The sequence below is a fragment of the Salvelinus fontinalis genome, chromosome 10 (assembly GCF_029448725.1).
Source record: "Salvelinus fontinalis isolate EN_2023a chromosome 10, ASM2944872v1, whole genome shotgun sequence".
Taxonomy (NCBI): domain Eukaryota; kingdom Metazoa; phylum Chordata; class Actinopteri; order Salmoniformes; family Salmonidae; genus Salvelinus; species Salvelinus fontinalis.
This window is the reverse complement of record NC_074674.1, coordinates 6888542-6958099: the sequence shown is the minus strand read 5'-3', so window position 1 is coordinate 6958099 and position 69558 is coordinate 6888542. Positions and strand designations below refer to the sequence as shown.

The window sequence follows — 69558 nt, the reverse complement described above, 5'->3', positions numbered from 1 at the left end:
ACAGTGAGTCATACATACTGTACCTCTTCAGCTATGGGTTTGACACTCTAAAAGCTAATGTGCTCTCTCTCTCTCTCTGTGTGTGTGTGTGTGTGTGTGTGTGTGTGTGTGTGTGTGTGTGTGTGTGTGTGTGTGTGTGTGTGTGTGTGTGTGTGTGTGTGTGTGTGTGTGTGTGTGTGCGTGTGTATTCTGTTTCTGGCTTTGAGGAGAGCTCTGAAAGGTATTAAAGATGAAAACATGTTATCTCATACTTTTGAAGAAAAATAACATCATACAGCCCTGCTTATCATCCCTGAAAATAATATAATAGAGTATTGCCCAAAATACACACCACCATAACATTCAGGAACTAAAGACAGAATGACAGTTCAGAAAGCATCACCATGGCAACAACATGTCAGCAGGAGCCTAGTGGGCTAACTGAAAGAGCCCAACTGTCTGAGAGATACCCCCCTGGGGAAAGTCTTCTGCTACACATGACTGACTGACAGTCACTCACTCATTCAGTCATTCACCCACTCACTCGGTCAGTATGTCAGTCAGTCAGTCTCTCACTCACTCAGTCACTCACTCACTTACTCAATCCCTCAATCCTTCACTCACATAGTCAGTCAATCACTCAATCACTCACTCAGTCACTCACTTACTTACTCACTCACTCACTCACTCGGTCACTCGGTCACTCACTCACTCACTCGGTCACTTACTCCCTGCTGGGCACACTGGTTGAATCAATATTGTTTCAACATAATTTGTCAGTTGTGTGATGTGGGCTCAACCAGTACCGTTTTCATTAAAACTTACGGTAAAACCTCAACTTAAATACATTGACTTAACCTGACTAAGAGGTTGCTAAATCAATGGAATTTCCATATAATCATCAGAAGAATGTACTTATTCCACATTTTGTTGTTACAGCCTGAATTCAAATGATTAATTAATTAAATAGATATTTATTTTCTCTCTCTCATCTACACACAATATCCTATAATGACAAAGTGAAAACATGTTTTTAGAAATGTTTGCAAATTTATTGAAAATTAAATGCATAAATATCTAATTTACGTAAATATTCACACGACTGAGTCAATACTTTGTAGAAGCACCTTTGGCGGCAATTACAGCTGTGAGTCTTTCTGGGTAAGTCTCTAAGAGCTTTGCACACCTGGATTTGCCCATTATTCTTTTTTAAATTCTTCAAGCTCTGTCAAGTTGATTGTTGACCATTGCTAGACAGCCATTTTCAAGTCTTGCCATTGATTTTCAAGACGATTTAAGTCATAGCTGTAACTCGGCCACTCAGGAACATTCAATGTTTTCTTTGTAGGCAACTCCAATGTAGATTTGGCCTTATGTTTTAGGTTATTGTCCTGCTGAAAGGTGAATTTGTTTCCCAGTGATGTTTGAAAGCAGACTGAACCAGGTTTTCCTTTAGGATTTTGCCTGTGCTTAGCTCTATTCTGTTTATTTGTATCCTAAAAAAAACTCCCTTGTCCTTGCTGATGACAAGCATACCCATAACATGATGCAGCCAGCACCATGCTTGAAAATATGAAGAGTGGTACTCAATGTGTTGTGTTCGATTTGCCACAAACATAACGATTTATTTGGACATAAAGTCCATTTCTTTGCCACATTTTTTTGCAGTATTACTTCAGTGCCTTTAAAACACACACATATATATATATATTCTGTACAGGTTTTTTTCTTTTCACTCTGTCATTTAGGTTAGTATTGTGAAGTAACTACAATGTTGTTGATCCATCCTCAGTCTTCTCCTAACAGCCATTAAACTGTGTAACTGTTTTAAAGTCACCCTTGGCCTCATGGTGAAATCCCTGAGCGTTTTCATTCCTCTCTGGGCAACAGAGTTAGGAAGGACGCCTGTATCTTTGTAGTGACTGGGTGTATTGATACACCATCAAAAAGCCTAATTAATAACTTCACCATTCTCAAAGGGATATTCAATGTCTGTTTTTTTTCCACATCTACCAATCGGTGCCCTCCTTCGAGGCATTGAAAAACCTCCCTGGTCTTTGTGGTTGAATCTCTGCTTGAAATTCACTACTCGATTGAGAAACTTACCGATAATTGTATTGTAAGGGGGTACAGCGAAGAGGCCATTCAAAAATCATGTTAACCACTATTATCGAACATGGAATGAGTCCATGCAACTTATTATACAATTTAATGAGCACATTTTTAATCCTGAACTTATTTAGGCTTGCCATAACAAAGTTGTTGAATTTTTATTGACTCAAGACATTTCAGCTTTTATTTTAGAATTTTCTACAAACAAATTTCAACTTTGACATTATGGGTTATTGTGTGTTGGCCAGTGACACAGAATCTCAATTTAAAGTTTTTTTTGATTGCTTAAGCACGATTTTCAAAACACTACACACAATTAGCACAACCAATTAGCAAAACACTACAGATCCTTTGAAAAATTAAACACTCTTGTAAAAACTATACACTTCTTTTTAAAAACCACACTTTGTTACCAAACACACACGTTTCACATTACTATACTCTGTTTGCACGAGTTACACTCTGCTGTGATAAACATAAAACACTTTTAGCACTTCTACTTCCCTATGATTAGAGTAGGCTACTATCAACAAAGTACAAATATAATGTAAATTCACCAAGACCAATGTTGCAGACTGAAGAAACTCATTTATTTCTCAACACGCCCAAAATGTTGACATGGAGATTCATAATACTGTAACCAAACGTCACTTTACGTATTGTAAGTTCAAAAAAATTAAAATAACTAGACATTGTCTCTTCGCCTAGCTGGATCTGGCCAGAGAATTTCATCAACATCGCATGTTGTCATTAGCAAGACACCTTGGAAAGAAACGTCTTGAATGACGAATCCATCCTTGCATTGTTGCTACCTCCATCTGGTCACAGGCCTCCTCCATGGCTTGGATGAGGGGTACCTCAGCCTGGAGACGGAGATCATATACCTTCCACCGCCGTGCCGAGAAAAACTCTTCTATAGGGTTGAGGAATGGAGAGTATGGTGGAAGATATAGGACGGTGAAATGTGGATGTTGCTGAAACCAGTTCTGAACCAGAGCAGAGCGGTGGAAAGACACATTGTCCCAGACAACAATGTACTGCATATGATCGATTTGATTTGCTGCTGTTATGTTGTGCAATTGGTCCAAGAATGTAAGTATGAGTGCTGTGTTGTAAGGGCCCATATGGGCATGGCGGTGGAGGACCCCATTCTGTGTAATGGCTGCACAGAGTGTTATATTACCCCCACGTTGCCCTGGGACATTGACTATAGCCCTGTGGCCAATGATGTTTCTTCCCCTCCTTCGTGTTCTCGTCAGGTTGAACCCAGCCTCATCTACGTAAATGAACTCATGCTGGATCTCCTCTCCATCCATTCGTAAAACTCTCTGAAAAACAGTGTCAGGCAAAATTGTGTAGTTCAGTGTAGATCTAGTATACCTATTACAGTACAGTAAAAGATTATGAGACAGTATGCAAGATCACACTGCTAAAGTGAATACATACCTCTGCATAATCATGCCGCAGTCGTTTCACCCTTTCGGAATTGCGCTCGAAAGGCACTCGATAAATTTGCTTCATTTGAATATGGTTTTTTTTTAGGATGCGTGCCAGTGTTGATGTTGAGACCTGATGGATATCGTTGAAAATGGCGTGGTTATTGACAATGTTAGCTTGGAGCTGCTTGAGTGTTATAGCATTGTTGGCCAAAACCATGTTTACTATCTCCCTCTCTTGCTGTTCTGTGAACATAGGAGGCCTTCCCCCTTGTCGTCCCTGACCCTCAATCCTATGAAGAAAAACCCCCAGTATACAATAGTACAGTAATTTCACAGGAAAAGGTAACAGAAGTGCTGATAGTGCATAGAATACAGTACTGTAAGCAGTTACTGAAACCATGCAGATGTTTTTGATATGATGATATTTTTACAATACCTATTTTCCAGTCGTAATGTTCTCATCACACTTGCCACTGTATATCGGCTTAGATTTGGCTGTACTCGCAGTCCAGCCTCCCTCAGCGTCAGGCCGTGGTTGACAACGTGGTCAACCAGTGTTGCACGGATCTCATTTGTCAGATTCGGTCCTCTTTTAGCACCTTCTTGTCTTCCTCTTCTTCCCCTTCCTCCTCCTCCTCGTCCTCCTCGTTCTCCTCGTGCTCCTCCTCCTACTCGTTCTCCTCCTCCTCGTCGTCGTCGTCCTCCTCCTCGTCCTCCTCCTCCTCCTCGTCTTACTCTTTCTCTGACTCTTTCCATTGTGCTTGAAGACCGATGAACTCACCTGCTGCTTTTTATAGTGCTTATACACCTGATTGGTGTGTCTACAATTAAGCAAACGAGTGTTTGCACACTTGGTGACTGTGTTGAACCAATTGGTTGGACGGTGTGGTAATTTGACAGTCAGTGCTTTGGTACTGCAAGGACGTGACTTCATGATAGATTTTTGTGTGTAATGTATGTTAAGTGTGTTTAGTGGTTTGCAAATCACTGTGTGTAGAGTTTTGCAACAAGTGTGAGGTTGACAATGTGCTTATAGTTGTGCAAATATGGGCTGAGGTTTTGCTTCTTGAGTGTAAGGTTTTGCTAATAGTGTACTACTTTTAATTTTAGTGTGTAAGCAATCCAGAAAAACTGTAATCTATTATAAATTCAGACCGTAACACAACAAAATGTGGAACAAGTGAAGGGGTGTGAATACTTTCTGAAGGCACTGTACATGTTGAAATTGCGTTGAAAATTCCACATACAAATGTTAAAAATATTTCATTCTATATTCTTATATCGGGTTGTTCAAATTATGTAGAATTGTAAATTGATTAGACATATTTTATTTGACCTTGTTTCAATGTTGATAGTAAAATGGTATGTTTGAATCAACGTCATTGCATCAACTGTCACGATCGTGTGGAGGATTGATGGACCAAAACGCAGCTTTAGGAAAATAAGCCATCTCCTTTTTATTGATGAAGAAGGCCAACGAAACAAAAACACTTTCACACTAAACAAAACAAGAAAACGATCGTGAAGCTAAAATAACGATGTGCACACACAGGCTACAAACGTATCACATAGACAACTACTCACAACAAATGAAAGCCTATGGCTACCCTAAATAAGGCTCCCAATCAGAGACAACCGAAATCAGCTGTCTCTAATTGGGAACTCATTCAGGTAACCATAGACTCTCCTAGACAATGTGGTAGTGTAGTAATAAAATAAGACACATGGATAACATATGGAGACTTAGGACAGCTGAACATTAAAGTAATGGACTACATGTTTACATTGATTATGAGACTGTGGTAATGGAAATTTCCTAAGGGACGTTCTGGCTCTTGTATTTTCTCCATTGTGCTGACAGACTGACTAGACATGTCAGTGCCTGGGCACTTAGACCCACTGGACATATAGTCTGACCAGTCCATTATGTACATACATGTCAGAAAGATAGGCGCTTAAAGAAATTGGATACTAGACACATAGTCTGCTGATTCTTTAAAGAGATACACATGTCAGAGAAATATGTGTTTAGGGCACTTAGACCCACTAGACATATAGTCTGACCAGTCCATTATGTACATACATGTCAGACACATAGGCTTAAAGAAAGTTGAGACACTGGGATAGAGGGTCTGGCCACCATGATAAACTGATTGAAAGCAGATGGTGGTGAATGACTTCATCGGGGATGAGCATAATATTATATGGGTATAAATATAAAGGACTGGACTTCGGAGGAGGGTGTGTTCCGCGGACATTCCAGATTGCAATACAATTGTAATAAAAACATTTATTTGAGTTCACAAAAGTTCTTGTAAGAGTTATATTTGAAGTGATTTTCCACGACAACAACTAAACATACATAGACAACGCTAGACACATGAACTCAACACAAACCCATATACTACACCCAACAACCCCTTTACCATAGAAACACCCAAAACCAACAAAACACAAACATTCCCCATGTCACACCCTGACCTAACTAAAATAATAAAGAAAACAAAGAATACTAAGGCCAGGGCGTGACATAACCCCCCCTTAAGGCGCGAACTCCGGGCGCACCATTACACAGTCTAGGGGAGGGTCTGGGTGGGCTTCCATCCACGGTGGCGGCTCCGGCTCTGGTCGTGGTCCCCACGTCACCACAGTCCCTAACCGCCTCCTTAGCTTCCTCCAAAAGACCCCCCTCCACATTAACCACACTGCATTAAGGGGCAGTTCCGGACTAAGGGGCAGCTCCGGACTAAGGGGCAGTACCAGGGTAAGGGGCAGTACCAGGGTCAGGGGCAGCTCCGAACTAAGGGGCAGTACCAGGGTAAGGGACAGCACCAGGATAAGGGACAGCACCAGGATAAGGGGCAGCACCAGGCTGAGGGACTGCAGCTCCGGACTGAGGGACTGCAGCTCCGGACTGAGGGACGGCCCATGGCTGGCTGACGGATCTGGCTGCTCATGGCTAGCTGACGGATCTGGCTGCTCATGGCTGGCTGACGGATCTGGCTGCTCATGGCTGGCTGACGGATCTGGCTGCTCATGGCTGGCTGACGGATCTGGCTGCTCATGGCTGGCTGACGGATCTGGCTGCTCATGGCTGGCTGACGGATCTGGCTGCTCATGGCTGGCTGACGGATCTGGCTGCTCATGGCTGGCTGACGGATCTGGCTGCTCATGGCTGGCTGACGGATCTGGCTGCTCATGGCTGGCTGACGGATCTGGCTGCTCATGGCTAGCTGACGGATCTGGCTGCTCATGGCTGGCTGACGGATCTGGCTGCTCATGGCTGGCTGACGGATCTGGCTGCTCATGGCTGGCTGACGGATCTGGCTGCTCATGGCTGGCTGACGGATCTGGCTGCTCATGGCTGGCTGACGGATCTGGCTGCTCATGGCTGGCTGACGGATCTGGCTGCTCATGGCTAGCTGACGGATCTGGCTGCTCATGGCTAGCTGACGGATCTGGCTGCTCATGGCTAACTGACGGATCTGGCTGCTCATGGCTAGCTGACGGATCTGGCTGCTCATGGCTAGCTGACGGATCTGGCTGCTCATGGCTAGCTGACGGATCTGGCTGCTCATGGCTAGCTGACGGATCTGGCTGCTCATGGCTAGCTGACGGATCTGGCTGCTCATGGCTAGCTGACGGATCTGGCTGCTCATGGCTAGCTGACGGATCTGGCTGCTCATGGCTAGCTGACGGATCTGGCTGCTCATGGCTAGCTGACGGATCTGGCTGCTCATGGCTAGCTGACGGATCTGGCTGCTCATGGCTGACTGACGGATCTGGCTGCTCATGGCTGACTGACGGATCTGGCTGCTCATGGCTGACTGACGGATCTGGCTGCTCATGGCTGACTGACGGATCTGGCTGCTCATGGCTAGCTGACGGATCTGGCTGCTCATGGCTAGCTGACGGATCTGGCTGCTCATGGCTAGCTGACGGATCTGGCTGCTCATGGCTAGCTGACGGATCTGGCTGCTCATGGCTAGCTGACGGATCTGGCTGCTCATGGCTGGCTGACTGCTCTGGCAGATCCTGTCTGGTTGGCGGCTCTGGCAGATCCTGTCTGGTTGGCGGCTCTGGCAGATCCTGTCTGGTTGGCGGCTCTGGCAGATCCTGTCTGGTTGGCGGCTCTGGCAGATCCTGTCTGGTTGGCGGCTCTGGCAGATCCTGTCTGGTTGGCGGCTCTGGCGGATCCTGTCTGGTTGGCGGCTCTGGCGGATCCTGTCTGGTTGGCGGCTCTGGCGGATCCTGTCTGGCTGGCGGCTCTGGCGGATCCTGTCTGGCGGGCGGCTCTGGCGGCTCCTGTCTGGCGGGCGGCTCTAGCGGCTCCTGTCTGGCGGACGGCTCTGTAGGCTCATGGCAGACGGGCGGCTTTGCAGGCTCATGGCAGACGGGCGGCTTTGCAGGCTCATGGCAGACGGGCGGCTTTGCAGGCTCATGGCAGACGGATGGCTCAGACGGCGCTGGGGAGACGGATGGCTCAGATGGCGCTGGGGAGACGGATGGCTCAGATGGCGCTGGGGAGACGGATGGCTCAGATGGCGCTTGGCAGACGGGCAGTTCAGGCATCGCTGTGCAGACGGCAGACTCCTGCCGGCTGAGGCGCACTGTAGGCCTGGTGCGTGGTGCCGGGACTGGTGGCACCGGGCTGGGGACACGCATCTCAGGGCTAGTGCGGGGAGCAGCAACAGGACGCACAGGACTCTGGGGACACACAGGAGGCTTGGTGCGTGGTTTAGGCACTGGTGGTAAAGGGCTGGAGACACGCACCATATAGCTAGTGCGTGGAGGAGGCACTGATGGTACTGGGTTGGGGCGGGGAGGTGGCGCCGGAAATACCGGACCGTGCAGGCGTACTGGCTCCCTTGAGCGCCGAGCCTGCCCAACCCTACCTGGTTGTATGCTCCCCGTCGCCTGACCAGTGCGGGGAGGTGGAAAAACCCGCACCGGCCTATGTAGGCGAACCGGGGACACCATGCGTAAGGCTGGTGCCATGTACGCCGGCCCGAGGAGACGCACTGGTGACCAGATGCGTTGGGCCGGCTTCATGACATACGGCTCAACGCTCAGTCTAGCCCGGCCGATACGTGGAGCTGAAATGTACCGAACCGGGCTATGCACGCGTACAGGAGACACCGTGCGCTCTACTGCGTAACACGGTGTCTGCCTGTACTCTCGCTCTCCACGGTAAGTACAGGGAGTAGGCGCAGGTTTCCTACCTGACTTTGCCACACTCCCTTTAAGGCCCCCCCCAAGAAATTTTTGGGTTGTACTCACGGGCTTCCAGCCTTGTCTCCGTGCTGCCTCCTCATATCGCCTCCTCTCGGCTTTAGCTGCCTCCAGCTCTTCACGAGGAAGGCGATATTCTCCCGGTTGTGCCCACGGCCCCTTACCATCCAGTATCTCCTCCCATGTCCACGAATCCTGTGTAGGTGGGTCCTGTTGCCGCTTTCCATGCCGCTTGGTCCTGTAATGGTGAGTAGTTCTGTCACGATCGTGTGGAGGATTGATGGACCAAAACGCAGCTTTAGGAAAATAAGCCATCTCCTTTTTATTGATGAAGAAGGCCAACGAAACAAAAACACTTTCACACTAAACAAAACAAGAAAACGATCGTGAAGCTAAAATAACGATGTGCACACACAGGCTACAAACGTATCACATAGACAACTACTCACAACAAATGAAAGCCTATGGCTACCCTAAATAAGGCTCCCAATCAGAGACAACCGAAATCAGCTGTCTCTAATTGGGAACTCATTCAGGTAACCATAGACTCTCCTAGACAACTAAACATACATAGACAACGCTAGACACATGAACTCAACACAAACCCATATACTACACCCAACAACCCCTTTACCATAGAAACACCCAAAACCAACAAAACACAAACATTCCCCATGTCACACCCTGACCTAACTAAAATAATAAAGAAAACAAAGAATACTAAGGCCAGGGCGTGACATCAACGTCATGCTATTAAGAGGTATATTGAAATAAGATGTGAAGCCGCAGTCCAACAATTCCTGCCTGAACATTGAGTCCTTTTGGGTATATGAGGGGTAACGCACTTCAGTGAGAACGAGTCCACCATCCAGATGCCTCCCTCTACGTACGCTGCTTAGCTTGAGAAACAAGCTTGTGTTAGATTTAACTGTCACGTCAACACATTTAGACAGTGGTTGTCAGCTTCCATACTCATTTGTTTAGACTTCCTATATAACATTGAAAAGTTGAAAGTAACTAACTTGTCTTACACAAGCTGTATGTGAAAGTAAAATAGGACTGAGGTTGGGTTTGTGTAGGCTACAATGACATCTGATTTGCCAAACAAATGACACCATCATTTCAACGTGAAGCTAGGTATACTATTTGCATTTGTATTTATTAAAAAAGAGGAGGACCATGTCTCGCCAGTAACTTGTACAGAAATGGTTGAGAAACGCTTTACTGTACTGTCAGTGTTATATGTCAGCACTACTGCCTGTGTCTAAGAAGGGGGTGCAGACTCAGGGTGTGTGTGTGTGTGTGTGTGTGTGTGTGTGTGTGTGTGTGTGTGTGTGTGTGTGTGTGTGTGTGTGTGTGTGTGTGTGTGTGTGTGTGTGTGTGTGTGTGTGTGTGTGTGTGTGTGTGTGTGTGTGTGTGTGTGTGTGTGTGTGTGTGCGTGCGTGCGTGCGTGCGTGCGTGTGTGTGTGGAGTTGGTGGTGAGCACAGTGATGTGGGCTGGTGTGGATAAAATGCCAGGGCTGCATTCTTGTCCCAGTCCACCTCTGATGCATAGGGTTAGTTAAAGGGTTAGTTATATGGCTAGTTAAAGGGTTAGGTATATGGTTAGGTAATGGGTTGGTTATATGGTCACCTGACAACAATCATAGTGTCTTAGACTATGAAGTCACACCTGACAACAGTCATAGTGTCTTAGACTATGACGCATCACCTGACAACAGTCATAGTGTCTTAGACTATGACACATCACCTGACAACAGTCATAGTGCCTTAGACTATGACGCATCATCTGACAACAGTCATAGTGTCTTAGGCTATGACACATCACCTGACAACAGTCATAGTGTCTTAGACTATGAAGCATCACCTGACAACAGTCATAGTGTCTTAGACTATGACACATCACCTGACAACAGTCATAGTGTCTTAGGCTATGACACATCACCTGACAACAGTCATAGTGTCTTAGACTATGAAGCATCACCTGACAACAGTCATAGTGTCTTAGGCTATGACACATCACCTGACAACAGTCATAGTGCCTTAGACTATGACACATCACCTGACAACAGTCATAGTGTCTTAGACTATGAAGCATCCCCTGACAACAGTCATAGTGCCTTAGACTATGACGCATCATCTGACAACAGTCATAGTGTAAAACAACTCCACTAGCCAGTGATGTGGGCTTACTTCCTCATGTCTTAGACTATGATGCATCACCTGACAAATAAAATAAAATAAAATTGTACCTTACTGTGAAATGCTTACTTACAAGCCCTTAACCGACAATGCAGTTCAAGAAATAGAGTTAATGAAATATTTTTTAAATAAACTAAAGTTAAAAAAATTGAATCAATCAAAAAGTAACACTATTAATTTCCATAATAATAACGAGGCTCTATACAGGAGGTACCGGCACCATGTCAATATGCGGGGGTACAGGTTAGTCAAGGTAATTTTACACTGTGACAACAGTCATAGTGTAAAACAACTAGAACTATCAAGTGATGTGGGCTGCTGTAAGCTGTTAAAAATACAATGACAAATGTAGAGATACTGTAAATAGCTGACCTCCTCAAGCTTTACAATACTGCAACAAAGCCACGCAAAGGAAGCTTACCTTGCTGTTCTGTATGAAGTCCAGCCCCGGGGAATTTAAGAGTTAGAGTGGGATGTGCAGAATAGTACAAAGACAGTGGTTTCTTTGAAAATCTGTAGCCTACTTGAACACTCTTCTACAACGAGACACAGAACTGCTAAGACACACGCCTGTGGATGGTTAAGTGGGGTGGCTAAGAGTTCTTCTCTTCTCTCCCTCTTTCTCTCCTCCCTTCTCTGTCTCACTTGTTCCTCTCTCTCCCCTCTACGTAGAACCTGTTAGAGTGATTGCTCCAAGTCATCAGTCTTCACCTCTTTATTTCTCAGTAAATGACACGTCCAGTACTGTATGAAGAGCATCACAGATCCAAATATTCTTCTCTGTGAGCATCCGGTGTGCCGGCGTGGACCAATCACGTCAAGGTATGTGTTTGAGTGTGTTTGAGAGAGAGAGAGAGAGAGAGAGAGAGAGAGAGAGAGAGAGAGAGAGAGAGAGAGAGAGAGAGAGAGAGAGAGAGAGAGAGAGAGAGAGAGGAGAGAGAGAGAGAGAGAGAGAGAGAGAGAGAGAGAGAGAGAGAGAGAGAGAGAGAGAGAGAGAGAGAGAGAGAGAGAGAGAGAGAGAGAGAGAGAGAGAGAGAGAGAGAGAGAGAGAGAGAGAGAGAGAGAGAGAGAGAGAGAGAGAGAGAGAGAGAGAGAATTTGTATTGTTTATTTCACATTTGTTTATCTATTTTACTTGCTTTGGCAATGTTAACATATGTTCCCCGCCAATAAAGCCCTTGAATTGAATTGAGAGAGCAGCAGAGGCAGAGAGATAGGGGGTATTCAATTGTGTGAACAGCAGTTCCAGCTCAAGCTCAACAGGCTAGAAACTACGTCATTCATCCTCCATTATCTCCACCCACCCCCCACACCCCCACACTCACCACTGAGGTCTTTCCCCTCCCTTTCTGTTCTCTCTCTTCTCCTTATCACGAAAGCATTATGGTCATCCTCCTTTTTTATTTGAAGGCGTATGGAGTGAATACTAACAACCCAACAAGGGAGACTGAAAATAAAAGGCTACCACATACTCAGGCAATTATCCTCCATTTAATACTCCACAGTATCTCTTCACCCAGAGAGAGAGTAATTCATTCCAGAGATTACATTGTCAGAGATTACATTGTTGTGGCAAACTTTGTATTCCAATGACAATATAATTGTATTTACACTTTACACTCTAGGTTATCAATACATGCATTTCTTTTCTCCCAGACAAAATAAACAGCAGAACAACTGTACAAAACACATGTAACTGTTCATATTTTGCATTTAAGTATATTAATATACTAGCCTGTGTACCAGCCTGTTTAGCTAACATTCCACTAGCCTGTGTACCAGCCTGTTTAGCTAACATTCCACTAGCCTGAGTACCAGCCTGTTTAGCTAACATTCCACTAGCCTGAGTACCAGTCTGTTTAGCTAACATTCTACTAGCCTGAGTACCAGCCTGTTTAGCTAACATTCCACTAGCCTGAGTACCAGCCTGTTTAGCTAACATTCCACTAGCCTGTGTACCAGCCTGTTTAGCTAACATTCCACTAGCCTGAGTACCAGCCTGTTTAGCTAACATTCCACTAGCCTGAGTACCAGCCTGTTTAGCTAACATTCCACTAGCCTGTGTACCAGCCTGTTTAGCTAACATTCCACTAGCCTGAGTACCAGCCTGTTTAGCTAACATTCCACTAGCCTGTGTACCAGCCTGTTTAGCTAACATTCAACTAGCCTGAGTACCAGCCTGTTTAGCTAACATTCCACTAGCCTGTGTACCAGCCTGTTTAGCTAACATTCCACTAGCCTGAGTACCAGCCTGTTTAGCTAACATTCCACTAGCCTGAGTACCAGCCTGTTTAGCTAACATTCCACTAGCCTGAGTACCAGCCTGTTTAGCTAACATTCCACTAGCCTGTGTACCAGCCTGTTTAGCTAACATTCCACTAGCCTGAGTACCAGCCTGTTTAGCTAACATTCCACTAGCCTGAGTACCAGCCTGTTTAGCTAACATTCCACTAGCCTGAGTACCAGCCTGTTTAGCTAACATTCCACTAGCCTGAGTACCAGTCTGTTTAGCTAACATTCCACTAGCCTGTGTACCAGCCTGTTTAGCTAACATTCCACTAGCCTGAGTACCAGCCTGTTTAGCTAACATTCCACTAGCCTGAGTACCAGCCTGTTTAGCTAACATTCCACTAGCCTGTGTACCAGCCTGTTTAGCTAACATTCCACTAGCCTGAGTACCAGCCTGTTTAGCTAACATTCCACTAGCCTGAGTACCAGCCTGTTTAGCTAACATTCCACTAGCCTGTGTACCAGCCTGTTTAGCTAACATTCCACTAGCCTGAGTACCAGCCTGTTTAGCTAACATTCCACTAGCCTGAGTACCAGTCTGTTTAGCTAACATTCCACTAGCCTGTGTACCAGCCTGTTTAGCTAACATTCCACTAGCCTGAGTACCAGCCTGTTTAGCTAACATTCCACTAGCCTGTGTACCAGCCTGTTTAGCTAACATTCCACTAGCCTGAGTACCAGCCTGTTTAGCTAACATTCCACTAGCTTGAGTACCAGCCTGTTTAGCTAACATTCCACTAGCCTGAGTACCAGCCTGTTTAGCTAACATTCCACTAGCCTGTGTACCAGCCTGTTTAGCTAACATTCCACTAGCCTGAGTACCAGCCTGTTTAGCTAACATTCCACTAGCCTGAGTACCAGCCTGTTTAGCTAACATTCCACTAGCCTGTGTACCAGCCTGTTTAGCTAACATTCCACTAGCCTGAGTACCAGCCTGTTTAGCTAACATTCCACTAGCCTGTGTACCAGCCTGTTTAGCTAACATTCCACTAGCCTGAGTACCAGCCTGTTTAGCTAACATTCCACTAGCCTGTGTACCAGCCTGTTTAGCTAACATTCCACTAGCCTGAGTACCAGCCTGTTTAGCTAACATCCCACTAGCCTGTGTACCAGCCTGTTTAGCTAACATTCCACTAGCCTGAGTACCAGCCTGTTTAGCTAACATTCCACTAGCCTGAGTACCAGTCTGTTTAGCTAACATTCCACTAGCCTGAGTACCAGCCTGTTTAGCTAACATTCCACTAGCCTGAGTACCAGCCTGTTTAGCTAACATTCCACTAGCCTGAGTACCAGTCTGTTTAGCTAACATTCCACTAGCCTGAGTACCAGCCTGTTTAGCTAACATTCCACTAGCCTGAGTACCAGTCTGTTTAGCTAACATTCCACTAGCCTGTGTACCAGCCTGTTTAGCTAACATTCCACTAGCCTGAGTACCAGCCTGTTTAGCTAACATTCCACTAGCCTGAGTACCAGTCTGTTTAGCTAACATTCCACTAGCCTGAGTACCAGCCTGTTTAGCTAACATTCCACTAGCCTGAGTACCAGCCTGTTTAGCTAACATTCCACTAGCCTGAGTACCAGTCTGTTTAGCTAACATTCCACTAGCCTGAGTACCAGCCTGTTTAGCTAACATTCCACTAGCCTGAGTACCAGCCTGTTTAGCTAACATTCCACAGCTAACATTCCAAGCTCCATCAGAAATACAGACAACAGACAATTCTTGTTAACATTTTATTTTATAGATTTTTTTATTTAACCTTTCTTTAGACAGATTTAATAGTATCTCAACAACAATAAAATAAAACAAAATAATATTAGGCTCATGCCATAAACTAATTGCTAGATACCAGCTGATCATAGCACTAATGTCCAGTAGGTTCCCAAACCACTACCTTACCATCCATGTTATAGGTTTTCTCAGCCTGGCGTTGGTGGGGACTCTATCAGCACCACAGAGGGAGCTAGCGTCCACCTCTACAACAGCTGATCTTTTCATCTAAACAACATAGAATACGTTCACAATGTTGGACAAGCCAATCACTTTTTTTAACACCTGAATCCATGTATTGTCCTCAGACAGACAGATTAGACAGACAGATATACAGACAGTCAGACAGACAGACCAAGCAGACAGACAGACAGACAGACCAAGCAGACAGACAGACAGACAGACAGGCAGACAGACAGACAGACAGACAGACAGACAGACAGACAGACAGACAGACAGACAGACAGACAGACCAAGTAGACAGACAGACAGACAGACAGACATACCAAGCAGACAGACAAACAGACAGAGCAGACAGACAGACAGTCAGACAGTCAGACCAAGCAGACAGACAGGCAGGCAAAGCAGACAGACATAACATCAGATAGTCAGGCAAAGCAGACAGACAGACAGTCAGACAGTCAGACAGTCAGACCAAGCAGACAGACAGACAGACAGTCAGACCAAGCAGACAGACAAACAGACAGAGCAGACAGACAGACAGACAGTCAGACAGTCAGACCAAGCAGACAGGCAGGCATTCAGAGCAGACAGACAGAAAATCAGATAGCCAGGCAAAGCAGACAGACAGACAGACAGACAGACAGACAGACAGACAGACCAAGCAGACAGACAGACCAAGCAGACAGACAAACAGACAGACAGTCAGACAGTCAGAGAGACCAGACAGACAGACCAAGTAGACAGACAGTCAGACAGAGTAGACAGACAGACATACAGACAGACAGTCAGACCAAGCAAACAGACAGTCAGACCAAGCAGATAGACAGGCAGGCAGAGCAGACAGACAGAAAATCAGATAGTCAGGCAAAGCAGACAGACAGACAGTCAGACCAAGCAGACAGACGGACAGACCAAGTAGACAGACAGTCAGACAGAGTAGACATACAGACAGACAGACAGACAGACAGACCAAGCAGACAGACAAACAGACAGAGCAGACAGACAGACAGTCAGACAGTCAGACCAAGCAGACAGGCAGGCATTCAGAGCAGACAGACAGAAAATCAGATAGCCAGGCAAAGCAGACAGACAGACAGACAGACAGTCAAACCAAGCAGACAGACAGACAGACAGACAGACAGACAGACAGACAGTCAGACCAAGCAGACAGACAAACAGACAGACAGTCAGACAGTCAGAGAGACTAGACAGACAGACCAAGTAGACAGACAGTCAGACAGAGTAGACAGACAGACATACAGACAGACAGTCAGACCAAGCAAACAGACAGTCAGACCAAGCAGATAGACAGGCAGGCAGAGCAGACAGACAGAAAATCAGATAGTCAGGCAAAGCAGACAGACAGACAGTCAGACCAAGCAGACAGACAGACCAAGTAGACAGACAGACCAAGTAGACAGACAGTCAGACAGACAGACAGACCAAGCAGACAGACAGACCAAGCAGACAGACAGACAGACAGACAGACAGACAGACCAAGCAGACAGACCAAGCAGACAGACAGTCAGACAGTCAGACCAAGCAGACAGACAGTCAGACCAAGCAGACAGACCAACAGACAGACAGAGCAGTGCTCCAGTACCACTCACCCTTGTGCTGCTGCTCTGCTAGGTACCTGGGGGGAATATTATGATCAAATATTCTCAAACTCATCAATGAAACTATACAGAACAATTTAGAGGTTTAGACTAAATATAAGAACAGGACAGCGAAATGTGTTGATGGACTTAAACATAGAAACTAGAGAAGTTCCTGCTCTTTAAAGCTAGAAGAGAAGTTGTCAAAAGCATTATTCTCTATTTGTTATACATTATACATGAATTCCTTGGTCAGTAACGGTTGTGATACAGTCAGTTCAGTAGATGCAAAGTGATGTGGGTTTAGTGATGCTAGTAAGAGCTCCACTGTGGAGGGGTTACACAGTCCACAACAACATAAATGTGATGAGACATTTGCTCAGGAGGAAACACTGTTTTGCTCCCTGATGCACATAAGCAAAGGATAAAGAGAGAATGTAGTGTACATGAATCTAGTACAATGACATCTACAGTACCAGATGTAGAATCTTCATCAGAAGATGTATTTTACTTATGAGTTGAGGCTATTTATCTGGTGTTTACATTGAAATCACATGGTAAAATGGTAATTACTAGCTTGGTTCCGGATATGTTTGTGCTCTTGCCAGCTCCATTGTTGTCAGTGTCAAGCCAAACATGACAATTAGTGACAATGAGTTTGCTAGGTAATTACAGTGCCTTCAGAAAGTATTCATACCCCTTTCCCGTTTCCACATTTTGTTGTGTTACTGCCTGAATTTAAAATGTATTAAATTGAGATTTCGTGTCATTTTTCAACAAACAACACCCCATAATGTCAAAGTGGAACTACAGTACCAGTCAAAAGTTTGGACACACCTACTTATTCAAGGGTTTTTCTTTATTTTTACTATTTTCTACATTGGAGAATAATAGTGAAGACATCAAAACTATGAAATAACACATATGAAATCATGTAGTAACCAAAAAACTGTTAAACAAATGTGACTCTTCAAAGTAGCCAGCCTATTGCCTTGATGACAGCTTTGCACACTCTTGGCATTCTCTCAACCAGCTTCACCTGGAATGCTTTTGCAACAGTCTTGAAGGAGTTCCCACATATGCTGAGCACTTGTTGGCTGCTTTTCCTTCACTCTGCGGTCCAACTCATCCCTAACCATCTCAATTGGGTTGAGGTCGGGTGATTGTGGAGGCCAGATTATCTGATGCAGAACTCCGTCACTCTCCTTCTTGGTCAAATAGCCCTTACACAGCCTGGAGGTGTGTTGGGTCATTGTCCTGTTGAAAAACAAATGATAGTCCCACTAAGCGCAAACCAGATGGGAGGACGTAGCGCTGCAGAATGCTGTGGTAGCCATGCTAATTAAGTGTGCCTTGAATTCTAAATAAATCGCTGACAGTGTCACCAGCAAAGCACCCCCACACCATCACACCTCCTCCTCCATGCTTCATGGTGGGAACCACACATGATCATTCATTCACATACTCTGCGTCTCACAAAGATGCGGCGGTTGGAACTAAAAATCGCCAATTTGGACTCCTCAGACCAAAGAACAGATTTCCACCGGTCTTATGTCCATTGCTCATGTTTCTTTGCAGCAATTTGACCATGAAGGCCAGATTCACGCAGTCTCCTCTGAACAGTTGACGTTGAGATCTGTTCTTTACTTGAATTCTGTGAAGCATTTATTTTGGGTGCAGTCTGGTGCAGTTAACTCTAATGAACTTATCCTCTGCAGCAGAGGTAACTCTGCTGGTGCCGATGAAAATGGCTGACGTTTTACGTTCTCCCAACCAATTGTGCAATTTTGTTCGTTTTTTTTGCACTTTGTGTAACTTATTTTTTTACTTATTGTGTACATAATGTTGCTGCCACCATCTCTTATTACCGAAACAACTTCTGGACATCAGAACAGCGATTAATCACCGCGGATTGGAAAAAAACTTTTCCTTTAACGAGTCCGACGAGAAGGATATTCTGCTTTCACTGGAACAGGCCCAGATCCCCACCTTTTGTGTGAAGAAAAGATGCAGGAAAAATGGCCGCAGATCAGGCATCCTTCTGAAGATCCGTAGGCGAGTGAGTAAACTCCCACTGCCATCCGTTCTTCTTGCTAACATGCAATCATTGGATAATAAAATTGATGACCTACGATTAAGATCACCCTACCAACGGGACATCTTATGTTACAGACCTATATCTATCCTACCCTACCTTTCTAAGGTCTTTGAAAGCCAAGTTAACAAACAGATTACCGACCATTTCGAATTCCCACCGTACCTTCTCCGCTATGCAATCTGGTTTCAGAGCTGGTCATGGGTGCACCTCAGCCACGCTCAAGGTCCTAAACAATATCATAACTGCCATCAATAAGAGACATTACTGTGCAGCCCTATTCATCGACCTGGCCAAGGCTTTCGACTCTGTCAATCACCACATTCTTATCGGCAGACTAAACAGCCTTGGTGATTCTCTGATCCACCTCTACGCAGACGACACCATTCTGTATACTTCTGGCCCTACTTTGGACACTGTGTTAACTAACCTCCAGACGAGCTTCAATGCCATACAACTCTCCTTCCGTGGCCTCTAACTGCACTTAAATGCAAGTAAAATTAAATGCATGCTCTTCAACCGATCGCTGCCCACACCTGCCCGCCCACCCAGCATCACTACTTTGGACGGGTCTGACTTAGAATATGTGGACAACTACAAATACCTAGGTGTCTGGTTAGACTGTAAACTCTCCTTCCAGACTCACATTAAGCATCTGCAATCCAAAATTACATCTAGAATCGGCTTCCTATTTGCAACAAAGCATCCTTCACTCATGCTGCCAAACATACCCTTGTAAAACTGACCATCCTACCGATCCTCAACTTCGGCGATGTTATTTACAAAATAGCCTACAACACTTTACTCAACAAATTGGATGCAGTCTATCACAGTACCATCCGTTTTGTCACCAAAGCCCCATAAACTACCCACCACTGCAACCTGTACACTCTCGTTGGCTGGCCCTCGCTTCAAACCCACTGGCTTCAGGTCATCTACAAGTTTCTGATAGGTAAGGCCCCGCCTTCTCTCAGCTCACTTCTCGCCATAGCAGCACCCACCCGTAGCATGCGCTCCAGCAGGTATATCTCTCTAGTCACCCCCAAAGCCAATTCCTCCTTTGGCGCCTTTCCTTCCAGTTCTCTGCTGCCAATGACTGGAATGAATTGCAAAAATCACTGAAGCTGGAGACTCTTACCTCCCTCACTAGCTTTAAGCTAGTCTGAGCAACTGTCTGAAGCTTTCTGAGCAGCTCACAGATCACTGCACCTGTGCATAGCCCATCTGTAAATAACCCATCCAACTACCTCATCCACATACTGTATTTATTTATTTATCTTGCTCCTTTGCACGCCTGTATCTTTACTTGCACATTCATCTTCTGCACATCAATCACTCTATTGTCTAATTGGTATTGTCACGACTTCCGCCGAAGTCGGCCCTTCTCCTTGTTCGGGTGGTGTTCGGCGGTCAACGTCACCGGCTTTCTAGTCACCACCGATCCATTTTTCAGTTTTGTTTTGTTTTGTCTGTATTACACACACCTGGTTTCAATTCCCCTATCATGTTCCCTATTTAACCCTCTGGCATACATTTCTGTTCTGTCCGTGATTGTTTGTTTTGTTAGTGGTTGTTGTTGGTGCATGTGTGTTTGTTATATTCCCATTGAGGAATTTTTGCTTGTATTTTGAGTAAACGCCGTTGTTTTGCTCAACACCTGTGTCCTGCGCTTGACTCCGCCACATCTCTGCACACAAACCCTGACAGGTATGTTGTAATTACTTCGCCACCATGGCCTATTTATTGCCTTACCTCCCTTTTCTTACCTCATTTGCACACAGTGTATATAGATACAGTTATTGACTGTTTGTTTTGTTTATTCCATGTGTAACTCTGTGTTGTTGTATGTGTCGAACTGCTTTGCTTTATTCTTGGCCAGGTCGCAGTTGTAAATGAGAACTTGTTCTCAACTTGCCTACCTGGCTAAATAAAGGTGAAATAAATAAAATAAATACAAAATTCACCGTGACGAGGCTGAACGACGATATGGACAATAAGCGGGATTTTCCATGCACCGGCAGAATAGAGACGCTACCTCTGGTAAGACGAGGGGTGGGGGTGTGTGTCTATTTGTCAATAACAGCTGGTGCGCGATGTCAAATATTAAAGAAGTCTCGAGGTATTGCTCGCCTGAGGTAGAGTACCTTATGATGAGCTGTAGACCACACTATTTACCAAGAGAGTTCTCATCTATATTATTCGTAGCAGTCTATTTACCACCACAGAATGAAGCTGGCACTAAGACCGCTCTCAACCAACTCTATAAGGCCATAAGCAAAGAAGAAAATGCTCACCCAGAAGCGGCACTCTTAGTGGCCTAGGACTTTAATGCAGACAAACTTAAATCAGTTTTACCACATTTTTACCAGCATGTCACATGTGCAACCAGAGAAAAAAAATCCTAGACCACCTTTACTCCACACACAGAGATGCATACAAAGCTCTCCCCCGCCCTCCATTTGGCAAATCTGACCATAATTATATCCTCCTGATTCCTGCTTACAAGCATAAACTAAAGCAGGAAGTACCATTGACTCGCTCAATATGGAAGTGGTCAGATGACGCGGATGCTACATTACAGGACTGTTTTGCTAGCACAGACTGGAATATGTTCCGGGATTCATCCAATGGCATTGAGGAGTACACCACCTCAGTCATCGGCTTCATCAATAAGTGCAATAATAAGTGTACGTACATATCCCAACCAGAAGACCTGGATTACAGGCAACATCCTCATCGAGCTAAAGGCTAGAGCTGCCGCTTTCAAGGAGCGGGAGACGAATCAGGGTGCTTATAAGAAATCCCGCTATGCCCTCAGAGGAACCACAAACAAGCAAAGCGTCAACACAGGATTAAGATTGAATCCTAATACACTGGCTCTGACGCTGGTCGGATGTGGCATGTCTTCAAAACTATTACGGACTACAAAGGGAAACCCAGACGCGAGCTGCCCAGTGACGTGAGCCTACCAGATGAGCTAAATGCCTTGCAACACTGAAGCATGCATGAGAGCACCAGCTGTTCTGGTTGACTGTGTGATAACGCTCTCAGTAGCCGGTGTGAGCAAAACCTTAAACAGGTCAACATTCACAAAGCCGCTGGGCCAGACGGATTACCAGGACGTGTACTCAAACCATGCGCATACCAACTGGCAAGTGTCTTCACTAACATTTTCAACCTCTCCCTGACCGAGACTCTTATACCTACATGTTTCAAGCAGACCACCATTGTCCCCATGCCCAAGGAAGCGAAGGTAACCTGCCTAAATGACTATCGCCCCGTGGCACTCACGTCAGTAGCCATGAAGTGCTTTGAAAGGCTGGTCATGGCTCACATCAACAGCATCCTCCTGGACACCCTAGACCCACTCCAATTCGCATACCGCCCCAACAGATCCACAGATGACGCTGTCTCAATTGCACACCACACTGCCCTTTCTCACCTGGACAAAAGGAACACCTATGTGAGAATGCTGTTCATTGAGTACAGCTCCAGCGTTCAACACCATAACGCCCACGAAGCTCATCACTAAGCTAAGGACTCTGGGACTAAACACATCCCTCTGCAACTGGATCCTGGACTTCCTGATGGGCTGCCCCCAGGTGGTAAGAGTAGGCAAGAACACATCTGCCACGCTGATCCTTAACACTGGGGCCCCTCAGGGGTGTGTACTTAGTCCCCCACTGTATTCCCTGTTCACCCACGACTGCATGGCCAAACACAACTCCAACACCATCATTAAGTTTGCTGATGACACAACAGTGGTAGGCCTGATCACCGACAATGATGAGATGGCCTATAGGGAGGAGATCAGACAACTGGCAGTGTGGTGCCAGGACAACAACCTCTCCCTCAATGTGAGCACGACTAAGGAGCTGATCGTGGACTACAGGAAAGGCGGGCTGAACAGGCCCCCATTAACATTGACAGGGCTGTAGTGAAGCGGTTCAATAGTGTCAAGTTCCTTAGTGTCCACATCACCAATGAACTATCATGGTCCAAACATACCAAGACAGTCGTAAAGAGCGCACAACAAAACCTTTTCCCCTCAGGAGACTGAAAAGATTTGGCATGGGTCCCCAGATCCTCAAAAGGTTCTACAGCTGCACCATTGAGAGCATCCTGACCGGTTGTGTAACGGCTTTCTTCCTGGGATGAAGGAGAGGACCAAAATGCAGCGCAGTTAGTGTTCAACATGTTTAATAAAGAATGACAATAACGTGAACACTATACAAACTACAAAATAACAAACGTGAAAACCGAGACAGTCCTATCTGGTGCAGAACACAAACACAGAGACAGGAAACAACCACCCACAATCCCCAACACAAAACAAGCCACCTATATATGATTCTCAATCAGGGACAACGATTGACAGCTGTCTCTGATTGAGAACCATATTAGGCTGAACACAGAAACAGACGAACTAGACACACAACATAGAATTCCCACCCAGCTCACGTCCTGACCAACACTAAACAAGCAAAACACATAAGAACTCTGGTCAGGACATTACAGGTTGCATCATCGCCTGGTATGGTAACTGCTCGGCATCTGACCGCAAGGTGCTACAGAGGGTAGTGCGAACGGCGCAGTACATCACTGGGGCCAAGCTTCCTGCCATCCAGGACCAATATAATAGTCGGTGTCAGAGGAAAGTCCATAAAATTATCAGAGACTCCAGTCACACAAGTTATAGACTGATTTCTCTGCTACCCCAAGGCAAGCGGTAAGTATAAAACCAAGAGGCTCTTCAACAGCTTCTACCCCCAAGCCATAAGACTGCTGAACAATTAACTAAATCGCCACCGAACAATCACCCCCCCCCCCCCCCCCCTCCCCCCTTGTACACTGCTGCTACTGCTACTCACTGTTTATTATCTATGCATAGTCACTTCAACCCCACCTACATGTACAAATTACCTCAACTAACCTGTACCCCCGAACACTGACTCGGTACCGGTGCCCCCTGTATATAACCTCATTATTGTTATTCTTATTGTGTTACTTTTTTATTATTACTTTTTTATTTTAGTTTATTTGGTAACTGCACTGTTGGTTACGGGCTTGTAAGTAAGCATTTCACGGAAAGTCTGTTGTATTTGGCGCATGTGACAAATACATTTTGATTCGATTTGATTTGATTTTAACTCTGGGGCTTCCTATCCTGTGGCGATCCTCATGAGAGCCAGTTTCATCATTGATAGTTTGTGCAACTGCACTTGACGAAACGCTCAAAGTTCTTGAAATGTTCCGTATTGACTGACCTTCATGCCTTAAAGTAATGATGGACTGTCATTTCTCCTTGCTTAGTTGAGCTGTTCTTGCCATATTATGGACTTGGTCTTTTACCAAATAGGGCTATCTTCTGTATACAACCACTAACTTGTCACAAGACAACTGATTGACTCAAACGCATTAAGTAGGAAAGAAATTCCATAAATTAGCTTTTAACAAGGCACACCTGTTAATTGAAATGCATTCCAGGTGACTACCTCATAAAGCTGGTTGAGAGAATGCCAAGTTTGTGCAAAGCTGTTATCAAGGCAAAGGGTGACTACTTTGAAGAATCTCAAATATAAAATATATACTTGTTTAGTTACTTTCATAATTTTGATGTCTTCACTATTATTCAACAATGTAGAAATAGTAAAAAAATAAAGTAAAACCCTTGAATGAGTATGTGTGTCCAAAGTTTTGACTGGTACTGTATGTTTATAGAAATGCTTACTAATTAATAAAACATTTAAAGCTAAAATGTCCTGTGTCAAGAAGTATTCAAGCCCATTGTTATGGCAAGCCTAAATAAGTCCTGCAGTAAACAACAGCTTAACAAGTCACATAATACATTGGACTCTTTGTGCAATAATAGTGTTTAACATGATTTTTTTATGACTACCTCATCTCTGTTCCCCACACATACAATTATCGGTAAGGTCCATCAGTCGAGTAGTGAATTTCAAACACATATTCAACCACAAAGACCAGGGAGGTTTTCCAATGCCTCGCAAAGAAGGGCACCGATTGGTAGATACAAAAATAAAATAAAAAAGAGACATTGAATATCCCTTTGAGCATAGTGAAGTAAATTACACTTTGGATGGTGTATCAATACACCCAGTCACTACAAAGATACATACGTCCTTCCTAAATACTGTAAGTTGCCGGAGAGGAAAGAAACCGCTCAGGGACTTCACCAAGAGGCCAAAGGTGTGTTAAGGCTGTCGCTCTCCTCATCCTCGGAAGAGGTGAGGAGAGAAGGATCATCAGACCAATACGCAGCTTCAGGGAAATAAGCCATCTTTATTATATATACGACGGCAACACGAAACAAAACAAAACACTTTCAAAACTACAAAAACAACAAAACGACGTAGAACGAAACCTGAACATAAACTCATATCACTAAACGTAAACTCACGGACAGGAACGTTACATCAAAACACACGAACAGCCAAACAGTCCCGTATGTGAAAATACATCGACAACGACATCACAGGAGACAATCACCCACAAACAAACAGTGAGAACGCCCTACCTAAATATGACTCTTAATTAGAGGAAAACGCAAACCACCTGCCTCTAATCAAGAGCCATACCAGGTAACCCAAAACCAACATAGAAACAGATAACATAGACTGCCCACCCAAAACACATGCCCTGACCATAAACACATAAAAAACAACATAAAACAGGTCAGGACTATTACAGAACCCCCCCCTCAAGGTGCGAACGCCGGGCGCACCAGCACAAAGTCCAGGGGAGGGTCTGGGTGGGCAGTTGACCACGGTGGTGGCTCCGGCTCTGGACGCTCTCCCCACACCACCATAGTCACTCCCCTCTTCTGTCTACCCCTTCCCCTGACCACCCTAAAACTACCTTCCCCTAAATAAACGGCCAGCACCGGGACAAGGGGCAGCACCGGGACAAGGGGCAGCACCGGGACAAGGGGCAGCACCGGGACAAGGGGCAGCACCGGGACAAGGGGCAGCACCGGGACAAGGGGCAGCACCGGGACAAGGGGCAGCACCGGGACAAGGGGCAGCACCGGGACAAGGGGCAGCACCGGGACAAGGGGCAGATCCCGGCTGAGGGACTCTGGCAGGTCCTGGCTGAGGGACTCTGGCAGGTCCTGTTTGGACGGCTCTGGCAGGTCCTGTTTGGACGGCTCTGGCAGGTCCTGGCTGGACGGCTCTGGCAGGTCCTGGCTGGACGGCTCTGGCAGGTCCTGGCTGGACGGCTCTGGCAGGTCCTGGCTGGACGGCTCTGGCAGGTCCTGGCTGGACGGCTCTGGCAGGTCCTGGCAGGACGGCTCTGGCAGGTCCTGGCAGGACGGCTCTGGCAGGTCCTGGCTGGACGGCTCTGGCTGGTCCTGGCTGGACGGCTCTGGCTGGTCCTGGCTGGACGGCTCTGGCTGGTCCTGGCTGGACGGCTCTGGCTGGTCATGGCAGGACGGCTCTGGCTGGTCATGGCTCGCTGGCGGCTCTGGCAGATCCAGTCTGGTTGGCGGCTCTGGCAGATCCTGTCTGGTTGGCGGCTCTGGCAGATCCTGTCTGGTTGGCGGCTCTGGCAGATCCTGTCTGGCGGGCGGCTCTAGCGGCTCCTGTCTGGCGGGCGGCTCTAGCGGCTCCTGTCTGGCGGGCGGCTCTAGCGGCTCCTGTCTGGCGGGCGGCTCTAGCGGCTCCTGTCTGGCGGGCGGCTCTAGCGGCTCCTGTCTGGCGGGCGGCTCTAGCGGCTCCTGTCTGGCGGACGGCTCTAGCGGCTCCTGTCTGGCGGACGGCTCTGTAGGCTCATGGCAGACGGGCGGCTTTGCAGGCTCATGGCAGACGGATGGCTCAGACGGCGCTGGGGAGACGGATGGCTCAGACGGCGCTGGGGAGACGGATGGCTCAGATGGCGCTGGGGAGACGGATGGCTCAGATGGCGCTGGGGAGACGGATGGCTCAGATGGCGCTGGGGAGACGGATGGCTCTGTAGGGAGGAGAAGGAGAGACAGCCTGGTGCGTGGTCTAGGCACTGGCTGCGCTGGAGAGGAGGAAACAGCAGGAGAGAGAACCCGGAGAGACAGCCTGGTACGGGGGGCTGCCACCGGAGGACTGGTACATGGAGGTGGCACCGGGTCTACCGGACCGTGAAGGAGGACACGTGCTCTTGAGCACCGAGCCTCCCCAACCCTACCAGGTTGAATGATCCCCGTAGCCCTACCAGTGCAGCGAGGTGGAATAGCCCGCACTGGCCTATGCAGGCGAACCGGGGACACCACCTGTAAGGCTGGTGCCATGTACGCCGGCCCGAGGAGACGTACTGGAGGCCAGATACGTTGGGCCGGCTTCATGACATCCGGCTCGATGCCCAACCTAGCCCTCCCAGTGCGGCAAGGTGGAATAGCCCGCACTGGGCTAAGCACGCGTACTGGGGACACCGTGCGCTTTACCGCATAACACGGTGTCTTACCAGTACCACGCCTTCTACCTCCACGGTAAGCACGGGGAGTTGGCTCGGGTATCCTACCCGGCTTTGCCACACTCCTCGTGTGCCCCCCCCCAAGAAATTTTTTGGTCTGACTCACGGGCTCCCAACCGCGTCGTCGCGCTGCCTCCTCATACCAGCGCCTCTCAGCCTTCGCTGCTTCCAACTCCTCCTTTGGACGGCGATATTCCCCTGGTTGAGCCCAAGGTCCTCTACCGTCCAGGATCTCCTCCCAAGTCCAGGAGTCCTTGTTGCTCCGTAGAGCATTCCCATACCGCTTGGTCTTAGCGTGGTGGTTGATTCTGTTAAGGCTGTCGCTCTCCTCATCCTCGGAAGAGGTGAGGAGAGAAGGATCATCAGACCAATACGCAGCTTCAGGGAAATAAGCCATCTTTATTATATATACGACGGCAACACGAAACAAAACAAAACACTTTCAAAACTACAAAAACAACAAAACGACGTAGAACGAAACCTGAACATAAACTCACATCACTAAACGTAAACTCACGGACAGGAACGTTACATCAAAACACACGAACAGCCAAACAGTCCCGTATGTGAAAATACATCGACAACGACGAAGACATCACAGGAGACAATCACCCACAAACAAACAGTGAGAACGCCCTACCTAAATATGACTCTTAATTAGAGGAAAACGCAAACCACCTGCCTCTAATCAAGAGCCATACCAGGTAACCCAAAACCAACATAGAAACAGATAACATAGACTGCCCACCCAAAACACATGCCCTGACCATAAACACATAAAAAACAACATAAAACAGGTCAGGACTATTACAAGGTGACTTTAATTAAAACAGTTACAGAGATTAATGGCTGTGATAGGAGAAAACTGAGAATGGATCAACAACATTGTAGTTACTTCACAATACTAAGCTAAATGAAAGAGTGAAAAGAAGGGAGCCTGAACAGATTAAAACAATTCCACAACATGCATCCTGTTTGCAAGAAGGTACTCAAGTAAAACTAAAATGAGCAAAGAAATTAACTTCATGTCCTGAATAACAAGCAATGGAGTTTTTTAGGACATTTTTTTATGGACTAGAGCTAAGCACAGACAAAATCCTAGAGGAAAACCTGGTTCAGTCTGCTTTCCAACAGACACTGGAAGACAAATTCACCTTTCAGCAGGACAATAACCTAAATCAAAAAGCCAAAGCAGTTGCTTACTGAGATGACATTGAATGTTCTTGAGTGGTATATTTACAGTTTTGACTTAAATCAGCTTGAAATCTATGGCAGTTTAGCAATGATCAACAACCAACTTGACAAATCTTGAATAATTTTTTTAATGTGCAAATATTGTGCAAAGCTCACCCATAAAGACTCACAGCTAATTACCTTGAAGAACCAATTACCACAAAAAAACACTAGGTGATTGAGCACCGTAAAAGATCAAGCCTTACAGAAAATTGTCATGGGAAATCATAGTGTTTTGGCATAATAGGAAAAAGTGTATTGCAGAATATTGCACAAACTCCTTTGGGAAATAAATGCATAAGCTTGGTTGATTCAGCATTAGTCTTACTTTCGAGCACAGGCAATCTCACTGTCTATGTCTCTCTCCTAAACACAAATACACACAAAAAACACAACTTTGCAGCATACTAGCCTTTTACTCGGTCCAGTGTTAGCTTTTTCTTGTCCAGTGAGGTTAAGGCCGTGCTCATGCTTAGTGACTCTATGCTACCACTCTGAAATAAAATGGAGTATGGAGAGAAAACATCAGAGGGTTTACAGGTTATGCAACAGAACGTCACAGTCACAGTCCCCCAGAATGACTTACCATGGTGACTATGACGTCCTGTGGTAGCAGACGTTGCTTCTGGAGCACCGGGGTCATTGCTTCCTGTAGAGTTCCATTGGACGTCACCACAATACCCACTGTCTTCCCTGTGGACACTATCTCCACCCTGAGAAATACTTTTTGTCTGGTTGTATGATTTATTTAATTACAGGATGATAAAATTGTCTTACTTATGACTTATGACCTATATACTCCCTCTGTGTCATTTTTCTAATTGATGAAGGCCATTGATGAAGGCCGAAATGTCCAGCTTTTAATAGTGACACGTTTTTTAATGTTGAGCAAGCATGGAGCCTTTTCCTTTTCAAGGATAAATAAAAGTCATGGAATATCAGGATGTGGTCACTCATGCAAAAGTCACGCTGAGCTCCAGAAAAACCTGCTGTTCCTTCAGAACTGAGCTGTCCTGGTCCAGAGAGAGGGGTTTCTGTGGAGGAACCAGAGAACAGAAAGAGAACAAACAGGACAGGTACATCAACAATAGAAACTCTTTTCCACCTATGATGTTGCTAAGTGACAGACAGACACCATTTTGGGTTAAACCAATAGTTTCATTCCAGGAGCTATTGTGAACAATTCCATGTAGCGTTCATGTGTGTGTCATGTGTATGTCATGTGTGAGCTATGCCAAGATGTTCCTCTTGTGGACAATAAACGTGATTCTGATTCTTAGGCCGTCATTGTAAATAAGAACTTGTTCTTAACTGACTTGCCTGATAAATAAAGGTTAAATAAAATAAAAATATTCTGCTTATTACACAGTTGGCCTCTGCTCTGCATGTAGGAGCCAAATCTGACTGAGGCTCAACTTGTCCTTGCCCTGCAGGTAGATGATGGCATCCGAGAGGGGGAAGCCTTTCTTCTCACAGAGCCCAGTCAGCACGGTGTAGATGGAAAGGAGCCAGGGAGGCAGTACCGTCAGGTAGGAACACACAGCAGTTCTCAGCCTGGGCCGCACGCCAACGCTCTCTCTCCAACTGCTGCGGGGAAAGGGGGCAAAAGTTACAAGTTAATTCAAAGGGAGATGTTGTCGGATCATATTTTATGATATAGTTAGAGCTTGGTGTGTGGTGTGCTTACCTCTACTGCATTGAAGAGAGACCCCGGCCTGGCACTCCTCTGTAGGACTGCAGCAAGGTCAGCAAGCTCTGCTAAGGGAATGGGGTGCATTATATTCAGCTGCAGGTACACTCTTAGAAAAAAAGGAGCTATTTGAAATCTAAAAGGGTTTTGGATTCCATGTAGAACCTTTTCCACAGAGGGTTCTACCTGAAACCCAAAAGGATTCTACCTGGAACCAAAAAGGGCTCTAACTAGAACCAAAACGAGTTCTCCTATGGCGACAGCCAAATAACCCTTTTTTCAAATAATGTACAGTAGGTCACCGTACCAGAAACGTCATATACTGTACCGTAAACTCTGAACCAATGCTATCCCCATTGTATTATACTGTACCTTCCCACGAGCACCTCTTTTCCTGAAGTTTGTCTCTGGTCAACTTGTTCTGTAGAGCTTTCATCTTCTTCTCTGCTCCCTCGTCCACATCCAAAGGAAGAGACTTTCCTGGTTTGACCTTTGGTTTCTAAGAACAATACTCAGTCATGAGTTGGTTTATGCACAAACATTATAGCCAAGCTTCACAATACTGTACAGTACCTTTTGGGGTTTCTGGTCAGCCTTGTGCCTGTCACTGAGAGAGGCGCTGTCAGTCCCAGCAGTTTTCCTGGTTGCTGTGCTCTTCGAGCGGGGTCCCACCTCATGTAGAGGCCTGCCCTCCACATTGGCCAACATGCAGCTCTGGTAGAGCTGGGAGCGAACAAAGCGCGTGTAGCTGTCAAACTTCATCAGCTTGAAGACCTGAAGTGAGAGAGAGACAGAGGAAAAGCCTCGTCAAGTCAGGCAGCACAACCATGTTTGTTACTAAACTCAGTTTTCCATGGCATTACTTATTTGTGCTACTGTGTTTCCCACAGCAATACATGGGCATGCTACTGTATGGGGAATAGAGGAATATTTCATTATTTTCTAGTGAGCCTTGGTACAGTAGATTATATTGTCCTGAATGACTCAGTTGGTAGAGTAAGGCTCTTACAATGCCAGGATTGTGGGTTCGCTTCCCAGGGCCACCCATATGTAAAAACTGTATGCACGCGTCACATTAGATAATCTGCTAAATGAAATTGTATTTTAATATACTTTATAATGATGTGTCCATGGTGGTGTACCTGTTTTTGGGTCTTGTGATACATGTCAAGGTGAGGGTTTATCACGTCCCACTCCTCGTGTCATTAATGTTGATGGGATGGGAAGCACTGCCTGAGAGGTAGGTGTTGTAGATGGAGCGAGCCTCCGGGATTAACTGGACAGGAGAGAAACATGGTCAGACTCTGACTCATAGAGACCCCTCTTAGACTATCAAACTTTCCAAATCCCTTTTCATCTGTGAAGTACCTTCTCTTTATAATTGGCTGGGATCTGTCGGAACTTCTCACATGCCTTCCAAAATAAGGTGTTCTCAGCACTGACCTCCGACTTCAGGAAAGCCTGTCGGTTTAAACAGAAAAACATTTCTGTCACCAATTTCTACCCAGCAGCCACAATACATTATCACCAGGCATCATCTTCAGCCTGATTTGACGCTGTCTGAGAACTATTATTTGACCTTAGCACGACTTTATATTTGACTTATATTGTTTACACTGATATTTCTGTCAAGCACACACACATCCCTCTATTCTCCACAGGCCTCATAATCCAGACTGGCGAATCTCATCTCTTTTCCCATAAATCCTCCAGCCCAAAGAAGAAAACCAGACACCCACATGGTTCGTACTATTTAAGTGACTCATGCGTGGGCCTCTTTCTCATTTTAATTTCTTGGGAAATTTGACAATCAATCCTTGTAGCGGAGCTTAGTTTTGTGTCCTAGTCAGTAAAATGCTTTAAAATAGGAACCATCACTTCAGATAACAATGTGTCATCTAAAGTGATGTAAACTAAACGGTTGGGTTGACAATGTAATTGTTCTAAATTACTTCATTTATCGCTTCAAAACAATGGGCCCTCCTTGAAACAAATACACGAGACCAATAAACAGAGTAGCACAAAAACTCTGTATACAACAGATCATCATGGCATTGGCTTGAAAGATTGTATACGGTCAGCTTGAGCCCTCACCGTGAAGTATAGGACACTGCAGGAGCCTCTCCAAGCTGACAGCCCAACTGGTCAACTTCCCCACATCACTGGCTTCCTCACTGGGCACTGTGGGGAGATTGGAGTTACTGCTGGAACACAAGCCTACACTGGCCTCTTGCGCCTCTGGCACCACATTCAACTCTGGAGACATTAAAAACAGGGCTGTATTGGATGTAATACAGAAACTACAATGTATGCTTCACTTTGAAATGTGTGATTTTGAATAGAGAAAACTTGAATTTTATTACTGTCTAAATTGGAAAGGCCAGAACCTATGAAGAAACCTAGAGAGGAACCAGGCTATGAGGGGTGGCCAGTCCTCTTCTGGCTGTGCTGGGTGGAGATTATAACAGAACATGGCCAAGATGTTCAAATGTTCATTGATGATGAGCAGGGTCAAATAATAATAATCACAGTGGTTGTCGAGGGTGCAGCAGGTCAGCACCTCAGGAGTAAATGTCAGTTGGCTTTTCATAGCCGATCATTCAGGTATCTCTACTGCTCCTGCTGTCTCTAGAGAGTTGAAAACAGCAGGTCTGGGACAGGTAGCACGTCCGGTGAACAGGTCAGGGTTCCATAGCCGCAGGCAGAACAGCTGAAACTGGAGCAGCAGCACAGCCAGGTGGACTGGGGACAGCAAGGAGTCATCAGGCCAGGTAGTCCTGAGGTATGGTCCTAGGGCTCAGGTCCTCCGAGAGAGACAAAGAAAGAAAGAAAGAAAGAAAGAAAGAAAGAAAGAAAGAAAGAAAGAAAGAAAGAAAGAAAGAAAGAAAGAGAGAGAAAGAGAGAGAGCATACTTAAATTCACACAGGACACCGGATAAGACAGGAGAAATACTCCAGATATAACAGACTGACCCTAGCCCCCCGACACATAAACTACTGCAGCATAAATATTGGAGGCTGAGACAGGAGGGGTCGGGAGACACTGTGGCCCCATCCAACGATACCCTGGAGAGGGTCAAACAGGCAGGATATAACCCAACCCACTTTTCCAAAGCACAGCCCCCACACCACTAGAGGGATATCTTCAAACACCAACTTACCATCCTGAGACAAGGCTGAGTATAGCCCACAAAGATCTCCGCCACGGCACAACCCAAGGGAGGGCGCCAAACCAGATAGGAAGATCACGTCAGTGACTCAACCCACACAAGTGACGAACCCCTCCTAGGGATGGCATGGAAGAGTGTGTCCAAACTTTTGACTTGTTCTGTATGTCTCCATGTTTCAGCTCACCTCCATCAGATACTGCCAGACCCTGTAAGCACAGACATAAACCAGTGAATACATCTGCTTTGGATTAGGGAAACAACAATCAGAAACACAATGATTTAATATATGACGTACCATTTTTTGGGGGGGGGGCATAAATCCTGTGATCTTTAGCAGACTTAGAGCTGAGACTGTGAGATAGACAGACACAGAGACAGGCAGACAGAGAGAGCGAGAGACAGACAGACAGACAGACAGACAGACAGGCAGGCAGGCAGGCAGACAGACAGACAGACAGACAGACAGACAGACAGACAGACAGATTAAATCATAAACACACTGATAAATCCAATTTACTGCACATATATTGCATATTCCAATACTAGGAACATTGCCCTATTGCTTCAGTTCATTGAAAGATTCCAAGAGAGACATTGATAGATCACTGAAGAAGGGTTCCGGTAGTGTTCTTATCTGAACATACTTGCTTTGTACCGATTGCCACTTCCTAACTGCACAGAAAGTCTTGCCATAGAAACATGGCCAGGAAGTGTTGCCATAGCAACAAGACCACAAGCTGATGTGTGTGCACTCTACACAAACCTATGTCTCCTTTTGCCGCCTTGTCTGAAGCAATATTATTCTCATTCATGCAGACGCAATAGTATACACCAAAACATGAAATCAATACACTGAACAACACACAGCTTGGAAATAGTTTGTGGTATCTGAGTTTTCTGGGTGTTGGTCATACAGTATGTCAAACTGACCAATATTTCTGTGAAATATAACCTATAATTAATTACAATATGAGTTACATTTACATTTACATTTAAGTCATTTAGCAGACGCTCTTATCCAGAGCGACTTACAAGTTAAATAGTTTTCCTTCCAAAAATGTTTTTATGAAGTATGTTAAAAAGCAGCTTTTCTGTGTTGGAATGGTGTTGGTGTACCCCAACAACAGAATGGTGTGGATGTATACCGGTCATAAAAAGTATTCATACAGTATGAGCAGACCACTGACTGGCCAGCTCATCCTTCTCAGAGGATGACATTATCCTCTATCAGGAAATAACAAGCAAGTTTGAGGTGGGGTTTTTGAAGTGTGTTTTCTCCGATTTATGCTCTAGTCACAAATACTAGAATAGGATAAGTCAACAACATTAATTTGGGTATAAGTTAACAGAATAGGAACTTTTAAAAGTGAGATTTTCACTGGACAGTAAACCATGAGAAACTGCCAGCCACTGTAAGTGACTTAACAAACGTTGTCACAACCATAAACCACAGCTCAGATTAAGTCTGATATTAGTTAATAATTAGTTGATCAATTATTTTTCTACATGTGAATTTTATTATAGATTTACCCTTGTGATATTCAGTGGTTTGATGCTGGTCCCAGTATTGTGTCTTCCAAGTCTCCGTCTGAGAGAAGTTCTCAGGGCAAAGTGAGAGAAACCTTTGGTGAACTCTTTAAACATTATTGTTTTCTGTAAAATATACTTTCAAAACACTAAATCATTGATCAGATATGGAACAAATGGAAAAATCACGTCACACTTGGCAAAACTCATATTACTTGTTTGAGCATGTTTCATACTCTCTGAAAACCGTAAACTTCCATAACAACCCAAGGCTAGCTGGCAAATTTGATCAGAGATAGCCCAGAGGGTTAGAGTTAGGGTTAGGAGCTCCAAGGGGATCTGATCAGAGATAGCCCTAAGGGTTAGAGTTAGGGTTGGGAGATCCAAGGGGATCTGATCAGAGATAGCCCAGAGGGTTAGAGTTAGGGTTAGGAGCTCCAAGGGGATCTGATCAGAGATAGCCCTAATGGTCACAATAGCTACAAGGCACAAAAGGAAATTCCCCCAAAAACCCACAATCCTCACAAGAGGCAGAATATCCACTGCACATGTTTAAATTAACATAAAGTATTGTACCTTCTCTCTGGAATCTCCAGCTGTTTTCCTCAAAGGACAGTGGCAGGACGCAGAGGTCTCCATGGCTGTGGTGGAGCCTACTGGAGTAGACAGAGAGAGAAATGGCAGAAAAGGAAAGGTGAACAGCTTTGGGCCGCTGATGCCAGGAGACTGGTCTGGGGCTCACAGTGATGATGGCCTATCACTGAACAAAGACCATCACTGCCATAAACCAACAGCAATAATGGATATAAAACTCAATGGGTAGGAGACAGACACACACAGCAACCGCTCAGGGGAAAGTCTCAGGTAGTCTCCTCCTTCTCCATTCCAGTTTCACAGTGACTGTCTGTTCCTTAACCTGTGTGAACCAGTCAACATGTAATCCGCCATAACCCATTTTAACATAAACCAGCCTACATGCCCATATGGTCATTTAGACCTACACTGTATAGACCTGTGAGTACCGTGTTTTAATTCCTTAATTCAAGAAAATAATATTGACATCCATCCTTGTGTAATATACTCTATGTGACACCATTCACTGTACATTGAATTATTTGCAGTTACCTAAACATTAGATCTGCCTGTGGCTCAGTCATACTGAGAGTACCTGAGGAGAAAAGATGAGCTTGTAGGGCTGGCATCATGCGTACAGAATAATACTGGTGGATAAGTGTGGGAATGTGCGTCAGACGAAGATGACTCATGGCAAGACGATGCATGGGTGGACGAGGACCAAATACTAAAACCAAACACGGAGACAATTTGCTTAGAAATTTGTGAGTCCAGAGAAATGTTTTTGTTTCGGGATAGAATAGAGTTTATCGGCAATAGAAAAGCAAAGAGATTCCAGGGTGCAATGGAAGTTTAAAACACAAATTGTCTCAGTAGTTTATGACATCATCAGAATAAGCTCCCAACCCCTTTTGTCTTCTTGTATGGCCTTATCCTCTCGCTCAACGTATCAGCAGCAGTGCAGCTTGGAACTGACCAGAGCTGGAGCAGACTGGGCCTCAAACTGGACTGAGTCAGACGTGCACTGTCAGGGCTCTCAGCTCTCACTCTAGGCTCTGTCTCAAATGGCACACTATTCCCTAGATAGTGCACTACTTTTGACCAGCGCTGGTCAAAGGTAGTGCACTATATAGGGAATAGGGTGTCATTTGAGACAGAGCCTAGAGGCATCAGGCCACGAGACTGAGAGGTAGTCACCACTAGGATTACTTTGACAACACCCTCTCCTCTTAGCAGTCCAGGTGTTTGTATTGCAGTGAGTAAGTAAGGAGGCCAAACAGAGTGGTTGGTAGGGCTGCTATAGTTGTCATTTAATTTTTGTCAGGGTTGCTTTCTCTAAAGTCTGATAATATTCCAAAATAATGTACAATCTTTTTGAATGTCTATTATATAATTTACAGTCATTTAACAGTCACTTGTGCTGGACTGCATTGTGTTGAGTCAATCACCACCTTCCGGAGACACCTGAAACCCCACCTCTTTAAGGAATACCTAGATTAGGATAAAGCAATCCTTCTGACCCCCCCCCCCCCTTAAAAGATTTAGATGCACTATTGTAAAGTGGCTGTTCCACTGGATGTCATAAGGTGAATGCACCAATTTATAAGTCGCTCTGGACAAGAGCGTCTGCTAAATGACTTAAATGTAATGTAAATGTGTAAACTGTAGCAATCCGCCAGGATTGTGGGTTTGACTCCCACGGGGGACAAGTACAAAAAAGTAAGAAAATGTATTCACTCACTACTGTAAGTCGCTCTGAATAAGAGCGTCCACTAAAGGACTAAAATGTAAATGTAAAACGCAATACCTCTTTGTTTTTTGTCACTCTGACAGTCTGGTTCAGCTGTTGCTCAGGGTTGGCACATTAATAATTGAGGATAGAGACTGGAGACTCGAGACTGTCACCCTCTGCAGCTGTACAGGAGGGGAGGATGTCACTCACGACAATCACTGCAGGAGCAAAGTCAATTTAAGAAAGATTACTGTGACATAACTAAGGGGGACAGCCCAGACTGGCTCTATTGTGGCTCTGTCCCCTTTTAGAGGACAGTGAACAAAGACTACCCTACTTGGTTTATAATAGGCCCAGACCAGGGAACTGCAGGCGTTTGTACTGAGAGAGGAAGAAAAGGACACCCAAGCTTCTAATTCTTTAGTAAAGGTCCTCTGATGGTAAAATGAAGTTGTGATTCTTTCAAATTTGAAACACTTTCATGAAGCAATTTTTACTTCAAACACGAAACACAATGGAGAGACTCAAAAAAGACTTGAAGATTGGTTGGGCCTATGTTCTATTTTCCTCACACAAACATCCATGATGTCAAATATAACCATCTGATGGTGATCAATGAACCCCAGCTTGACTCTGACTGGATTTCCCTTGGTATTATTCACAAACAATCACTGCGTATTTCATCGATTCTGACATATCCTGGAGTGCATTGTACAAATGAGGTAAATCAATGTGTCTGAGTGGCAAAGGTTGATCCCCCGGGGCCCTTCACCACTCAATCTAAATTTAAACATGGCCATGTGTCCCACAGCTTCCAACAGGAGGTCCTATTGTAGATGAGGTAACCTTTACACGGGTCGTGACTACCTGACCAAGTTGAGAAGTCGGAAGATCCTCCTATTTCTACAATTTCTCTTCTTAAAAGCTGATTACAGATTTTAAACCTGACCATGACCCTGACCTTAACCCTAACCCTAAACATTAACCACACTGTTAACCTTATGCCAAACCACAACCTTTCATTAAGACCAAAAAGATCATTTTAGTTTTCATACATTTTTACAATATAGTTGACTTGACTTTGCAGTTTGGCCATCTAGTGAGAACCCTTTCCACATGACTGTGTCCACATACGTCAGTGTCCAAGATGGACAGCATTAGTGTAGAGCTCAACACACCTACCTACCTCACCACTTGATTGAGAATTCTACCAAATGTATTTCAGTATCTCCATTGAGAGGTATTGGGCTTGTTGTTAGACCCCTGTCAAGACTCATGTTCACACTACACACGTTTCTTTAAGTATTGATAAATGTTGAAAAAATACTTTCTAATTCTTCAACTTATTTTTCAGCCTTCCTCTACGAATGAATTATATATCTCTTTCTAAATGTATCTTTCCTCTCCTCAGCAGCCTCCACTGTTCTCCAGCTGTATGAGCATGACTCAGAGGAATCAAAGGTTTTGGTCACCAATGAATGAATGGTCATACAGTATGTCATTCTGACTCAACATGTTTTGTTTTATTGTCTTACGTAAGGAAAACACAGAAACAATGTTTGAAACATTGAAACAGTAAACCAAGATTTTTGAGGAAAGCAGACTATGGAGAAGGATCACGGCTTAGAGGATAATGGGCAGAGACCAGAATAAAGCAAAATAAGGCAGATATTTTCCTTCTTCCAGCAGAGTGATGGAGAACCCTGGGTGTCCTGTAACAGGTGGTGGTTCAGAGTGATGGAGAACCCTGGGTGTCCTGTAACAGGTGGTGGTTCAGAGTGATGGAGAACCCTGGGTGTTCTGTAACATGTGGTAGTTCAGAGTGATGGAGAACCCTGGGTGTCCTGTAACAGGTGGTGGTTCAGAGTGATGGAGAACCCTGGGTGTCCTGTAATAGGTGGTGGTTCAGAGTGATGGAGAACCCTGGGTGTTCTGTAACATGTGGTGGTTCAGAGTGATGGAGAACCCTGGGTGTCCTGTAACAGGTGGTGGTTCAGAGTGATGGAGAACCTTGGGTGTTCTGTAACAGGTGGTGGTTCAGAGTGATGGAGAACCCTGGGTGTTCTGTAACAGGTGGTGGTTCAGAGTGATGGAGAACCCTGGGTGTCCTGTAACAGGTGGTGGTTCAGAGTGATGGAGAACCCTGGGTGTTCTGTAACAGGTGGTGGTTCAGAGTGATGGAGAACCCTGGGTGTCCTGTAACAGGTGGTAGTTCAGAGTGATGGAGAACCCTGGGTGTCCTGTAACATGTGGTGGTTCAGAGTGATGGAACGCCCTGGGTGTCCTGTAACAGGTGGTGGTTCAGAGTGATGGAGAACCCTGGGTGTCCTGTAACAGGTGGTAGTTCAGAGTGATGGAGAACCCTGGGTGTCCTGTAACAGGTGGTGGTTCAGAGTGATGGAATGCCCTGGGTGTCCTGTAACAGGTGGTGGTTCAGAGTGATGGAGAACCCTGGGTGTCCTGTAACAGGTGGTGGTTCAGAGTGATGGAGAACCCTGGGTGTCCTGTAACATGTGGTGGTTCAGAGTGATGGAGAGCCCTGGGTGTCCTGTAACAGGTGGTAGTTCAGAGTGATGGAGAACCCTGGGTGTCCTGTAACAGGTGGTGGTTCAGAGTGATGGAGAACCCTGGGTGTCCTGTAACAGGTGGTGGTTCAGAGTGATGGAGAACCCTGGGTGTCCTGTAACAGGTGGTGGTTCAGAGTGATGGAGAACCCTGGGTGTCCTGTAACAGGTGGTGGTTCAGAGTGATGGAGAACCCTGGGTGTCCTGTAACAGGTGGTGGTTCAGAGTGATGGAGAACCTTGGGTGTTCTGTAACAGGTGGTGGTTCAGAGTGATGGAGAACCCTGGGTGTCCTGTAACAGGTGGTGGTTCAGAGTGATGGAGAACCCTGGGTGTTCTGTAACAGGTGGTGGTTCAGAGTGATGGAGAACCCTGGGTGTCCTGTAACAGGTGGTGGTTCAGAGTGATGGAGAACCCTGGGTGTCCTGTAACAGGTGGTGGTTCAGAGTGATGGAGAACCTTGGGTGTTCTGTAACAGGTGGTGGTTCAGAGTGATGGAGAACCCTGGGTGTCCTGTAACAGGTGGTAGTTCAGAGTGATGGAGAACCCTGGGTGTCCTGTAACATGTGGTGGTTCAGAGTGATGGAACGCCCTGGGTGTCCTGTAACAGGTGGTGGTTCAGAGTGATGGAGAACCCTGGGTGTCCTGTAACAGGTGGTAGTTCAGAGTGATGGAGAACCCTGGGTGTCCTGTAACAGGTGGTGGTTCAGAGTGATGGAATGCCCTGGGTGTCCTGTAACAGGTGGTGGTTCAGAGTGATGGAGAACCCTGGGTGTCCTGTAACATGTGGTGGTTCAGAGTGATGGAGAGCCCTGGGTGTCCTGTAACAGGTGGTAGTTCAGAGTGATGGAGAACCCTGGGTGTCCTGTAACAGGTGGTGGTTCAGAGTGATGGAGAACCCTGGGTGTCCTGTAACAGGTGGTGGTTCAGAGTGATGGAGAACCCTGGGTGTCCTGTAACAGGTGGTGGTTCAGAGTGATGGAGAACCCTGGGTGTCCTGTAACAGGTGGTGGGGAGGATAATCCAGGTAAAGTCTTTAATGCATGGAAGGGAGGAACTGGAAGAGCAAGGGAGGGGCGGAAGCCAATGGAAGCGCAGGAAAGGCGTGCACAACAGGGAGGGCTAATCGGGGCCCCCTAATCCCTCCCTGGCCCCCACCTCCTCCTCCTGAGGGAGGCCAAGCAGGAGATGACTCCACCCGGCTCTGGACGCTTCAAACGGACATAAGGGGGACCAGGGATCTATCTGTAGGCCTATTTACAGGGTACCAGCTGGACAACACTGTGCTCAACTCTGACGATTCACCATAGAATGAGTCTTTGTCTCTTACCTGACCTCTTTCCTGCCTTCTGAAGCACATCATTCAACATGGGAGAAGTTCAAAAGGTAATCCAGCATTGCTACTTTCTGCTGATCTTTGAGTTTGATGGGAATGTACATGTTGATGAGTCCTAGAGCGTGATTCAGGGACAGATTGTTTTCCCTTTTTAATAAGAAGCTAACTGATGAGTTGACACTTTCTCTGCAAATAAACTACATAGTAGTCCCTTACAAGCTTCCTAATTGCTTTCTGTGTCTGTTTGTAATATCCTATTCTGTCTCATTTCGCTCAGGGGTTCTTTTCGGTGCTACAGAAATTAAAAGGAACCACAGAGCAGGAACTTCGGATAGTCCTCCTGGGTCTAGACAACGCTGGCAAAACAACGCTGCTAAAACAGCTATCATCCGAGGATGTCAACACCATTACTCCCACACAGGTCAGATCCGATCCTGGCGTGCTCTGAACTTACATAAGCAGGCCATGTAGTTTTGTAATGACAACCCTGTGACACTTCCTCCCTCAGGTTGTTGCCCAAGGCAACGTACCACATAATGGCACTTACTCAATAGAAGCATTTTTTTTTTACCTGCCTATTCAAAATCTGATCTCTGATTATTTCAATGTCTTAGATGACTGTACCAGGGTCAGGACACTCCAGGTCAAACGCTACGCGGCTCTGGAAGTAGACAAGTAGTATCCTCCAATCTGGACTTTAACACATCAAATAAGATGTTCATATGTCTCTAAAATACCACAGAAGTGATGCTTGACTTGGTTCTTCTTCATACCATGTTATCTGGTAGCAAAGCATCACAGCCGGTTGGTTTGTGCAGTCCCTCTGTCGCAGAAAATAGCACATTGGCAATGATACATTTAGCTAGACTAAGAATAGAGACTAGGCTGAGACTTTAATCCGGGGGTTGAAGATTACTTAACCATAAAGTCAGATAGGGTGCAACACGCATTTTGTAAGCTCCAGGTAACAAAAAAAGGTTCAAGTTTTATATCATTGTATCTGTCTTTCTGGTCATGTCAGGATTTGGTTCTAATAAAATGATGTTATAAATAAATGCTTATTTAGAACCACTAGTAACAGAATAAAGCTGTGTTCTGCTAAACTGTGTTAGATCAATGAATTTTGCTTCTCCATTGATGCCAAAGGGCTTCAACATTAAGAGTCTCACGTCTCACGGAATGAAACTGAACGTGTGGGACATCGGAGGACAGAGGAAGATCCGGCCCTTCTGGAAGAAATATCTGGAAAACACAGATTTGTTGGTGTGTAAATTATGTTAGCACTTTTCTCATTTTATTTTGTCTTATTACAGTGGGGCAAAAAAGTATTTAGTCAGCCACCAATTGTGCAAGTTCTCCCACTTAAAAAGATGAGAGAGGCCTGTAATTTTCATCATAGGTACACTTCAACTATGACAGACAAAATGAGGGGGGAAGAATCCAGCAAATCACATTGTAGGATTTGTAATGAATTTATTTGCAAATTATGGTGGAAAATAAGTATTTGGTCACCTACAAACAAGCAAGATTTATGGCTCTCACAGACCTGTAACTTCTTTTTTAAGAGGCTCCTCTGTCCTCCACTCGTTACCTGTATTAATGGCACCTGTTTGAACTTGTTATCAGTATAAAAGACACCTGTCCACAACCTCAAACAGTCACACTCCAAACTCCACTATGGCCAAGACCAAAGAGCTGTCAAAGGACACCAGAAACAAAATTGTAGACCTGCACCAGGCTGGGAAGACTGAATCTGCAATAGGTAAGCAGCTTGGTTTGAAGAAATCAACTGTGGGAGCAATAGGAAATGGAAGACATACAAGACCACTGATAATCTCCCTCGATCTGGGGCTCCACGCAAGATCTCACCCCGTGGGGTCAAAATGATCACAAGAACGGTAAGCAAAAATCCCAGAACCACACGGGGGGACCTAGTGAATGACCTGCAGAGAGCTGGGACCAAAGTAACAAAGCCTACCATCAGTAACACACTATGCTGCCAGGGACTCAAATCCTGCAGTGCCAGACGTGTCCCCCTGCTTAAGCCAGTACATGTCCAGGCCCGTCTGAAGTTTGCTAGAGAGCATTTGGATGATCCAGAAGAAGATTGGGAGAATGTCATATGGTCAGATGAAACCAAAATATAACTTTTTGGTAAAAACTCAACTCGTCGTGTTTGGAGGACAAAGAATGCTGAATTGCATCCAAAGAACACCATACCTACTGTGAAGCATGGGGGTGGAAACATCATGCTTTGGTGCTGTTTTTCTGCAAAGGGACCAGGACGACTGATCCGTGTAAAGGAAAGAATGAATAGGGCCATGTATCGTGAGATTTTGAGTGAAAACCTCCTTCCATCAGCAAGGGCATTGAAGATGAAACGTGGCTGGGTCTTTCAGCATGACAATGATCCCAAACACACCGCCCGGGCAACGAAGGAGTGGCTTCGTAAAAAGCATTTCAAGGTCCTGGAGTGGCCTAGCCAGTCTCCAGATCTCAACCCCATAGAAAATCTTTGGAGGGAGTTGAAAGTCCGTGTTGCCCAGCAACAGCCCCAAAACATCACTGCTCTAGAGGAGATCTGCATGGAAGAATGGGCCAAAATACCAGCAACAGTGTGTGAAAACCTTGTGAAGATTTACAGAAATTGTTTGACCTCTGTCATTGCCAACAAAGGGTATACAACAAAGTATTGAGATAAACTTTTGTTATTGACCAAATACTTATTTTCCACCATCATTTGCAAATAAATTCATTAAATCCTACAATGGGATTTTCTGGATTTTTTATCTCATTTTGTCTGTCATAGTTGAAGTGTACCTATGATGAAAATGACAGGCCTCTCTCATTTTTTTAAGTGGGAGAACTTGCACAATTGGTGGCTGACTAAATACTTTTTTGCCCAACTGTATATCTGTTTCAGAGAGTAAAATAGTTTCCATTAACTACCGTTTAGATTTAGACTACAGCCTGTTCTATTGGTTGGGGGAAAAAACTGGGCATTAGTTTACTTCAGAATCTTCAATCTCAATAAAAGCTAGAAACCGAATAGAGAATCAATCTTATTTATGTTACAAGATAATAAATGTCTCAGTTTGATTCATTATTCTTCTTTCCTCTTTTCTCTTTCCTCCAGATATATGTCATAGACAGTACAGACAAGAAGCGGTTTGAAGAAACAGGACTGGTGAGGCCAACTGAAATAGCTGTTATACCCTATTCCACAAGTGTTGTCTTGTAAAACGTTAATGTTAACAGTAAGCTTTACATATTAACAGTGGACATGCAAACCTTTAAGTGCTGGCAACACAGATGTAGTCTCCAAGACTTTGTTCAGCTCTGAGTCAGATAACACTGCTGGTCCTTTGATCTCTCAGGAGCTATCAGAGCTGATTGATGAGGAGAACCTGAAGGGGGTTCCGGTGCTCATCTTTGCTAACAAGCAGGACTTGGCCACGGCCTCGTCCGCCAGCGAGATCGCAGAGGGCCTGAACCTGCACACATACCGCGACCGGGCGTGGCAGATCCAGGCCTGCTCAGCTGTCTCTGGAGAGGGTGTACAGGTAGGCCACAACATCTCTCTCAAAATAGGACAAATCATATCACTTTTATGAAGTTAGATGGACACCGTATCATGATATAAAATAACAACAGTACTGTATCATCCTCTAGGACTTACAAGACAGATATTAAAGGCATCATCCGATATCAGTTCATGTTCTATTCCTCTTCATGTGGTACAGAAGGGGAAGTGCAGCCTGTCTGCACTGTAGAAAATATCCTCTTCTCACTCTGTTCATGTAGTAAAATAATTGAGAGCCCACAGGAGAATCAGAAGTTATTCTCTGCTGGCCACCATGTCATTAGTAGAATCTTTTCCTAATATTTTCAGATCGTTTCACATACTGTGCAGGAGATTCTGTCATTACAGTTTACAGTAGGGTTGTCGGAGCAACATCTCAGTAGGGGGGAAATTAAGAGCGAAAACAAACTGGTGGGGGGTCAACAAATGTTTTGCCTCATTGTCGTGACACAACATGGATGCCGTGTAAAGCTCCAGATTATCATCTGTCCCTGAGTACTGTGCTGGAGGATCAGGTCAGGAGGTCAGGCATGATGTCCTATGACCATACGTAACACAGTACGGTATACATTTACAACCGGTGTATGCTTTGATTGCTTTGGGAAATTCTGTAGCTTGGAATATTTCATGTGTATATGTGATGTATTTGTTTTCACAGGACGGCATGAACTGGATTTCCAACAACATTGTAAATAAGAAGAGAGATGACTAACCCCTGAATATCCAACGTGATGCTTTTTAAACACACTTTTGAGTGTTTCACGTACATATGTTGACACCCAATGCAACGGTGACAGGTTTTATAGATTTTATAGCCTTCTCTCTGAAGATGTCCCCAAAACATTTGAGAGCTTGCTGGCTTTTCAAATCCAGCCACAAGAAAATGGATGGAAGATTTTGGGTTCACAACAGAGACCATCAACAAGAGAAAAATCACAACTCCTGGTCCCATTAAGGGTTATTGCCACTGCTCTGGAATGATACTTTCTTTGATTTAGTCGATGAAAGAAAAACACGATCCTTGAAGAGCACAAGTAAAAACAAGGGACAGAGCGTGTAATGGGCGAATAGCCCAACAACGTTTTGAGTAGAACATCTCTCTTTAGTTTAAGGCTTCATTCATACACTCACAAAAAAAGGTTAGATTTTGTAGTTTGTGTGGTTTCACTGTTTGTAAAAAAAAAAATACAATAAATCTATATTGTGTGAATTGAGACTGTGATATCAAATAAATATTGAATTGGAAGAATCTCTTCATACTTGATGTGATATGCTTGCTTTGTACCATTAATGTAGACAAGCAGCATTCCATCGCCTGTCACTGGTTGCCTTGTTGTCAGACAGTAAGTCAGTGCTGCCGCACAGTGGGCACTGTCGTCATTACACTTGAGGCAGGAATGGTAAACACATACAAAAAACGATTTGGTCTGTGTCAAATTCATTGTACATTAATGTACTGTATATTCCTGAAGACTATTCAGTAAAATGTAGGTCACACACACGATGAGGGCACAGTGAACAACAGAGAGAATAGTATCTGTGTCTTTATAGACTATGGCCCTTAAATTCTATTGACCTTGATGCCAGTTCCACTGCTTCTTTTAATTCTTCCCTCGTATCAGGGACTGATTTAGACTGTGGACCTCGTAACGTAAGATTTGAATACCCCTGGACTATGTTGTCCACTCAGGGTCTGTGTCAGCTAGATCATGTTTTTATTATGGGGGATAATGTGAGGAGCACACTCTGACTAGTGACCACCACTCACTAAAATAAGCCTGTGATCTAAGGTGGGTGGTCCGACCGTCAGAACCCAGTCTTCCACTAGCAAAGGAACCTCTGTCTTGATAAAGAGACATAAGCAATTATTAAACAGTTTCTTACAGCCTCATTCAGGAGTGAGTTTGCTGATATCTGGAGGTAGTTCTGGAATTTCAATAGCAGGTAAGACATCATGATGACACGAGGATCTGTTCTGTCTGTTAGTCTCACATTATTACTGTATAACTCCGGTATAACTCATGTTCTATATACATTGTACGCTGCGTGACATTCGACAGAATGGCTTGGCTGTGACCAGTTTACTTGTCATGTCTCTGGATGTTTACTTGTTACTAAGCTGGATTTTTATGTAGTAACAAGATTAGGGGAAAGGGAGATACCTAGTCAGTTGTACAACTGAATGCCATCAACTGAAATGTGTCTTCCGCATTTAACCCAACCCCTCTGAATTAGACAGGTATGGGGGGCTGCCACAATCGACATCCACGTCTTCAGTGCCCGAGGAACACTGGGTTAATGCTCAGGGGCAGAACGACAGATTTTTACTTTGTCAGCTCGGGGATTCGATCGGTTACTGGTCTCAACGCTCTCACCACTAGGCTGCCGCCCCCTTATAACATAAGAACAACACATGCTTACAGAGACTGTTTCTATCTCCCACTGCTCTCTGATGGCAGGGTGTAATCCCACTGCTCTCTGATGGCAGGGTGTAATCCCACTGCTCTCTGATGGCAGGGTGTAATCCCACTGCTCTCTGATGGCAGGGTGTAATCACACTAGTCTCTGATGGCAGGGTGTAATCATACTACTCTCTGATGGCAGGGTGTAATAATACTAGTCTCTGATGGCAGGGTATAATCCTACTAGTCTTTGATGGCAGGGTGTAATCATACTACTCTCTGATGGCAGGGTGTAATCATACTACTCTCTGATGGCAGGGTGTAATAATACTAGTCTCTGATGGCAGGGTATAATCCTACTAGTCTTTGATGGCAGGGTGTAATCATACTACTCTCTGATGGCAGGGTGTAATCATACTACTCTCTGATGGCAGGGTGTAATAATACTAGTCTCTGATGGCAGGGTGTAATCACACTACTCTCTGATGGCAGGGTGTAATCATACTACTCTCTGATGGCAGGATGTAATCATAAAAGTCTCTGATGGCAGGATGTAATCATACTGCTCTCTGATGGCAGGGTGTAATCATACTAGTCTCTGGTGGCAGGGTGTAATCACACTAGTCTGATGGCAGGATGTAATCATACTAGTCTCTGGTGGCAGGGTGTAATAATACTAGTCTCTGATGGCAGGGTGTAATAATACTAGTCTCTGATGGCAGGGTGTAATCATACTGCTCTCTGATGGCAGGGTGTAATCACACTAGTCTGATGGCAGGATGTAATCATACTAGTCTCTGGTGGCAGGGTGTAATAATACTAGTCTCTGATGGCAGGGTGTAATAATACTAGTCTCTGATGGCAGGGTATAATCCTACTAGTCTTTGATGGCAGGGTGTAATCATAATAGTCTCCTTTTGGCAGGGTGTAATCATACTAGTCTCTGATGGCAGGGTGTAATAATACTGGTCTCTGATGGCAGGGTATAATCCTACTAGTCTTTGATGGCAGGGTGTAATCATACTAGTCTCTGATGGCAGGGTATAATCCTACTAGTCTTTGATGGCAGGGTGTAATCATACTAGTCTCTGATGGCAGGGTGTAATCATACTAGTCTCTGATGGCAGAGTGTAATCATACTAGTCTCTGATGGCAGGGTGTAATCACACTACTCTCTGATGGCAGGGTGTAATCATACTAGTCTCTGATGGCAGGGTGTAATCATACTAGTCTCTGATGGCAGGGTGTAATCATACTACTCTCTGATGGCAGGGTGTAATCATACTGCACTCTGATGGCAGGGTGTAATCATACAAGTCTCTGATGGCAGGGTGTAATCATACTAGTCTCCGTTTGGCAGGGTGTAATCACACTAGTCTCTGATGGCAGGGTGTACTAATACTAGTCTCTGGTGGCAGGGTGTAATCATACTACTCTCTGATGGCAGGGTGTAATCATACTGCTCTCTGATGGCAGGGTGTAATCACACTACTCTCTGATGGCAGGGTGTAATCATACTAGTCTCTGATGGCAGGGTGTAATCATACTGCTCTCTGATGGCAGGGTGTAATCACACTAGTCTCTGATGACAGGGTGTAATCATACTAGTCTCTGATGACAGGGTGTAATCATACTGCTCTCTGATGGCAGGGTGTAATCACACTGCTCTCTGATGGCAGGGTGTAATCATACTAGTCTGATGGCAGGGTGTAATCATACTAGTCTCTGATGGCAGGGTGTAATCATAATGCACTCTGATGGCAGGGTGTAATCATACTAGTCTGATGGCAGGGTGTAATCATACTAGTCTCTGATGGCAGGGTGTAATCATAATGCACTCTGATGGCAGGGTGTAATCATACTAGTCTCTGATGGCAGGGTGTAATCATAATGCACTCTGATGGCAGGGTGTAATCATACTAGTCTGATGGCAGGGTGTAATCATACTAGTCTGATGGCAGGGTGTAATCATACTAGTCTGATGGCAGGGTGTAATAATACTAGTCTCTGATGGCAGGGTGTAATAATACTAGTCTGATGGCAGGGTGTAATCATACTAGTCTCTGATGGCAGGGTGTAATCATACTAGTCTCTGATGGCAGGGTGTAATCATACTGCTCTCTGATGGCAGGGTGTAATCATACTAGTCTCTGATGGCAGGGTGTAATCACACAAGTCTCTGATGGCAGGGTGTAATCACACTAGTCTCTGATGGCAGGGTGTAATCACACTAGTCTCTGATGGCAGGGTGTAATCACACTAGTCTCTGATGGCAGGGTGTAATCACACTAGTCTCTGATGGCAGGGTGTAATCATACTAGTCTGATGGCAGGGTGTAATCATACTAGTCTCTGATGGCAGAGTGTAATCATACTAGTCTCTGATGGCAGGGTGTAATCATACTGCTCTCTGATGGCAGGGTGTAATCACACTAGTCTCTGATGGCAGGGTGTAATCATACTAGTCTGATGGCAGGGTGTAATAATACTAGTCTCTGATGGCAGGGTGTAATAATACTAGTCTGATGGCAGGGTGTAATCATACTAGTCTCTGATGGCAGGGTGTAATCATACTAGTCTCTGATGGCAGGGTGTAATCATAATGCACTCTGATGGCAGGGTGTAATCATACTAGTCTCTGATGGCAGGGTGTAATCATACTAGTCTCTGATGGCAGGGTGTAATAATACTAGTCTCTGATGGCAGGGTGTAATCATACTAGTCTCTGATGGCAGGGAGTAATCATACTAGTCTGATGGCAGGGTGTAATCATACTAGTCTCTGATGGCAGGGTGTAATCATACTGCACTCTGATGACAGGGTGTAATAATACTAGTCTCTGATGGCAGGGTGTAATCATACTAGTCTCTGATGGCAGGGTGTAATCATACTAGTCTGATGGCAGGGTGTAATAATACTAGTCTGATGGCAGGGTGTAATCATACTAGTCTGATGGCAGGGTGTAATCATACTGCTCTCTGATGGCAGGGTGTAATCATACTAGTCTGATGGCAGGGTGTAATCATACTGCTCTCTGATGGCAGGGTGTAATCATACTAGTCTGATGGCAGGGTGTAATTATACTAGTCTGATGGCAGGGTGTAATAATACTAGTCTCTGATGGCAGGGTGTAATCATAATGCTCTCTGATGGCAGGGTGTAATCATACTAGTCTGATGGCAGGGTGTAATAATACTAGTCTCTGATGGCAGGGTGTAATCATAATGCTCTCTGATGGCAGGGTGTAATCATACTAGTCTGATGGCAGGGTGTAATCATACTAGTCTGATGACAGGGTGTAATAATACTAGTCTCTGATGGCAGGGTGTAATCATAATGCTCTCTGATGGCAGGGTGTAATAATACTAGTCTCTGATGGCAGGGTGTAATCATACTAGTCTCTGATGGCAGGGAGTAATCATACTAGTCTGATGGCATAGTGTAATCATACTAGTCTGATGGCAGGGTGTAATCATACTAGTCTCTGATGGCAGGGTGTAATCATACTAGTCTCTGATGGCAGGGTGTAATCATACTAGTCTCTGATGGCAGGGTGTAATCATACTAGTCTCTGATGGCAGGGTGTAATCATACTAGTCTCTGATGGCAGGGTGTAATCATACAACTCTCTGATGGCAGGGTGTAATCATACTACTCTCTGATGGCAGGGTGTAATCATACTAGTCTCTGTTTGGCAGGGTGTAATCATACTAGTCTCTGATGGCAGGGTGTACTCCCAATAGTCTCAGATGGCAGGGTGTAATCATGCTACTCTCTGATGGCAGGGTGTAATCATATTGGTCTCTGATGGCAGGGTGTAATCATACTAGTCTGATGGCAGGGTGTAATCATACTAGTCTGATGGCAGGGTGTAATCACACTACTCTCTGATGGCAGGGTGTAATCATACTGCTCTCTGATGGCAGGGTGTAATCATACTAGTCTGATGGCAGGGTGTAATCATACTGCTCTCTGATGGCAGGGTGTAATCATACTAGTCTGATGGCAGGGTGTAATTATACTAGTCTGATGGCAGGGTGTAATCACACTACTCTCTGATGGCAGGGTGTAATCATACTGCTCTCTGATGGCAGGGTGTAATCATACTAGTCTGATGGCAGGGTGTAATCACACTACTCTCTGATGGCAGGGTGTAATCATACTGCTCTCTGATGGCAGGGTGTAATCATACTAGTCTGATGGCAGGGTGTAATTATACTAGTGTCTGACGGCAGGGTGTAATCATACTGCTCTCTGATGGCAGGGTGTAATCATATTGGTCTCTGACGGCAGAGTGTAATCCCACTGGTCTCTGATGACAGGGTATAATCATACTGCTCTCTGATGGCAGGGTGTAATCACACTAGTCCGATGGCAGGGTGTAATCACACTAGTCTCTGATGGCAAGGTGTAATCATACTAGTCTCTGATGGCAGGGAGTAATCATACTAGTCTGATGGCATAGTGTAATCATACTAGTCTGATGGCAGGGTGTAATCATACTGCTCTCTGATGGCAGGGTGTAATCATACTGCTCTCTGATGGCAGGGTGTAATCATACTGCTCTCTGATGGCAGGGTGTAATCATACTAGTCTGATGGCAGGGTGTAATCATACTGCTCTCTGATGGCAGGGTGTAATCGCACTAGTCTCTGATGGCAGGGTGTAATCATACTGCTCTCTGATGGCAGGGTGTAATCATACTACTCTCTGATGGCAGGGTGTAATCATACTGCTCTCTTATGGCAGGGTGTAATCATACTGCTCTCTGATGGCAGGGTGTAATAATACTAGTCTCTGATGGCAGGGTGTAATCATACTAGTCTCTGATGGCAGGGTGTAATCATACTAGTCTCTGATGGCAGGGTGTAATCATACTAGTCTCTGATGGCAGGGTGTAATCATACTAGTCTCTGATGGCAGGGTGTAATCATACTAGTCTCTGATGGCAGGGTGTAATCATACTACTCTCTGATGGCAGGGTGTAATCATACTAGTCTCCGTTTGGCAGGGTGTAATCATACTAGTCTCTGATGGCAGGGTGTAATCATACTAGTCTCTGATGGCAGGGTGTAATCATACAACTCTCTGATGGCAGGGTGTAATCATACTACTCTCTGATGGCAGGGTGTAATCATGCTACTCTCTGATGGCAGGGTGTAATCATATTGGTCTCTGATGGCAGGGTGTAATCATACTAGTCTGATGGCAGGGTGTAATCATACTCTCTGATGGCAGGGTGTAATAATTCTAGTCTCTGATGGCAGGGTGTAATCATACTACTCTCTGATGGCAGGGTGTAATCACACTAGTATCTGATGACAGGGTGTAATCACACTACTCTCTGATGGCAGGGTGTAATCATACTGCTCTCTGATGGCAGGGTGTAATCATACTAGTCTGATGGCAGGGTGTAATTATACTAGTGTCTGACGGCAGGGTGTAATCATACTGCTCTCTGATGGCAGGGTGTAATCCCACTGGTCTCTGATGACAGGGTGTAATAATACTAGTCTCTGATGGCAGGGTGTAATCATACTGCTCTCTGATGGCAGGGTGTAATCATACTAGTCTGATGGCAGGGTGTAATCACACTAGTCTCTGATGGCAGGGTGTAATCCCACTACTCTCTGATGGCAGGGAGTAATCATACTAGTCTGATGGCATAGTGTAATCATACTAGTCTGATGGCAGGGTGTAATCATACTGCTCTCTGATGGCAGGGTGTAATCATACTGCTCTCTGATGGCAGGGTGTAATCATACTAGTCTCTGATGGCAGGGTGTAATCATACTGCTCTCTGATGGCAGGGTGTAATCACACTACTCTCTGATGGCAGGGAGTAATCATACTAGTCTGATGGCATAGTGTAATCATACTAGTCTGATGGCAGGGTGTAATCATACTGCTCTCTGATGGCAGGGTGTAATCATACTGCTCTCTGATGGCAGGGTGTAATCATACTAGTCTGATGACAGGGTGTAATCATACTAGTCTCTGATGACAGGGTGTAATCATACTACTCTCTGATGGCAGGGTGTAATCATACTAGTCTCTGATGACAGGGTGTAATCATACTAGTCTCTGATGACAGGGTGTAATCACACTACTCTCTGATGGCAGGGTGTAATCATACTGCTCTCTGATGGCAGGGTGTAATCATACTAGTCTGATGGCAGGGTGTAATCATACTAGTCTCTGATGACAGGGTGTAATCATACTAGTCTCTGATGACAGGGTGTAATCACACTACTCTCTGATGGCAGGGTGTAATCATACTGCTCTCTGATGGCAGGGTGTAATCACACTAGTCTCTGATGGCAGGATGTAATCATACTAGTCTCTGATGGCAGGGTGTAATCATACTACTCTCTGATGGCAGGGTGTAATCATACTGCTCTCTGATGGCAGGGTGTAATCACACTACTCTCTGATGGCAGGGTGTAATCATACTACTCTCTGATGGCAGGGTGTAATCATACTGCTCTCTGATGGCAGGATGTAATCATACTAGTCTCTGATGACAGGGTGTAATCATACTACTCTCTGATGGCAGGGTGTAATCATACTAGTCTCTGATGGCAGGGTGTAATCATACTACTCTCTGATGGCAGGGTGTAATCATACTACTCTCTGATGGCAGGGTGTAATCATACTGCTCTCTGATGGCAGGGTGTAATAATACTGCTCTCTGATGGCAGGGTGTAATCATACTAGTCTGATGGCAGGGTGTAATCATACTAGTCTCTGATGGCAGGGTGTAATAATACTGCTCTCTTATGGCAGAGTGTAATCACACTAGTCTCTGCTGGCAGGGTGTAATCATACTAGTCTGATGGCAGGGTGTAATCACACTAGTCTCTGCTGGCAGGGTGTAATCATACTAGTCTGATGGCAGGATGTAATCATACTAGTCTGATGACAGGGTGTAATCATACTGCTCTCTGATGGCAGGGTGTAATAATACTGCTCTCTGATGGCAGGGTGTAATCATACTAGTCTGATGGCAGGGTGTAATCATACTAGTCTCTGATGGCAGGGTGTAATAATACTGCTCTCTTATGGCAGAGTGTAATCACACTAGTCTCTGCTGGCAGGGTGTAATCATACTAGTCTGATGGCAGGGTGTAATCACACTAGTCTCTGCTGGCAGGGTGTAATCATACTAGTCTGATGGCAGGATGTAATCATACTAGTCTGATGGCAGGGTGTAATCATACTAGTCTCTGATGGCAGGGTGTAATCACACTAGTCTCTGATGGCAGGGTGTAATCATACTAGTCTCTGATGGCAGGGTGTAATCATACTGCTCTCTGATGGCAGGGTGTAATGACACTAGTCTCTGATGGCACGGTGTAATCCTATTGACAGGGACGATGCAGGAACCAGACTGTGACCTGGCCAAGCAGAGGAAACAGTTGGTCCAGGAACTGTGCATGGAAAAACAAGGAGGTATGGCAACCACCACAGTCCACAGAGGGAGTCAAGACTCAGGACGAGCTATTGAAGAAGAAGGCCACATTGCATTATTATTTTATAGGAGAATTCCAGTATCTTTTGTTGCCCTTTCAATCCAGAAAAGTTCATATATTCAAGCTCAACAGGGCAAACGGCATTACTTCTGAGCTCAACTGTGAGAGTTGTGAATTAAGGGGGAGTGAAGGGAGCGAGAACCCAGTAATGTATATCACTCCAGGGGAGGAATATCATTATGCTGAGGCGAGGTGTGACTCATAGTAGCAGGGTGGGGCAGAGCCATGAATCCAACATACATGACCTCATAACAAGAACAGCATGTCCCATACTCCTACAAGTGTCATGTTTAATGATTAAACATCTCCAGCAATCAAACACCTTCCTGAAGTAACCATCCTCAATCAGGGTCTGAAAACAGAACTCAATGTGCCAGAATCAGATACTGTTACAAACAGTGAGAGGTTAGCTGTATGATGTGTCTGAAATCCAGTCATGTACTGTTAGAGCCAGTTAGCCATATTCTATTGAACACAGAAGACATAGAGAACTTTGAATGAATCCAACTCCAGCTTGGGCAGTGACTTTGCTTGTAAGGTAAAGAGGTCACTACAGTCAAGTCAATAGACTGGGGGATATTGATACGTTAGTCTGTGTTTACCTCTCTACTTATTTGATTGTTCATCTGTCTACACTATCTACGTGTCTGCCTTTGTATGTTCTCTTGTCTCTGTGTTGCTGACACCTCAGAGCACTTTGACCTGGGAAAGAAGATCAGCGTTCCTCGGGACGTGATGATGGAAGAGCTTAACCTGCGGTCTAACAGAGGTTCCAGAATGTACCAGGAGAGACAGAAGAGGGTGGAGAGGTTCACCTTGGAGAACGTAGCACCAGACACTCACAGGGTGGTGCCCCTCGACCCCCAGCAGCCAGACCATAGCAGTACACACAACCAGGGAGCCTTACAAGGGGGGAAGAATAATTACCACACAGAGGTCTATATTGGACAACCAGGAAGAAACAGCCTAGTGAGATCCCTGAAGAACACAATAGCCAGTAAGGGAAACCCCAGTGTCCTGGCCCCAGGTAACTGAGTGTGAGAGTGTCTGTCTGTCTGATGGAAGGGGACAGGGTATTACCCCTACAATAACAATCCACCTCTCCCTCAAAGGTTACAATGGGCCTCTGAAAGAAGTTCCTCATGAGAGGTTCAACGTCACAGTGATTCCCAAGTCCTACTGCTCCCCATGGCAGATTCAGGACCAGAACGGTATCAGTGACAAGCTGCTGTCTGCCATCTCTGCCCATCTCCCTGAGCTGCCACAGAAGCTCACCCCAAACAACTACAGGTGCTTCAACAGGTGAGCCCAAGTGACTGGCTCTATAGCCTGCCCTTGACCACTCCCTACACCACCACAAAGCTTGTGGTTGACTAACCAAAGTGTGTGTTTTTGAGAAATACTCAAGTGTCAACCTTTCAGTACAGTCAAAGAATGTTCTAGGCCTCTGGTTTCCTCCTTGGCTGGCTTCTGAAACCTCTTTCTAAAAGGCTGTCTGCTTGTGAAACCAGAATCTGGCGCTGGCTCACACCAGACTGGGCCACTGAGTAAAGCGTCTATTTTAAAACAGTCTGTAAGCTGATGCCCACACAACTCTAGAAAACACTCAAGACAGATTTACATCAAGATACAAAGGTAAATTACTAATCAGAACTAGTCATCTGTTTAAGTCATTAAACTTTGAGAATCTACTCACCATGCTACCATGACCCACACACACACACCAGAGGCCTTTTGATCAGAGACATTTTATTTAATCTGTGGTTTAGGGAAAGGAGGATACCTAGTCAGATGTCCAACAATTTATTCAACTGAAATATGTCTTCCGCATTTAACCCAACCCCTCTGAATCAGAGGTGCAGGAGGCCGCCTTAATCGACATCCATGTCTTCGGCGCCCGGGGAACAGTGGGTTAACTGCCTTGCTCAAGGGCAGAATGACAGATTTTTACCTTGTCGGCCTGGGAATTCGTTTGACTTACTAACTGTAGATCCTGACACCCATGTACTTCTGTAGGGCCCCGATGCCATTTGGGGGGACAGCAGGTAGTGTGAGGATGTTCCCCCTGCCTGGGTTTGAGCTCCTGCAGGCCCATACTGAACCGAGTCGAACCTGGGAGAGCATATGTGACCGGCCCAACTTCAACCGCACCCCAAGGGGCTGGGCTGCCCACTACACTGCTGAAACGGAGACTTCAGACCTCTGAGCCCATGGCTGTGACGGAGAGCATCATGGGTAACTTGTGACTGACTGACCAACAAATAATATTTTGTTATTTATGCTGGAAGGTGATTTGTTGATCAGTCTCGACTCTCCTGTAAAGTCGGCTTCAATGTCGAACGTGCTCCATGACAGTTTTAGATGACCTCGTTACACTCTTACAGACATGAACTGCAAGTCCAAATAGTGGATACTAATGTGCAATTTTCTAGCATGTAATCACTTTAGAAAAATAATGTTCTCTCCTTGTCTTGTTCTGCCACAGCTAATGATATCCACAATGTCTTAGACCAGGTCATACTGCATCAAGGTCACAACTTATTCAATTATGCTATTACAAAAAATAAAAAAAACACTTTAAAAGAAAGGATAATATGTTTAATGAAGCAAAAAACGTGAACCATACACTTTTCACAGTTATAATAAAAGACGTTGACAATGCTGTGGAGTCATGGACACCTTTATCAATCTTAGATAATAGTGCCACCACATGGAAGTAAAACGGTCTTAACAATTGGATGTTCTGAAGACCGTTAACATCTGACAATTCTACATAAAATGCATTAAGGAAAAAACATTTGTAGAAATGGTGACATTCTCTTCTATAAGGTTCAGTACAATATGCACAACTTGCAAACGTAACCCTCCCCCCTTTCAAATCTACAAGCCAGAGATAGAACATACACGTAACTGCCAAAATAAAGGAAACACTTTAGAAAATGAGGGATACAAAGTGTATTGAAAGCAGGTGTTTCCACACAGGTGTGGTTACTGAGTTCATTAAGCAATTAACTTCCCATCGTGCATAAAAATGCCCAGTTGCCCATTATTTTGGCTACCATGGTTAGAAGAGATCAGTGATAAAAAAATTTAAAAAAGGGAGTCTCATAGGAGCATAGGGGGTTTAAAATGTGTTTGCTCAGTCACCAGGTCTCAACCCAATTGAACACTTACGGGAGATTCTGGAGCTGCGTCTGAGACAGCTTTTTCCACCACCATCAACAAAACACCAAAATGAATGAATTTCTTGTGGAAGAATGGGTGTCGCATCCCTCCAATAAAGTTCGAGACGCTTGTAGAGTTCTATGCCAAGGCGCATTGAAGCGGTTCTGGCTTGTGGTGGCCCAACGCCCTATTAAGACACTTTGTTTCCTTTATTTTGGCAGTTACCTGTAGGTTCGATGGAGGAAGGTATAACGAATCATTTAAAACTATACTGTTCAGCACTCCAGTTTCCTAACGAGCAAGACCTTGCTGGTGCACAAAACAGAGGTTCTTCTCCATTACGCTTATATAAAAGAAGTATCTCACATCTGTGAACTGTGACTATAGTCACTGTGTCGGTTATTAATAGGGCGAAATTGGTCAAATTATCACGATGTTATTCATAAACAGCGAGGTACGAGGGTCTAGGAGCCTCCGTGACGGCTGGCGTGTGCACCCATGCGCTGTGGATCCTGGGAGGGGTAGTGGACATGACCAGGGGGCCTCATGCCCATGGGAGGGGGCATCCCCATGGGGTCCATGGAGTGGAACATGGGTGGCCCAAAGCCTGTAGGGAAACAAACACCACAGGCTATAAAATCTTAGTTGAGGGGGATACAAAAATAAACCTGTCCTAATTTACTGTCTATCTGTACTTCAGAGGACAACACAATGAAAACACTTTTAAAAAAGGTTTTATTTGTGGTCCACTTCAGGAGGGAGGTTCTTGTTTTACCTGGAGGGGGGGGCATAGCCACACCAGGGGGTGGGGGTAGACTGATGTTCATGACAGGAGGAGCTGAGTTTGGGCCCAGGTTGAAGTAGTTGGTAGGGGTGTCTTCATCCACAGGCGGTGGAGGTAGCGCTGCAGGACAGACACAGAGAGGGTCAGTATTGACAAGTCACATTACTGGAAGAATATGGTCAAATGTGTGTGAGGGTTTTACTCGTGTTGAAACCGAAATTATTTTCAAATCGTTTCATTATGAGCAGAACCATTATATTTGTTATTCCGTTCCACTGCTCCTACCAGCAACCGGTTCGAACCCCCAAAAACGTAATGGTTGATATTGTTCCTTTTTAAACCTCTAAACCATTAAAATACTTCACCAATTAGTGGGGCTAGAGTAGCTTGCTATGGAGTGGGTAATCAATTTAATCTGTATAGGAAAGTTGTATTTTGCCATAACAGCATGATTTCTGTTATTCAGCATGGTTTAATCATGACAAACCCACGCACTGTGCTGCCAGTTACAGTGTAGGCCGCGAGATGCAACTGAAATTTTGCGAGAAGATGGAGGAAGCTTACCTTGAAGCGCTGGGTATCTTTTTATGACATGCATTATCTGAATTAGTCCCACAGAATTACCCCTACGGAGGGGTTTCTATGGAGGAACTTTGAATGTCTGAACTTCCGAGTTGGTTTAACATTGGACCAGAGCAATCGTTAGCAAGCTTGTGTGTACAGAGCACAAGAATTAGAAACACAACTTAACTTTATGTAGTTAATCAATCCAATGTGAAACATAGAACTATAGTATCCTTAACTAGCATTGAAAAAATTAATCCATTCTTTTAAAACATCTCTCCCTCATTTCTGAATCATGCTTGTAACGTCATCAGTAGGCTACAGTAACCTATGCTTCAGTAACCTAGGCTTCAGTAACCTAGGCTTTAGTAACCTAGGCTTCAGAGGGGAGGAGCAGATAGCCTACACGCACACCTACTAGCAAAGACTTCCAGCTGGCAGGCGGAAGCTGGAATACGTTCGAGTGACAGAGTGAGGGTTTTGCATAGGCGCTTTGTTGCACGACTGGGATTTTCTGGGGGAATGTAATAGAGCGTTATTAACCGGTTACCCATGCATAAACATGTTTAGCATCTCCAGGCCTCCACACATACAAGTCGCTGATGCGTACCTTTGGAACGTCGACAAGTCTAATAAATCAATGCAATATACACCATCACAATAAATCCATTATTTTTGTCAGGTCTAAAGAAACATGATATGAAGAAAATGGATTTCAGAAGAACAGAATGAGTTGGCCTCCTGTATGCTATCTGGCTATGCATGACGCTGTAGGCTGGTTCGTTTAGCTGAAAATATATGCTTATAAGTGCCATTATTTTATAGTAAGATGAATATAATTGAACTTTGCTGAATAAATAATAAAGGATAGTTTCCCCATTCTGGTGTGAGAATGCATGCATACGAATTGGCTATGTTGAGTGTAAAAGTTATCATTTGAAACAGGTCCGAAACTGTAGATTTAGAGTAATTTGCCAACTCTAGTTGTGAATGATACAAACCTTAGAAACCAAAACATATATGGGCTGCATGATGGGACTATAGGCTATGGATGATTTGAGAAAGTAGTTTAAAGCATGTGCTCTGTTCCTTGCCTCAGGCTGCACTCTGTATGCCATGGGCTCTTCAAACATGTTCCTGCAGCTACCCAATACTTAATTTGGGAAACCAAGTGAAGTCTGCTCAGGAACACAAATAGTAACGTGTTTTCACAACAACAACAAAATCATTAAACTGTTGACAGCCCCACTCTTCACGCTGGTGGAAGAAACGCGAGAAGAAGAAATGGAAACTCGGTGATGAGATATTCTGTAGCTAAAAGGGTAAATGTTTCAACCTGTTAATTATGAAAACATAAAAACATGCCAACATGCCAAACAAATACAAATTAACTATAGGCTGAATTTATTTAATTTATGCTAGACCAATAATGTTCCAAAGAGATCTCAAACCAGTCATTTTTATGCCGTGTTTAATATGCAGTAGGCTAGGGCTGGGCGACATGGCCAAAAATCTAATTTCCCGATATAGGTCATTTCATATCCCGATAACGATACATATCACGATATAGACATTCTGTAAATTCAATGAATAAATAGTTTATATAAAATGACCACACAAACAGGCCTATTTCTTTTACATTTTGAATTAACAAATAAAATGTATTTGCATTTGGCACCTTGGGTCGAGTGTTTGCACCAACTCACGAAACCCGTTTCTCGACCGTGTAAATTGGTGCCATGTCTTTGCAGACGTAAGTTGTAACGGCAGCTGCTATCTCCTTCCATCTTCGTGATTCTTTGCCATATGGTGTGTTGCGTGAAAAAGCATCTTGCAACGTCTGAGTCGGGGGTTTGTTTTGAGCACTCAACTGTAGTTTTTTGGGTCTCATCTGTAGACTTTCACCATACTGTTTCACATGAATCTTGCGGAGGTGGTAAAGGAAGTTAGTGGTGTTTGAGCCTGTTGTCGGGACCGGCCTGTGGCATATTTTGCAGAGGAGGGATTTCTGGTCCGTGTCAGACTGTTCATACCCAAACCACGTCCATGCAACCGAAGTAGCCCCTCTGTTAGGTACGAGCTCTGTGTCTCCGTGCTCTGTCACATTCACTCTCCTTCATGTTTGTTTGTGTTGCAAATTTCCTTCCACGCAAAGCGAAGTCCAAATGACTAAAATATTGCAGTATCGTGTGATTTGCAACAACTAAATAAACGATAGAGCATAATATGAAACGATAGAAAAATGTTGTCCCACGATATACAGTTGAAATCAGAAGTTTACATACACTTACTTAGGTTGGAGATATTAAAACTCTTTTATCAACCACTATGCAAATTTCTTGTTAACAGACTATAGTTTTGGTATGTCGGTTAGGACATCTACTTTGTGCATGACACAAGTAATTTTTCCAACAATTGTTTACAGACAGACTATTTCACTGTATCACAATTCCTGTGGGTCAGAAGTTTACATACACTAAGTTGACTGTGCCTTTAAACGGCTTGGAAAATTCCAGAAAATGATGTCATGGCTTTAGAAGCTTCTGATAGGCTAATTGACATAATTTGAGTCAATTGGAGGTGTGGATGTATTTCAAGGCCAACCTTCAAACTTAGTGCCTCTTTGCTTGACATCATGGGAAAATCAAAATAAAACAGCATTTTTTTTTTGTAGACCTCCACAAGTCTGGTTCATCCTTGGGAGCATTTTCCAAACGCCTGAAGGTACCACGTCCAAACAATAGTACGCAAGTATAAACACCATGAGACGACGCAGCCGTCATACTGCTCAGGAAGGAGACACGTTCTGTCTCCTAGAGATGAACGTACTTTGGTGCGAAAAGTGAAATCAATTCCAGAACAACAGCAAAGGACCTTGTGAAGATGCTGGAGGAAACAGGTACAAAAGTATCTATACCAACAGTAAAACGAGTCCTATATCAACATAACCTGAAAGGCTGCTCAGCAAGAAAGAAGCACTGCTCCAAAACCGCCATAAAATAACCAGACCACGGTTTGCAACTGCGCATGGGGACAAAGATTATACTTTGGAGAAATGTCCTCTGGTCTGATGAAACAAAAATGGAACTGATTGGCCATAATGACAATCGTTATGTTTGGAGGAAAAAGGGGGAGGCTTGCAAACCGAAGAACACCATCCCAACCAATATTGAAGCAACAGCTCAAGACATCAGTCAGGAAGTTAAAGCTTGGTCCCAAATGGGTCTTCCCAATGGACAATGACCCCAAGCATGCTTCCAAAGTTGTGGCAAAATGGCTTAAGGACAACAAAGTCAAGGTATTGAAGTGGCCATCACAAAGCCATGACCTCAACCCTGTAGAACATTTGTGAGCAGAACTGAAATAGCGTGTGCGAGCAAGGAGGCCTACAAACCTGACTCAGTTACACCAGCTCTATCAGGAGGAATGGGCCAAAATTCACCCAACTTATTGTGGGAAGCTACCCAAAATGTTTGACCCAAGTTAAACATTTTAAAGGCAATGCTACCAAATACTAATTGAGTGTATGTAAACTTCTGACCCACTGGGAATGTGATGAACGAAATAAAAGCTAAAATAAATCACTCTACTATTATTCAGACATTTCACATTCTTAAAATAAAGTTGGGATCCTAACCTATGACAGGGAATCTTTACTAGGATTAAATGTCAGGAATTGTGAAAAACTGAGTTTAAATGTATTTGGCTAAGGTGTATGTAAACTTCCAACTTCAACTGTATATCATCATATCGCCCAGCCCTACAGTAGGCCATGTATTGTATAACAGCGCAATCATTATTTTAATTAATTAATTGAACTTCTTTCTTTAAATTAATCAATCACAGTGAGGTGAGTTTTAAAAGCACGTACTGTTTCGATGATAAGTGTTTGATGTGATTTCGATTGCATTGATGTCAGAGTGGTTAGAGGGACAATAGAGTCCTGAGTACCAGATCATTAGTGACCTGATGAGTGTCAGCAAGTTGGGTACTACTAATGCATGTCCTGAGGGCACAAGAGGAGATTATCGTGACCGAGTCACGTAGAATTTTACTGCGGTCATGACTGCCGGTGTGGTGATAATACGGTCACCGCGACAACCCTTGTTCCATTCTTCTAGCCTCCTTCTCAAACCCCATTGGAAGAGGTCTGAGGTCCCTCATCCTCTGACCTTCTCATCTAATGAGGATGAGGTGAGAGACAGAGGTAGCTAGGAAACAAGGAAAATAAATTGAGATTCTCCCTGTGTATAGCTCTCACCTCCAGGCAATCCAGGTACAGGCTCTAGCTTCAGCCCCATCTCAGTCAGCCCTTCTCCCCTTCCGTCCTTCCCCCCTCTCCCGTCCCTCCTTCCCCCCTCTCCCTGGGACCTGGAACAGAATAACACACAGTCAATCCATCACCATCAACTCATGTCACACTGGAGGTGTTTTTACTTGCAATATCTGTGATAACAGAGCAATCAGTCAACAGAAACACAGGTACCTGCTGCCACAGCCACCTGTCACTAGTATTAGGAACCACAGGTGGAAATGTATGAGACTGTCATATCATAGGATGGTACTTTACCTGCCCCATTTGACGTTGAGTCTGCGACCGTTGATAATGAGCTTGTTGAAGGATTTCTCAGCAGCTAACTCTGCAGCCTGACGGGTGGCAAACTGGATGAAGGCACACTGCTGCCTCTGAACGATGGTGGTGGTTCGGATCTCCCCAAACTGGTAGAAATGGTTCCTGTTGGGGTACAAGCAGTTATATTGGCTCATTTATCCCCCCTCCTCTCCCCTGTAACTATTCCACAGGTCATTCCTGTAAATGAGAATGTGTTTTCAATCAACTTACCTGGTAAGTGAGCCCAGTCTGCTTCATTTGGAGTAAAAATGCATTATTCTGGGCAGGCACTCACCTGAGCTCCGAGTCTGTGATGGAGTCTCCGAGCCCCCCCACGTACAGTGTAGTGATGGACTTGTCCTCTGGAGTGTCCAGTCTCGGCATGGTGGAGGCTCTCTTCAGCAGCTTGTCAGCCACAGGGTCGTTGATACCATAGTAACGGTCCTTAATGTTCTGGTCTGCCAGGGGATCGTCTGGATCAGTTGGCTTCTCATGCCTGGAGTGCAGTAGTTCAGAGATAATGAGAGTTAAAGCAAAACGTCTGTCAACATCTTGGAAACAATCTTCTTATCTTGGCCAATGTAGAGAACCAGACCTGTGCCACTGCATTGACTTTTTCCCCCATTGGCTCATAAGTCAACAACTGCCCGATGTTTAACATGTGTCACGTATTTCTTTGCACCTATGGTTTCATGATGTTGAAAGTTGCTCACCTGTAAGGACACTCCTCTCCTCTCTTACACTCTCCCTTCACCCAGAAGGAGCAGATGTGTGGTCTGTTCCTCTTGTAGTAAGGCGTGGTGCGGGCTAGCTTCAGCAGCATGTCACTAGAGCTGGGGGCCTTACCCAGGAGACCCACCGGCCGGGTACCATCAGAGTTCCCTATCTGCAGTCAGGAGAGAGCGAATGTCAAGTGGATGCATTTCACCCCATTTAAACAATTTAATTTACCATATCTCATGAAGACTGAAATAATGACGAATGACCTGGCCACGGAAGGTCCACAACTAAGACCAGAGGACCAAAGACCAGACATTTCTGGGTGGTTCTTATGAATAAGTCATGTGACTTGGCGAGTAAACATTGTCTGGAATCTTCAAGGGAAAATGAGAAGGGTCAAAGGGTGCTATCTGAACCTTCTTGGTATTGAACACACTAAGGATATTTATGAAGCAAGCAGAATTAGGCTAGACGACAGAATGTAAACATTGATCTCTCTGGTAACATTACTGCCGTCACACAATTAGAAGTTTACACAAGGGACTCAGATTATAATGTTACCAACTACCTTCGATCTTGAATAAGTGAAAATACATCACCTCTCTTTCCATGTTCTGTGTGTAGTATTCCTTGTTGACATCTGATTTTGGCACGTCGTCCTTGATTGACAGACCAGTGTCTCGGACCTGTATTGGCAAGCCTAGATGAAGGAGTAATGAAAATTAACATCCACCCTGAACTTGTCGGACATGCAATTTTTTTATTTTTATATACCTGTACAACTCTCTGTGTGTGTGTAGTCATTCTCTCGATGGTACAGATATAACCTGTTCCAAACCCTGTCCTTGTTGACTCACCATACTCTAGATCCAGCAGGCAGGTCTGACAGACATTCTTTATCTTGCTGCACGTCTGGCACGCCTCTGTCTTCTTGAAGCGCATGCGGGTCCCAGGACACCATCGGAACACAGTGAATGGTCTGGCACATATCTAAGGAGGACATAGCGGAAGCAGGAGGTCAGTGAAGGTTTAGATTGCAGTGGCATACTCTGTAGCAGGGTACTCTACTTATGTACAGGGTTTTTCCTCAGAACCTATGTTGGAAAACTCTGCTATATGTGTAACTGTGACTGATTAATCCAATTGAGCATTAATGCACTTGTGAATTTCTTACCTTGCACTCCTTGCCATACTTCTCCTTGGTCTAGCAAAAAAAACAGATTGTGATACAGGATGAGTACTTGTTTTGAATTACCATATGTAGAAGGACATGCCAATTAAAGATTCAGCTACATGGACATACATTTTGCAAAAAGGTGGTTAGCTCCTCGCTCTCGAAAACTCTAGGCAGCCTTCTGCCAACAGTTCTCAGCCATTAGCTTTGCCCATGACTGCCTCGAGTGAGTTACAGTCACGACACTGTGTTTTAACGCTTAGAAACGTCAATCAATACTTGGGATATGGCTTTCGAACTATATGGCCCTTACCTTATATCAGAGAAAAACATAGTTATAACAAAAATAAGCACTTATTGTTTTGAACAGATCCATACAGCTACGGGTGACTCCATCTGACAATCTACACTTCTGCTGCACTTCCCGAGTTACGCTTACACACAGGTGTTTGGCGCATGAGAGATCGCAAATTAGCACAGGTGGTCACCTCTTGTCTTCCGTCTCTAAACATGGATATATGGCTACACTAAACCTATGAAGGTGTGTGTCAATTAACATTTTTTTTAAACAATTATTTATCGCTGATATATAACAGTCTAGGTCCTTCCAAAAACGTACCGCAAGTGATTCGTGTTAATGTTCAGACTGAGTGTCGGGGATCTTAATACAACTTCCCACTACAGAAGACGCTCTTCGTCCAATGACTTGTGGTATGTGTAATGTAACTGTTAATGAACGGATACTCATGATAATGGGCTAACGTTAGTTAGCTCCCAGAGAACATTAACCCGAAGTCAGAGAATTGATTAAACGTACCATTCGAATATAAGGATTCTCTCCAAGACATGTCTGGCAGAGAATGGGGAAATCCTGTGGAAGGGAAGATGGCAACAAACAAAACAATTAACGTTAGCTAGCTAACATTCAGTAGCTACTAGTAACGTGGTTAGCTAACGATAAAGCTAAAGTCTGATATTTAAAAAAATTGCTAGCTAGCTACTTTGAATAATCGATTAAATAGTTCAAGAACATTACATTTTTAGCTACGCAGCTGTGAATGTTTCTTTTCCTAACTATTAAAAAGGGCAACGACTTAGCTAACTAGAAACCATCGGATTTGCCATTAAAGTTAGCTAACGTTAGTTAGCTAAGCGACTCCCAGGAAAACACTAAACGTATCTCGGGTACCACTGCTTATTGACACAATCAATATCGCAGAATAACAATTACATATTACATTTTCCTTTCAGATTAACTGAAAAATATCACTTAAAACATACCGCGTCTTCCCAATTTTGTCTATTGTAAGTGTTAGCTCCTAAAGATGTCGCCATTTTAGAAATCCTCTGTCAGTGTCTTCCAGGTAATCATTAGTTACCACAGCCACAAAGTCATAAACCACGCCCATTTCTAAAATGTATATATGTTTTTTAATCTGATCTTAAACCTAACCTTAACCACACTGCTAACCTTATGCTTAACGCTAACTTTAAACTAAGCCCGAAAAGCAAATTTTTGTTTGCATGAATTTTTACGATAGCCAATTTTAACTTTGTGGCTATAGTAACTAATAGAATCCAATGCTTTGCACTAGATGACCGATGGGGGCGCTGTGTTGAAGCCACAGTGCCTCCATCTTGGCACTCCACCGTTGTAAACAAATATTTTGGACGCTATAGAAATTTGTTAATGTCTACATTTGTTTTTGCCACATTTATTCTATTACTGACACCTTAATACATACTTTTAAATTATATTATGTGAGCTAAAACTAAACATAAAAACATAAAAAAATTAAACATAAAACATTTGTAAAACATAAAAAAATTATTAAATTTCTTGACGACACAACAGTAGTAGGCCATATAACCGACAGCGATGAAACAGCCTATAGGGAGGAGGTCAGAGACCTGGCAGTGTGGTGCCAGGACAACAACCTCTCCCTCAATGTGAGCAAGACAAAGGAGCGGATCGTGGACTACAGGAAAAGGCGGGCCGAACAGGCCCGCGGCTGTAGTGGAGCGGGTCGAGCCTTTCCTTGGTGTCCACATCACCAACGAACTATCATGGTCCAAACACACCAAGACAGTTGTTAAGAGGGCACGACAACACCTTTTCCCCCTCAGGAAACTGAAAAGATTTGGAATGGGTCCCCAGATCCTCAAAAAGTTCTACAGCTGCACCATCGAGAGCATCGTGACCGGTTGCATCACCGCCTGGTATGGCAACTGGTTTTTGCCCTAGCACTACACAGCTGATTCAAATAATCAACTCATCATCAAGCTTTGATGATTTGAATCGGCTGTGTAGATAGTGTTAGTAAAACGTTTACTGTTGACAGGAGAACAAGAGGAGACAATAGGACGAGGTGGATAATTGTATAATAAGGCAGATTTATTCAAGTGTAAAGATATTAGGCAAAGCGTGCGGCACGGCTCTTTCTGTCTGATTTGTATGAAATCGTCCGGAAAGAGAGAGTTTCAAGACTAGTCCAGTATTATATAGACAATAAGCAAAGTAGGTAGATCTGCGAGTCCGGCCTTCCGATTGGTCGATCTGGGTCTTGGGTAGTCCTGAACAGGCCTGGTGTCCACGTTCCATTGGTTCCTGAGGTAGTTCTTTGTCCTGAGGTCCAACCATGGGTTGGGTGTGTCTGTGTGATTGTCATGGGGGAGGGGAGTTGTGGGTGTCGTGTATATGTCTAATGAGTCCAGCATATGTCCAAGAGAAAGAGGGGGTGTGTATGTTGTGTCAACTATAGCTAATGTTGAGAAGTTGTTAAAACAAGTTACCAATATCTAATACAATTTCTTACAATAGTGATAGGGCAAAAACCAAAATGTGCACCCCTTGGGGTCCCCAGGAACGAGTTTGGGGAAACCTGCCCTTCACCCATTAAAACCGCACTACTATTCCACTACTTTGGCCCTGTCTGATCCTACACCAGGTAGGCAGCCTGGGAGAACGGACGCTGTCGTTCTACACACCTTGTAATTCTTTTGCAATAAAATCTTGTACACCCAAGAACTTCTCTGCAGCTGCCACCACAACATCTATTTTCGGTGACTTATGTTTAATGCAGTAGAGTTGATAACCATGGCTATGACCACTAAGAAGCCAACCTTACTGAAGCACATGTTATTCCTATGGTCTCTATTGGCCTCGGCCTACTCACAATGTCATCTTCAACCTAGCTCACGGACCCATCTTCCTTTACTACTGTCTTCACTGCCTCAGCATATGACACCTTCTGTACTACTCTGACCCTGGCTCAGTGTCTTCCCAGCATACACTGCAGCAAAAAGCATTCTCAAGTGATCAGACCAAAACACACACACACACGCACCTTCATATATTGTATACAGTCATTGACACACACACACACACACCACATAGACAGTTTTATAAAAGTGTATAACTATTATTTCAGAGTGGAAACAACATCTTCAACATTTATCTGTGGATAATTGTCTTGTGTATGGTGAATAATTCTAACCGCATGGTTGTGTATATATATAGGAGTGGTTCATTGAGGAAAGGGGAAAGTAATTTACCCCCAGTCTCTCAGGTGATGATAAGCATCCTGAGCTGAGGTTAAATATAACCTACTATTATTATTTTTAAATCACTTTCTTGCCATTTTCACAAGTATTTTGTACATTTTCGCAACTCTAAGCACAAAAATCTAAACAGATTATCAAAACAGCTCATGTTTCATAACTCTAAGCACATTTTCAATTCACTGAGTAAAACAAAATTATTCACAAAGTCACTTGTCCACTGCACCAAATCACTCTTTCAATTTGGTAACATATTCAATCTAAGTATCTGCTTTTCAAA

The 69558-nt window shown here is 44.7% G+C and overlaps 3 protein-coding genes across 3 annotated transcripts; 2 read left to right on the top strand and 1 right to left on the bottom strand.

The window, feature by feature from the left end:
- Positions 1–40721: 40721 nt before the first annotated feature.
- Positions 40722–45974, top strand: LOC129863205 (ADP-ribosylation factor-like protein 3). Its single transcript, XM_055935123.1, has 6 exons — positions 40722–41232; positions 41460–41603; positions 42329–42445; positions 44319–44369; positions 44560–44745; positions 45424–45974. The coding sequence occupies exons 1-6, from the start codon at positions 41215–41217 to the stop codon at positions 45475–45477; spliced, it is 570 nt and encodes a 189-aa protein (XP_055791098.1). The 5' UTR covers positions 40722–41214; the 3' UTR covers positions 45478–45974.
- A 575-nt stretch (positions 45975–46549) lies between these two features.
- On the top strand, positions 46550–57142 carry LOC129863525 (myozenin-2-like). The gene is made up of 5 exons (XM_055935573.1): positions 46550–46709; positions 54538–54618; positions 55390–55725; positions 55811–56000; positions 56715–57142. Exons 2-5 carry the CDS (start codon positions 54543–54545, stop codon positions 56902–56904), a joined length of 792 nt encoding a protein of 263 aa, XP_055791548.1. The 5' UTR covers positions 46550–46709; positions 54538–54542; the 3' UTR covers positions 56905–57142.
- Positions 57143–57274: 132 nt separating this feature from the next.
- LOC129863524 (pre-mRNA-splicing factor RBM22) lies at positions 57275–67095 on the bottom strand. The gene is made up of 11 exons (XM_055935572.1): positions 66999–67095; positions 66535–66588; positions 65718–65747; positions 65401–65533; positions 65143–65243; positions 64537–64709; positions 64119–64319; positions 63782–63946; positions 63473–63582; positions 58639–58767; positions 57275–58470 (listed from the first exon to the last, which is right to left on the bottom strand). Exons 1-11 carry the CDS (start codon positions 67050–67052, stop codon positions 58328–58330), a joined length of 1293 nt encoding a protein of 430 aa, XP_055791547.1. The 5' UTR covers positions 67053–67095; the 3' UTR covers positions 57275–58327.
- Positions 67096–69558: the final 2463 nt, after the last annotated feature.

Excerpts from the sequence above, each read along its gene's own strand:
- LOC129863205 (XM_055935123.1), top strand. Across the intron at positions 44,370-44,559 it reads GGTTTGAAGAAACAGGACTG|GAGCTATCAGAGCTGATTGA; the intron begins GTGAGGCCAACT and ends TTGATCTCTCAG. Across the intron at positions 44,746-45,423 it reads TCTCTGGAGAGGGTGTACAG|GACGGCATGAACTGGATTTC; the intron begins GTAGGCCACAAC and ends TTGTTTTCACAG.
- LOC129863525 (XM_055935573.1), top strand. The coding sequence starts at position 54,543 with ATGCAGGAACCAGACTGTGACCTGGCCAAGCAGAGGAAACAGTTGGTC. Across the intron at positions 54,619-55,389 it reads GTGCATGGAAAAACAAGGAG|AGCACTTTGACCTGGGAAAG; the intron begins GTATGGCAACCA and ends CTGACACCTCAG. Across the intron at positions 56,001-56,714 it reads AACTACAGGTGCTTCAACAG|GGCCCCGATGCCATTTGGGG; the intron begins GTGAGCCCAAGT and ends GTACTTCTGTAG.
- LOC129863524 (XM_055935572.1), bottom strand. The coding sequence starts at position 67,052 with ATGGCGACATCTTTAGGAGCTAACACTTACAATAGACAAAATTGGGAA. Across the intron at positions 65,748-66,534 it reads AGAATCCTTATATTCGAATG|ACCAAGGAGAAGTATGGCAA; the intron begins GTACGTTTAATC and ends TTTTTTTGCTAG. Across the intron at positions 65,244-65,400 it reads CCTGCTGGATCTAGAGTATG|GCTTGCCAATACAGGTCCGA; the intron begins GTGAGTCAACAA and ends TCCTTCATCTAG.